Genomic DNA, 67,959 nt, shown 5'->3' on the forward strand with positions numbered 1-67,959 from the left:
ACAGCTGGCTGTCGCTCTTTTCAATTCAATGTCCAAAATTTATGGCCGCTGAAAAATAGGTACGAAAAACCACCTGCACCTTTTGATGTGCCGGTTTATGGCCGGCGTCCACTTTGTAAACCACCTAAGCCGGATAAATTGCCTGCCTTTTTTATGAAGCCCTAAAAAAGCGCAAGCGAATTCATCGCATTTTTTCCCGCAACTTCTGAAAGAAGCTGCTAGGTTTAACCACCTTTCGCCACTTTATTCAAAATTTCGCGGTGTAACAAAAACATATCATCCATCCAATCTGCGCAAAGGATAATGTTATCATCCCACCAGCGTCGCAACTGTGAGAAGAAAAATATTTATGAATCCACTTTTAAGAAGATTCCAGAAGCCATGCAGGATACTATGACAGTTTCCTACTCTGCACGAAACGTGTTCAAATGCACCTGCAACTACAACATCGCCGTTGATACGAAGGTAACTATAAGTGCTGCTCCCGGGAAAGTATCCGCGCACTCTCAGCTGTTTTTCGTGCTATTGGAGGCCCCTATCACCCGAATGTTTGGTAATCACCGCAACGAGCTGCAGCCTCAACCCGTCCACTTAAAGGGCCACTGACCAGGGTCCGGACATTTTTGAAAAACAAGCCCACTGCATAGATGAGGCATCGAAGATAACCTCTGCAAAATACTAGAGCCATGCGCGCCCCGAAAAGCTGCGAAAATTCAAATCAAAGCCCGTTCGTTCTTTCCTTCCTTCAAAAACGGGCCCGGCCCACTACTCTGCACCCCGCTGACGTCAAGGGGGGCTACTTTCGCTAAAGGCACTCCATTGGTGCATCGTTCTGACTGACGGGAGAAGGTTGGGCGTAGCCTTGGCGTCGCGTCGTCTGCACAACGCTTTCCGCAGCGCCTTCTGTTCTGGCTCATGCCTACAAACCCGCATGAAGGAACAAAAAAAAAAAAAAACTGCGGAGGGAGCGTGCGGCGACAGCCTTGAACCCTAGCCATAAAAAGTAAAAAAACAGTAAAACTGAGGGAGTTGGCTCGCCCCCCCTCCCCCCCCCCTCCCCCCCCCCCCCTCCCCCCCCCCCTCCCGCCGTAATCCCGTCACGAGACGCTCTGCGTGCGCGCTCCCTTCTCAGTTTCTTTTCTTCTATGCGAGCCCCCCAAAACAAGGTTTTAATTAGTAGTGCAGCAGAGCCTTTCCCTCGCTCGCCCACTTTACCGCTCCGCACACATACCGCTTATCTTTCGTGCATCTTGCGTACGCCTTGACTCCAATGAATGACATATGCTTTGGAGCGGAGAAAAGACACAAACACACAGAACACAAACACGCATGGAGAAAAGCAAACGGGCGGTTGCCGGGTCCGCGCTTCGCCGTGTGTTTCGAACACAACCGACTTCCGCCCCTCCGCTCGTGAAACGGTGGGGAGGCTTAAAAGAAAATGAAAAGGTGGCTCGTTAACTGGGAATGACAAACAGATGTATGAAAGGATGCGCTCGCTAACAAGTCTAGGTGGTCGAGCCGATCGCGCCTCTCGATCGTTCAGTGTGCGGAGAAAATGCAAAAACCAAGAAAAGAATTCTATTGAAGGCGGGGCCATGACGTCGCCCTGTGACGCACTCCACAGACACCACGCCTCCGGCTTACACCGGAGAAGGAAGGGGTGATTTTGCCTTGCCGAGCCTACTCGACGAGGAGCGGGAGAGAAAAATTTCGAGGAGGGAATGGAAGGAGAGGAGGCTCGCTCAAAGTGAGGTAGAGAGTGTCTGCTGGCCGCGGGTGGGCAGGGGGCCTTTAAGGGTGGCATGTTAAGGTTATTTCTCTCTCGTGCGCCCACACGCTGGCGACCCTCTCGCATTCTTTTCCTTGTCTTGAACGATGCGATGCAGAAACTGTGTCTCCGTCAAAGTATACAACGAAAAAAAAAGGAACCCGGCGGCGCGCAACTCCTCATTGTGCACACTTTGCTTCCATGGTACCTTTCCTAGCCGTTTTGCCAGCCGCCCCTTCCGAATCCATATGGGAAAAAACTCGGTCATGGTGCAAGCTTAGAAGAAAGCTGATTGTAAAGAGGAAAAAGGGTTTCTCCTCTCCAGTGTTCAAGTTGTAGCGACTGCCGCCGTCCACTAACTGGCCCAGGCCGACCTGATTACCACTGACTACGAATCTTTACTGGTCAACGTTCTTATTGGACAGGCCGCAAACTTGCAATGAGTTTTCAGTACGGCTGTCCGCCGATTCAATGGCGGGACAAGAAGCGCTCGTCCAGCAACTTCGTCGAGCAGCCGTGGCCAGTGGAGTCCTGGAATGAGGAAGTCACCCACTCGAACATTCGAGCGAGATCAATAATCTCGTTGGTTCCTATAAATGCTTCTCCTCCTCGTCCTCTTTTGCCAGGAACTATGGAGACCCTTCATGATACAGTCGCCGCCGAATGTTCGGAGTCCCTATTCCATGCGGCTGAAATTCAATGAAGCGGCCCGGCGTATACACCTACCCCGGACCGTTGTTGTCTCGCAGCGTGTGGCCCATGTAGAAATCGCGGCGCTCGCCGTTGCTGCGGCAGAAGGCGCAGCCCTCGGACTGCGGTGGCCACTGGGCAGGAGGAGGTGGGGGAGGAGGAGGGGGAGGTGGCCTCCGCCGCCACCGCCACCGCCGCCTGGCCTTCATCCGGGGCGGTACCTCATTCCGCTGTCTCCGGACCATGGGCTCCGTCCGCGGTTGCCGTTCAGGCGTCACCTCCGACCCTGAAGGCGCGAAGGTCAAGTTATCAAAATTAAACGGACAATGAGGATAAATTGAAGTTGGCCGGCATCATATATTACTGCATTCTAATCGCAAGCCGGCTCCTTTCGCTGATAACGGAGCTTTTATAATCTCCGATAAGGCAAGAAAACGATACCGGTATCGCGATCACCAGCCGTTTTCGCAACAAATCCTTGAGGCTAGCTTACACCGCCATTCACCACTTCCGAACGGTGATCACAGAGTCCTCTCAGTCTTGACGTCACGAGTTTCAGTCGAGTGGAGGGAGAGTTGGGGGGTAGTGGTTTGTTTTTTAAAAAAGAAAAAAGTGAATAAAAAAATTTCTAGCTAATGTATTAAGCGCCCGAGCTGCAGCCGGCGGAGGTGAAAGGGAAAGGATGGCCTGGAGAAGTATAGAGGGGAGCGATAGCAAGAAAGGACAGGGGAGAGCTTGAAAAAAAAAAGTGAAGGAAAAGAAATTTCTAGCTAATGTCTTAAAGGGCCACTGCCCAGGGTCCGGACATTTTTGAAAAACAAGCCCACTGCATAGATGAGGCATCGAAGATAACCTCTGCAAAATACTAGAGCCATGCGCGCCCCGAAAAGCTGCGAAAATTCAAATCAAAGCCCGCTCGTTCTTTCCTTCAACAAAAACGGGCCCGGCCCACTACTCTGAACCCCGCTGACGTCATGGGGGGCTACTTTCGCTAAAGGCACTCCATTGGTGCATCGTTCTGACTGACGGGAGAAGGTTCGGCGTAGCCTTGGCGTCGCGTCGTCTGCACAACGCTTTCCGCAGCGCCTTCTGGTCTGGCTCGTGCACAAACCCGCATGAAGGAACAAAAAAAAAAACTGCGGAGGGAGCGTGCGACGACAGCCTTGAACCCTTGCCATAAAAAGTAAAAAATAGTAAAACTGAGGGAGTTGGTTCGCCCCCCCCCCCCCCCCCCCTCCCCCCGCCGTGATCACCTCACGAGACACTCTGCGTACGCGCTCCCTTATCAGATTTTTTTCTTCTATGCAAGCCCCCCAAAACAAGGTTTTAATTACTAGTGCAGCAGAGCCTTTCCCTCGCTCGCCCACTTGACCGCTCCGCACACACACCGCTTATCTTTCGTGCATCTTGCGTACGCCTTGACTCCAATGAATGACATATGCTTTGGAGCGGAGAAAAGACACAAACACACAGAACACAAACACGCATGGAGAAAAGCAAACGGGCGGTTGCCGGGTCCGCGCTTCGCCGTGTGTTTCGAACACAACCGACTTCCGCCCCTCCGCTCGTGAAACGGTGGGGAGGCCTAAAAGAAAATGAAAAGGTAGCTCGTTAACTGGGAATGACAAACAGATGTATGAAAGGATGCGCTCGCTAACAAGTCTAGATGGTCGAGCCGATCGCGCCTCTCGATCGTTCAGTGTGCGGAGAAAATGCAAAAACCAAGAAAAGAATTCTATTGAAGGCGGGGCCATGACGTCGCCCTGTGACGCACTCCACAGACACCACGCCTCCGGCTTACACCGGAGAAGGAAGGGGTGATTTTGCCTTGCCGAGCCTACTCGACGAGGAGCGGGAGAGAAAAATTTCGAGGAGGGAATGGAAGGAGAGGAGGCTCGCTCAAAGTGAGGTAGAGAGTGTTTGGGGCGATGGGGTGGGCAGGGGCCCTTTAAGCGCCCGAGCCGCAGCCGGCGGAGGTGAAAGGGAAAGGGAGAGGATAGCGGAGCGATAGCAAGAAAGGACAGGGGAGAGCTTTGCGCACTATTTACAAAATACAAAATAAATTGTTAAATACTATTTTCTCTTCAATAAATTCTTTTTTCTGCTACAGAACAAACTTAATTAGACAGAACAAACTTTAACACAACCACAAAACACAGAGAATCGAATTTTACATGTGAAGAAACATTGCGCAGAGTTGTTCCCAGGGTATTTTTAAATCCCTTCCAGCCTCTCCTCAGAGTCCTGGCCTTTCTGCATTCCAATGCAGATGGGCTAAGTATGAAATTAAGGGGAAAAAAATGCTGCACAAAACTACGAGAGCATTTGTCGTATACGGTATGAGTCAAGTGGACACCGTTGTTGCTCGGCATCCACTGGTGATTTTTCTGTTTGTAAAGTTTTCTTTGCAGGAACGACGAAAATGAGATCCAGTGAAGATCTCTCATATCACAAGGCTAAGCAGGGATTCCATTATTTTAGTGATAAAGACCATTAGACGAGCCCTAAATGCCAGTATTTAGCATACCCACTGTAAGGAAGCCTTTGCTGACAGGGGAAGATTCTAGTTATATTTGCAACGTCGCTATCGGGTATGCACAAAGATGAGCGCAATCATGGGGCAATAACTCAACATAGGGAGGACTCACAAGTCCTTTGCTAGGTGCTGCCAGCCGCGGCTTTTCTGGGGCGCTCTCACCAGGTTGTAACGCCGACTTCCCTTGGCTCGCTTTCCAGCAAGCCCCAAGAACGACACACAGTGGGCTTCCATTTCCATGGTGCCACATCTGGTCCAGCACCAATCCTAGCGGCCCCTCGGTCCCCATTAAGCAAGGAAGTGGCCGACGTTCTTGCTGCGCTATGGAACATAACGTAGCTGAGGTGTCACAGGCTGCGTGACACGCATGTGTCACGACGGCCCAGAGGAGAGCACAGTTCGCTATGTTTCATATTGCAAGAGAGGACCAAAAGCAGGGGCGGATTCGCCTCTATACTTTACGTATGACGGACGCGAAGTTTTTGGTGAATTATGACCGTTCATCTGCCGATGATAAAAAAGAAAAATTATGGTCTGTACCTCAGACAGAACAACTATTACGGAATGCCACTAGCGAACGCTTGTCACCGTCGTATATTTCAGTTTCGAAAGGCACGGCTCGTGCCCTTTTCAGGAATCGACAAATTGGTGGCGTCTATACGAGTAATGTGTCATCGCCATGGTCGTTGTCTGCCTCCATGCAAACCCCGAGAGGCCGGCCGACGCGGTGGCTCAGTGGCTATGGCGCTCGGCTACTGACCCGAAAGACGCGGGTTCGATCCCAATCGCGGCGGTCTAATTTCGATGGAGGCAAAATTCTAGTGTACTGTGCGATGTCAGTGCACGTTAAAGTACCCCAGGTGGTCGAAATTTCCGGAGCCCTTCACTACGGCGTCCTTCATAGTCTGAGTCGCTTTGGGACGCTAAACCTCCATAAATACCAAAGGTTGATCACGCACTGATCGCCGACACTGCGACATTAGCTTCAGGAAGTGCACGCCAGCGCTGAGGAGGGGAGCTTGCGGCTCGGCCGTTTAAGGAACGAGCTTGTAAAACCTAGCGGCCAACGGTACCATTAAACGCCCGGTGGCGTTTGGTCTCCCCCTACCCTGATACATGTACCGTAGCCTATAATTGAAACGTATCCCTTCTTGGCGAGGCACTATGCCTCTCCAAGTCTTGCAGTGGAACCACTGACGTAGTTGTCGTTGAGTGCGTGCATGCGTGCGTGCGTGCACATCCATTAACGACTACTAACAAGCATGTAAATGTCAGCAATGAGACAACTTCGACGTCTTCTGAAACCACCTCAAGGCCAGAGGAATTTAGAGCACGGTCTGCGCCTTTAGCTCACGAGAAGAGAAAAAGAGGTGGGACAGCGATCAAACACGCTATCCGCACTCCACACTGCACATAAAGGTGAACTGCATAGACAAGTTTACTTAGCCTCATTATCATCAGCTGGATAACGTCCGCTGAAAGATAAATGCATTGTCTAATGCTCTCATTTTATACCTGCCTCGCGCTTGCCGCCCCTGCCATTCCGTAGAAAGCTTCCTATTCTAATTTTTGTTGCGAAAGCAACACTACGCGAGTTGCCGAGCCCTTTCGCGGAGCCGAGGAAAGGCCGTACTGCGCGTGCGCGAGGAGCAGGGACGTCACACGGTGCATCTCGCGAGCCGCCGCCGCTGCGCGGGTGACTCAGAGGTGGCCCCGCTCATCAGTTGCGCATGCGCAGTAGCGGCGCATAGCTAGCGTGCCGGGGCCGTCGCCGCGAGCTCTCCATCAGGCGGCCTCTCTCTCTCTCCTCCAGGTTTAACCAGAGCTAAACCACTGCCAATTTTTTCACCTTCCTTTCGTTTGCCCCCAGCCATGTTTACACTTCGTAGCGCCATTGTTGCCTTCCAGGCAACACTAAAGCCTAAGCCTAAGAACTAAAGCCTAAGAAAACACCGGGCGCCGCTTACAGACAAATACGCACCCTCATCCCACAATTTACTCGCACATTTACCCAGACAAGTACACGGGTACATGTAAATTCTGCACTCAGCCAGCCAACCTCACGCATATGATGTGGGGTTGCTCAAATCTTCCCAAACGACATAGCAACAGTGAAAATATGGAGCAGTGGGAGGCACTGATGCGCAGCTCAGACCCAGCCGTCCAAGAGGCGGCATGCAAGTGGGCTGCGGAGGCCGCCGGGGCTCAAGGGCTCCCGTCTGCCTGATCCCATCACCCTCCCCTTATAAATTTGCGCACAAATAAAGTCTTAAACAACAACAGCAACAACAACAACCCCACTGACCGATCTCACTGGACCTGCTAGCGTGAAACCGCAGGGAGTGGCAGATTTAAGGGGAATAACCGCGGCGTAATTCAATTCAATTTATTTGCCATCATGGTACAAATGATGGCGGGGGCCAGGAGTAAAAGCTGCCGTTTGACAGCCTGACAAGACCACGGGCCCCCACTTTGGCAGAAATGCAGTATTCTGGCATGTGGGCATAACGGCGAGTACATCACATGAGCATCTCAAAACAAGCAAAAAAATACAAAGAACACAGCTCTGTTAAGTTCGCAGCGATCAGCACACCAGCAAGAGCATGGAAAGCGGTTGACGCCATTGGCTGGAGGGCGTCCTGTGTGAGGCATCTGTCGCTTCGTTCTTGAGTTGTATGCGACTACAAAATGCTCGGCCCAAGGACGCGGGATCGAATCCAAACCGCAGGGGCCTCATTTCAATAGAGGCAAATGCAATACTGCCGGCGTGCTGTCCGATGCTAGCGCAAGTTTGAAAACGGCAGGTGGTCAAGGTTAGTCCAGAGCCGTCCACTACCGCACCTCTTGCAGTCCACGGACGCCAAACCTCAAATACCTGTCTGCCGAGAGCAGCTATGCGCGTTTACGTACCTAGCAGACGAGAACGAATGAACTCCGGATGTACCGAGTGTAAACGAGCATAAGGATGCAATCCAGTTGACAGCAGCGGTAAAACGGTTTAAAGAGGCCGTAATTGTCAATGCCCCCACATTTCGTTATATCCTGCGCAGACCTGGACCGGTACAACATGAGTTATTTTCAGTCTATTCTGATACGCTGTATTCGTCCGTTGTACAGACTGGCTGACCTCAGCAACAACGGGCGCGTGGCGGTGCCTCTATCAACGACCAATTGCGAGAAATAGATCTGGATTACAACAGCGCTATTACCACTGCCCAAAACTGTGCAACCCCGCCTTTGAGGCTATGCACTTTGCAGTGGATGCACCGGTGCGAATACCAAATACCCGTGCAACCTAGCTGCCCGTTTCATAAATTTCATAAATTCTATTTCCGCCTCATCGTCCACCACGTCGACTGGGGCTGTGAGATCGCATTATTGAATTACAAATGGCAAAAAAGATAAAAACTGAATATAATTAATATCGAGAAATTACCGCATCAGTTATGTTCAGAGACTATTTCTCTGTTTACGCACAACTTGCTGCTGAAATTTAAAAAAAAAAGAAGTAAGGTTACAATGGGAGTACGCCTACAATAACAAGTGAATTTCGTGCCTAGCTAACTGTATGAAAATCAAGATTCAATTATGTAGAGGCTCCCTAAGCGGCTCAAAGCACCGCTCCTAAAGAATAGCATTCCGCGCAAGGGCTGTAGCAAAAAGTTCGTTGCATTCCAATTTTGTTTACTAACAACAGGCATAAACGGGGGCGCTATTTTCAATGGTAATACTCTCAAACTATCCGGCAGAACAAACACATTTAACGCAGGAATTGCCAAAGACAGCGCTACTAAGGAGAAATATGACTGCCTTCAGTGCATCGTACCTAGAAATCCCGGTCCCGACGGCAGGCCCAAGATCTTCGGCAAGCACAGCAAGCGGTACACCTCCGAGTGAAGGCTCTCAGATGGGTGAAGCCCGCCGTCCATGGACAAGAGCACTTCTTTCAAGTCTGCCATGCATAAGTTATTTCTCACGGTGCCGGCCACTTGCTGCCGTGTTGACGTCCCGGAGCATCCATCCTCACTCGTCAAGAGACCTTTGGTTACGGCACGAGGCCAAAGCCCTCCGTCGCAGAAACCGCAGCGATTCATGTTCCAAAAGGTGCCAAATTATTTTGCAGTATCCGAAAGAGCCGAACTCTCTCATTCCTTGCGGCTTCCGTACGAAGAAATTCCCTGTATGGCTACATTATTAAGATCTGTCGAAAGATGAACAAAACCCTTCAGCCCGAAGGATACAGTGCATTCGTAAAGCGTCCTCGCAGCCCTTGCAATCGGTGACACTTTCGGGCGAATTAAACAGCTGCAGACAGCGCGGTCCTCCCCTTTCAAGGAAGACCTCGGCTTGCAGCCAGCTCGCGCATGCGACACCTCGGCACCTCTGCGGCGAGAGACATCAAAACAAACAGCAGGACGATCCCTGCACTCACGAGAAGATATTCGCCGATGACATCAGCTGCTGCGAAGTGCGCGGTAGTCTTGCCGCAAGCGCAGACCGATCTTAGCATGCCGAGTAGCTCAATAATTCAACGGTGCGACCACAGAAAGCAGTTACCGGACTCTTCCGATCACTCTACCACCGCACACGCGCAAGTACGTACTACTAGCGAACTCGCGTGTCCGATTTTTCCGGACCTCCTCCTGCGATTTTTTCTGTATGTTTGTTTCCATGCTGTCTCTCCGCAGAGGCAGAGAGCAAGGCCGGCTCACGTGCTCTCTTCCTTGGCCTGGGGAGAGAGAGTAGACCTGCTGGCGCCTGCGGGTCTACGTGCGGCGCCAGCCTGGCGGCGACCGGAGTACTGGGCGTCGCGCTGGAGCCATTGGAGGGAGCGTCAGCGTATTCAAGGCCGTGTCTTCTCCTCTGAGGGCGAGCGGGAGGGCAGGAGGAGAGAAGCAAGGAAGGAGAAATGAAAGACAAGGGAGTAACCCTATGAAAGAGAGAGATATGCTGCGTCAGGCTGCCGCGTCGCAGCGCTGGCGTCGACAGTGAAGCGTTAGGGAAACATGGCGAAGGAAGGAGCCGACACTTTCTCTCTTTGATGAGATCAAAATGTTAGTTAGTCGTTCTGTATTTGTGTGTTTTCTTGGTTATTATGCACGGAAAGGGGAGATGCAACAACGTAGTATATTTGCTGTCGTGTTGCTAGTGCGTAAGCGCTAAATCTATGGCTACCAACCCCGACCAGAACTGTTCGCTGTCTCTTCGCAGCTGGCCTAGCGCGACCGCTCCGTCGCGCGGCACTGGCCGCTTATCGTCGTTTTCTACGTGGTACAAACCGTGCTTTCGCACTCATTCGAATGTAGTGAACATTCTCAGCAGTTTTTCGGTTAACAGGTGATCGCGACAAAAGAAAAAATGAACTATTGCGACCCCGCGCGTGTTACAACGCTTAGTAGAGATAGCTGCGGGTTCCTTGAATATCGCCTCGTCCGCGCCCCTTTGGCGCCATTACAATCGGATTGATGTGAAGCGCAGCGCGCGGCGATGCAAGCAGAGCGGATGCACTTCAAATCGTTGCTTGTTCCTTCGTGTTCTGCCAGAATACTGGCCGGGCGCTCCCTCGCCGCTTCGACTTTCCATTGCTTCAGCTGCGGATCCACTTCGAGCCGTTGTCTCTCCGCTGCAGCCATGCGTGCCCAATGCACAAGACCTATCTGCGGAGCACTTTCGCCAGGCCCAGGTTGAAATTCTTGTACGCACGTTGCGCCTAGTCTCAGCGTCGTCGCCCACGCCACTCAATGCCCACTCTAGCGGTGATAGGTTTTGTACCTCACGTGGTCTCATCTTCTTATCATGGTTTGGTTTGGTTTATTGGGGTTTAACGTCCCGAAGCGACTCAGGCTATGAGGGACGCCGTAGTGAAGGGCTCCGGAAATTTCGACTACCTGGGGTTCTTTAACGTGCACTGACATCGCACAGCACACGGGCCTCTAGAATTTCGCCTTCATCAAAATTCAGCCGCCGCGGCCGGGGTCGAACCCGCGTCTTTCGGGTCAGCAGCCGAGCGCCGTAACCACTGAGCCACCGCGGCGGGGCCATCTTCTTATCATGGTACCGCGGCCGGTGGCGGCGCTGGCTGCGCGCCGTGGAGAAAGGAAAACTCGGGAGGGAACGTCGAATTGCAGTTATGAAGCCTAGCCGTAAAAAGCAAGAAGAAATTCGGCCCCACGTGACAGCCTGTTGCGCGCCTTATTGGCCAGTGCTTCCTCTCTGCACTCACGTGGAAATGGCTTTGGGTTGTCCCGAGGGAGTGAGAGCAGCGGGATATTTGCGGAGCCCTGTAGCATGATGCATCGTTCCATCTTTGTTTTCGTTGTTCTTTCTCCATGTTCGGAGTTAAGGACTGCCCTAACGTGCTTAATCGGAGCAATCGCTGCGTCTATGTATGCGCGTCTATGTATGAGCCCGTTGGCCCGTGGTGGTCTCAGCTGAGATTTCGGAAAGAGACTGGGTAAGAGTTGTTTAATATATGAGCATTTCCAGATTGCATTCGCCGTCAGGGTAGCCCTCTCAGGATTTGCAGTGGGGTGGTAATTGTCTTAAATGTAGTGCCCATGTAAGCAGCCAGAAAGGAGCGGGTTTGGGCGCCTTGCCAATCCGTGCACTCCTTAGGCGAGTGGTAAATGTTGGTTGCAGGAAGCATGCATCGGATTAGTCCCTGCCGTCTGAAGCTGGCTGTGAACTAAGAATCACGGGCGGCACAGTGTGTTTGACAGCCATATTTCTCAGGACAACGGGAAGAATTGTCCACGATGACGTTTTGCTTTCCTCACTCCGGCTTTCGGACTTATCCATTAGAAAAGATGTCCGAGGTCTATGATGACGTCGATGGCAGGCAAATGCGCTTCGAAGAGAGATAAAGGTACCTTGCAGCGACCAATGAGGGGTGCAGGAGTAGCGAAAGCCGTCCATTCATTAGCTTTATCTTGAAAGCAGTAAATACATTGTTTGCTTCGCTATATAGTTCTGTTGGCCCTCTAGTCAAGGCCAAACAATGCAGTCTAGCATTTGACTGTTGACTGCTTTGATGGGGTTTGCATTCCGCTTCAAGCGTGAGAAGGCTAAGAGCCGCATTCAGTAACTCTTTTCCTAAACTGGTTTCTTTGAATAACATGGCTAAAATATCTAAAATGTCTGGCTAAAATATCCGCGCATTCATTGAAGGCCTTTCCTCTCCTTACTGTTTTTCATTACCTTAGAATATCAATATCTCGTTATAATGACGCGTGTCCTCACCGTGTAGCTTTTTTGGCGAAAGCCACCCACCTGCAGTCTTTGTGCCTTTTAAAGGGACCCTGAAATCATAATGACCCTCATATTCCAAAACAATATATCTGTAGAGGGTGTATTTGCGAGTATTCCAGTCGAATTTAAAGGCTCTGCGCGGAGCCCACGTCTTATAAATAATTTTCTAAATCTGCTGCTCGAAACCGATTGGGGTAACACCTTACCGCACGTTCTTACCGGACCGTAGCCCGCTGACGTGTAGTGGGGAATCTGAGCGTGCCTTCTCATTGGCTGTGCCCAAGTGACGTAGGCGGGATGGAGCGCGGCAGATGCCGTATATGTTGTAATGGGAGAGGAGGAGCATCATACTTAATCGCTGATATCTTCGGTGTTAAAAATGTTTGCGGTGTTGTCACTAGTTCTGGAATATGGGTCGCTCCTGCGCTTTCCCTAACCTCAGTAAATATCGTTTCACGCTACCTTTAAGGAAATCGCCCTGGACCCCAGGAGGCGTTTCCGGCAAGCATGACGCATGCAGCGCAATGATTTACAGCATTCCTGCTCACCCGGATGCACCTGCAGTCCGATGACTTTCTCAAACTTTTTACTAGTTCATTCGCTCGTTTGTTTGCTCGCATTCGTTGGACCAACTACCTCCTCTTGTGATTTAATTCTCAATTTGCTCTCTTGGCGGGGATGGAGAGTCGTTCGCCTGTACGTATGTTTCGGGCGGTTGTAAATTTTTTTGTTCGTTCATTGTTACCTGTTTTCGGCAAGGAAGGAAGTGAACTTCGTAGAAACGCTCAAATTAAGTTCGCCGCCTTCCCGCTTCCTGCACCTGCGAATTGTGTGTGCCAACCAGAACAATTTTTCTTTCGATGAGCCCGAGCCAGCCAGCCTTGATGTGGCGACATGCTGCAGCGTTTATACGGACCTCGAACACCTTGGTTTTACTGACTCGCTGCATTCGCAATGCCCTCGAGTCTCTGTCAAGCGTAGCACTGTCGTGCAGTCACAAAAACTCGCCGCTCGTGCCTTACTAGTGCAACGTTTTCACTACGGGTCCGCTACACCAGCATAGGCCTAGTAAATTCTACTTGATAGCGGTCAGGCCCTCGGGCTCGTTTCTTCCTACACTCCTCCCTTTCCTTCTTCCTTCACATCCTTCCTTTCATGTTCTCTCTAAATCTCCGACTGCTCAGACGCTGTCATTTTCATTTTTTTGTTTCATCGTTAGGGGAGTTTTTTTTTTTTTGTTTTTTTTTTGGGGGGGGGGGGGATTCAAGGGGGGCACTTTGCTGACCTAAAGTGCGGTGAGGCGAAAGCCTTAAGCGCGGTGTTGCTGCGTGTGTCGCTGATGTGTGGTTAAGATGTTAAGCTTCGCCTCTAAGAGTGGAACGCGACAGCGTCCTGCAACGCTGCCAGGGAGTCCACAGAACGCCATCGCCCGTTCGTCTCTACGCCTTGCTCGTCGGTAAATTGGTTTTTGAGGAAAGGAAATGTATCTGTCTCGCATATCTCGGTGCACACCTGAACCTCGCCGCAACGGGAAGGGAGGAAGATGGGAGTGGTGGTGGTGATGGTGAAAACATTTATTCAGAACGGACAGGAGGTGTTTGGATCAGCCCGTAAGGGACCGATCCTTACAAACACTAGGTGGAGGTCCCTAGTTTGGGACCCCAGTGGCGGTAGCCGCCGCCCGGGCGCGCCCGACTAAAGCTTGTTGGGCCTGTAAGTCGTGGCAGCCGAGCAGGGTCGCCTCCCAGTCCTCCCGGGTTGGGTTGGGGATAGGGGGAATGGCCGGGTTGGAGGGGCAGGCCCACACCATGTGATAGGTGTCCGAAGACACCGCACTACAGTGCGGGCAGTTGCCGCTAAAGGAGGGGTCGAAATGTTTTAGGGCTGCCGGGCACAGCAATGTATTGGTGAAGAGGCGGAGAAGGAGCCGCTCATCCGCCTTCATGAGGCCTTTACATGGGCTAGGGTAAAGGCGATGGCTATCTTGATAGTAGGTTGCGATATTTTTTAACGTAAAGACCGGATTAAAATCGGGTTCCTGATCAGGTGGGGAGGAGAAAACAGCCCGGTGAGAGAGCGCGCGGGCGGCTGCGTCTGCAGCCGAGCGCCGTAACCACTGAGCCACCGCGGCGGGGCACTGCCAGAGTGTTACACATAGAACGATTCTGTAGTATGTGGCACCAATATGGTTCGCTTCTCATTCCACAGAGTAGCTACTGCTATTTGCCGCGTAGACCAAAAAGACCGCGGCACCTGCAAACAACCGCATATTACAGCTCAACTGTGAACAGGTGGTCCGTTATGTTTCAGCAACGCTAAGCTTACTGCACGAACGAGTGGCGCGAACATGAAATGTAGCATGGGCACAACTTCAAGCTTAATTTAAAGAGCCCGGTTGGCCAACCTCGGGACCCCAAGTATGCCCCCTTTAAGAACGTAACCTTAGCTATACTATCCTTACTTTTTTTTTCTTTATCATATAGTACGTTTTTGTAGTTTACGGGCGCCTTCTTTTAACCAATCGCCGGAAACGAGGTTCCGGTATATTGTATGCCCACCATTATAAAACAAGTACGTAAGGTGCGGTGCATCCTTTAAGGTCTGCTTTTTTGCAGATATCCACTGCATTTTGGGGAATCTACCGAGGTGGAGTAAATTAGAAATAAGAGCGTAATTACTCGTTCGCGTCCACGCAAGCGCAGCCTCGCGGCTACAAAGGAAAGCTATACAGCTTTCCTCTCCCAGTGAAGTTTTATCTATTATTCTGGACTGTTCAGATTTGTTTTACATCTGGAAGCGTGCAAAGCGACTTTTTGAAGCAACGCTGTCGAGAAAGTTAAACCTGTACAATTTATCAACACATGAAACGATTTTGTTCCTATCGCTCCAGCTTGAAATCACGGATACTGGATTGTCTGGCCTCGGGGTTCCCTAGTGCAAATAAGTTTGTTGATCCATATTGGTTTAGCCCTCCGATCGTTGATGTTCGGCCGCCGTCAGCTGGAGTTCATCAGGCCACTATTTCTGCTTTCAATTTTGGCTACTTACCGACTGTTTGCTTCGTTTGTTGTTGTTGTTGTGCTATGACGTTATATAACTTGTACTGACAGATGGCATCCTGTTTGCGTAAGTGTCAACTGTAAGGGTCTCTTATGGTCGCGATTATTGCATCAGTAAACCACACCATGCTCACCGAACCCTGTAGAGCAAAGCCGTTGTGGTACGTTACCGTCATAAAAATGCTCGAGCTTATACTGTGGCCGGAATGAAAACCCACCGACCTCAGCATTTCGCGAGTGAAATTCCTGATTTTACTGACATAGTGTCGCTGTTCTCGACGCAATGTTTGAGGAGGGAGAGGATGTGGGGTCGTGACACTGTGACAGGTGTTTAACCGTATCAACGGAAAAGCTAGGTGAATATAACGGCGCAGCCAGAAGTGAGCGATGCAGTCGTTTGCTCGTAGCCGCATTATGACGCACTTTGAAGATTCAATATGGGAGAGACGACGGGGAAGACTCTGCCTGACACGATCGCTATCGCTGTTTGCGGCTAGTGCCGCTATTCTTCTGCCGATCAGCGCAGGTCTGTCTTTTTCATCACATGGGGCACCGTTTTATATTTTCATGCGATCTAGCGTCCACTCGCCTGTTCCGTCGATATTAGGAACGTTAGTAATCTGTGCTCTGGCATTGCTTTGCGTGGGAAATTAGTTCGTTCGCTTGTGCATTTATGATACCGAAGGGTGCCGGGAGCAATTTCTCATTGGGATAGGGCATGCGTTCGTGAAGACCTTAAAATGCGCGGAGTGTAAAAACTGTGCATGTATTATTCATGCTGTTTTGTACATTATTACACATCACATTTTCTGACGCAGTATTTATCCGGTATTCCCACGCTGTAGGTTCGAACAGGTGATGTTTTCGTCTTTGCATTAACTTTACTCTTGCTACATATTGGCGCCGCTATACAACGAAGCAAGTCTTCTAAGGGCAGGTTTATATAGTTCGAAAGACCAGCTTGCCAAAATAAATCTTCTTCTAAGGACATGGTCTCTGCTAACACTTAATCATATTTGAGTGCAGAAAAACAAGGCATATCTGCTTGCTGTGCAGTACTCTGACTCTTGTTATCTGCATTGTACAACATATATTTCATTTTAAAATTTGTTTCTGTTCTCGTACAAAGTTTCCACGCACACACAAAAAAAAATGTGTTGTCTATTAGGTTGAAATGAATTATTTCGAAGAGCATAACAACCATATGTCTCGAAATAACCAATTGGCAGTGGACTACCAGTCGCCCTTTCTATCCGGGGACTTGTTAACCTCAGCCTTTTTTACCAACCTTTGGTCGCCGTTCCCGTTTTCCCTCTTTAGTATGGCTTACATCTGATGCAGAATACATTTTAAGGCGGAAGCCTTTAATGTCTCATCGTTGTAAGCAGCAGTTGTCGACAGAAAATGTCCCACTTTTCAATTGGTGGAAACGGTCGTGACGTCACAGTGCGCGAATTTCAAACGGAGCCAATTGTACTTTGGCTAGTAACCATGCAACCAATTGAAGGGATCGTATAGTGATGCTCCAAGTGGGACTGAGCTTAGTTAATTGCTTAATTACCCAATTACCCTAATTAGCTTTACTAGTCAGGCCATATAAATAAATAAAACCGATTATGAAATTGGTCGAGCTCAGGAATCGAACCCCGGTCTTTGGCGTGAGAGACGAGCATGCTATCCACTCCGCCATTCCAGCTCGATGGTTTGGAATGAACAAAGGCGCGTCTAGTGAATACGGTGTCTTCACTCACTCTCATCCTCCTCCATTCCCTTCCGGCGAGGTTTAGGTGTCCACCGACAAATGAGAGACAGATACATTTCCTTTCCTCAAAAACCAATTTACCGACGAGCGAGGCGCAGAACCGAATGGGCGATGGCGTTCTATGGACTCCTTGGCAGCGTTGCAAGACGCTGTCGCGTTCCACTCTTAAGGGCGAAGCTTAACATCTTAACCACACATCAGTGACCACACTTTAGGTCAAAAAAGTGCCCCCCTGAATTTTGTGACACAGTTACTGCGTAATTTCCTTTCCTCAAATACAATTTTCATTTTCTTCATTACGGCTCCTCTTTATCTATCTTCTTTCACTCCCACTTCCTCCCTTCCTCTACGGTGCGGTTCAGGTGTCCACCGAGATGACAGAGAATTACTGCGCCATTTCCTTTCCTCAAAAAGCGTTGCGTTCAAAGGGCAAGGCATCGCGCCGAACGGGTGGTGGCGTTCCGTGGACTCCCTGGCAGCGCTACAACGCGCTGTCGCGTTCCACTCCTAAATGCGAAGCTTAAGCGTCCTTAATTAGCAGTTAATTAGTATCCAGGCATTAATCAGTAATTAACCATTAATTAGTGATTTGTCATCACTTGGTAATTAGTACTCAATTACATGTGACGCCACCAGTGCCACAGAAACAGCGAAGGTGGTGCGGAAAACGCTTCCGCCTCTACCCACTTTAGACAGTCAAAGTACCCCTGAATTTTTGAGCTGATTGAGGACTCTTCATTTTAAAATTCACGGCCGAGCAGCTTATCCTGCACTTGGTTTGTCGCTCATGCAGGAAAAAATTTAATTGCTATTGAAATCCCCAGCAATCTGACGCCACCAGCAATGTCGTCCCTAAATAAATGAAATATCGTGGGTCTAAATCCAATCCTATGAATGAAAGTTTGAATACAGCGAAACAAGCGTCATGCACTTACTGTATCTTTTACTGTATCAGGGCTCAGAAATTATTGGCACTAGTATACACACACAACACTCGTATACGGTCACTGCAGTGAACTGTCTGCAAATTTTATCCCTCTTTTGCCTGATGAAAGCGGCAGTCGTGCGCAACTGCAGACGCCTTGTGCCATGTTATGCATCGTGATTAAATTTTACGGACATATATACTTCAACAGCAAAGACCAACGCTTTCTCGCAGTCATGAGCGGCGAACCTACGCACTACATCTTTGTGTACGGCACGCTGAAGCCCGGCAAATCGCACAGCTACGTCCTGAAGGAACCCGAAAACGGGGACGCAACGCTCGTCGGCCCAGCCATTACCGTCAACAGATGGCCTCTTGTCGTTTCATCGAAAGATGGCATACCGTACATGATCCATGAGAAAGGGAAGGGTAAGGTGAGTGGCACTCGCACCTTGTATTTCAGTGTTCTAACAACTGTGTAGTGCCGGGGCTTGCTTCTTGGGCCGCTTTTCTTGTATGCAGCATCCTGCAGTGGTACCTGTTCTCATCTCTTTAGTTGTCAATGACGCTTAGGAGAGCAGAAAGTTGGGAAAGTTGGGTTTTTTTCACTATGCATGTCAATGACGCGACCATAAATAGGTTGGTCTGTTGGTTTATGGGGGTTTGACGTCCCAAAGCGACTCAGGATATGAGGCACGCCGTATTGAGGGCTCAGGAAATTTCGATCACCTGGGTTTCTTCAACGTGCACTTACATTTCACTGACTGTAAATAACCATAATGGGCTTTCACGTGCCAAAGCTGCATCTGGGCTGTGTAAGGAACAACATAGTGAAGGGCTTCGCATTAAGTTCGAATACCTGTGTTCTCTGTGTCTGCCCCGAAATGCCAGGGCACTGTCGTTTCGCGTCTCCCCTCCACCTAAATACAGATGGGAAGCAAGCCGGCAAGATTTTTCTCAGCATCACCTGCTGAGCCTCCGCGGCGCTTACGCGTTGTTGTTGTTATAACTGTATTGGTCTAAAGGGCGGTTTGGGTGTCCGCCGAGGCAGTTACGGTGCCATTTCCTTTCCGCAAAGACCAATTTTCAATTTCAATTTAGCCGAGATGTGAGACACCATCTGACAGACACCCAAAATTGAAATAGAAAGTAGCAGTAGCTGTCTCACGTTTCGGTGGACAACCTAACCGCGCAGTAAGGAAAGGAAGGAACGTGGAAGTGAAAGAAGAAAGAGGTGCCGAAGTGGAGGACTCGGGAATGACTTCGAACGCCCAGGAATATTTAACGTGCACTGACATCGCGCAGCACACGGGCGCCTCTTGCGTTTCGCCTTCATCGAAACGCGACCCAAAATTCTTTCACGTGAGAAGAGGCGTAAACACTTATTTACAGCGAGTACTACTTATCTGAAGGAAAAACCGCGATGCATTTAATAACTGAGTTAGGTGCGAAGATACGCGATCGCGCTGTTTGATGCACCCAGAGCGAAATTTTTAAGGCGAAAGCCTTTAATGCCTGATACTGTCGTGGCCAAGGAATGTTAGCAAGTGTTTCCGCGTTTCGGCGTCACTACTTAAAAGAAAAATTGGCAGTGGCTTAGCTCTGGTTAAGCCTTGATATACAGGCGAAAAGCTACAGTTATGCTTTGTTTGACGTCATGGCTGTCGCAGTTCGCGCACAATGTACTGGGAGCACCACGATAACGGTGTAGGCAAGCGCGTTATATAGCCCTCTTTCCGCATGCGTAGTAACTGTGGTAAACACGCGGCTGCAACGAAAGGTCAAACGGTTACGAGGAGGCGAGCGCGCAGTAGTAGCGGCGGTGAGGAGGCGGCGCACATGAGCAGTAGCGCGCGGCTGCGCCGAAAGGTCAGGCGGCGGAGTCGCGGCGGCGGTTGCGGCGGCGGCCACCACCTGCGCCTCTTCTGTGACGTCACTCGGTTCTGCGCACGCGCAGCTGTGGTTGATTCTGACCACGGAGCATACGCCAGACCCGGTGTTTAGCCTAGTGAAGCTTTTCGCTTCAAAACTGTGTCGAGGCTGGGAATCGAACCAGGGCCTTTGGCATTTGAAGTGGAGACGCTACCACTCCGCCACGAAGGCTCAGGGTTTGAGCATGAACAAAGGCGCTTCTAGTGAATGCATGGGTTTCATTTAACCAAAATGTGAAAAAAAGCAAATGAGAAAAATAAAAATTAGTAAATAACCAAAAATTAAAAAATAAAATGAAGAAATGCATGAAAAATAAAAAATAAAAAACTACGCCACGAAACGCTTTCGCCTTGTAGCACATTAGGGAGCCAAAGTGCCCCCTGAGGAGGAGGAGGAAGAACATTTATTTCCGCCGGATATGGCACGGCAGCCACCTCCGGGTCCGCACGCAGGCGTCCGGGGAGGCAGTCTGTCGCACCGCGGCCGGAGGACATCCGATCCCGTCTAGGAGAAGAGGTCTTCAGCCTCGGCCGCCAGGCTAGCCAGGCGGACGGCGAAGCGCTGAGTTTTTTCGTCGGAGCTTCTCAGCGTGGTCTCCCATTCATCGATAGTTTTAATCGATTTGTGCCCTGGGGCACGAACGCATCTCCAAATTATGTGATCTAATGTTGCCACGTGGCCGCAAAATTTACAAATTTCGGTTTCTGCGCCTTCCCTCTTCCGCCCTCTGGCACCCGTCCAACTCCTCCACAGGGGCGAGAAGAAATTTCGAGCTTGGAGTCTTCTCCAGTCGTACGACTCCTTTTTACTCAGGGATCTATCCGGTGGCGGATATATCCTCCGTTCTTTCTTTAGATTTTCGGTTACATCCCTAAACGTACCAATACTTTCTTTGCTTTTAGATCATGTTGTGGAGGCATCCGCAGCACCCCGAGGTAATGAGGAGCGGGCGAGCATGTGGGCAGCCTCGTTGCCGGCGAGACCGGCGTGTGCTGGGGTCCAGATTATAGTCACGATTTCGGCGAGAGACGACTCGTTCAGAATTTTGGCATCACGATTGCTGACTCTACCCTTGCTAAAATTCCTAACCGCCGCTTTGCTATCGCTGACGACGTGTTTCACGCCTGGTCGTGCGATGGCAATGACTATTGCAATCTCCTCCGCCTCTACCGGCGGTAGATCTCGGTTTCTTTCGATTCCTATGGTGATCCCGGCGTCTAATAGGGCGACTGAGGTTACGTCGCCTTCTTTCCCGATCGCTGCATCGGTGTAGGCGACCGATCAAGGCGGGAGTTTGTCCAAATTGTTAGCGAGGTGCTTAGCTCTGCTTTTCCTCCTCCCCTCGTCGTGTACGGGGTGCATGTTCTTCGGTATGGGCGAGACGTATAGATGCTTTCTGATTTCTGGATCTATGCTTTCCCTGACACTTTCGCCTTCCCTTGGCGCTAGTAGGTTTACCCAGTCGAGGATTTGTCTAACTGCCATCGTTCATGCGAGTCACTCTCTCTGGGATATCCTGGCCGCCTCAGCCAGCTCTTTCCACTCATTATGCAACCCCATTTTCTCTAGAATGTCGTTAGTAGTAGTTATGGGGAGCCCTAGAGCGCACTTTGTGCATCTCTTAATTATGGTGTTTATTTCCCGTTCTTCGCTCTTGTTGATATTTAGGAATGGAGTCGCGTAGCAGATTCTGCTCGTGACAAAAGCTTGTAAGAGTCTGAGTCTACTAGCCTCCGTGAGGCCACTCCTTCTGTTGGACGTCTTCTTAAAAACTCTGACTGAATTTTTCCTTTATACGCCACCTTGGCTTAGTGACTATGTCGTTCAGCTTCTAATCCCAAGGTTGCGGGTTCGAATTCTGCTGCGGAGGCCGCATTTCTATGGCGGCGAAATGCATGCCCACACATGGGTTATGCGTTGTCAGTGCAGGTTAAAGAACCCTACGTGGTCGGAAGTAGTGCAGAGCCTTCCACTGCGGTCTTTCTAGTGGACAGCTTTAAGGCGTTAGGCCCCACATGCCGTACCATACCATACCATACCATACCATACCATACCATACCATACCATACCATACCATACCATACCATACCATACCATACCATACCATACCATACCATACCATACCATACCATACCATACCATACCATACCAAAGTACCGGCGCAGAACGTCGCTTTCACGCGGTTTCAAGTGCCGTACTAAAATTATTTTTTTATCAGTGATTTTCTACGCGTGGTTATACAGAAAAGGCAAGGCCATTTCACTTACACCTGGCTCTCGTAACAAATATTGATCAGTTGGTGTTTCCTTCACATTTAAACAGTCGTTCAACAAGTGTATTTCTACACGGCTCACCAGGAAAGAATCTTCTAAAGACAATGAAGCACACAGTATCTGCATTGTAATCAGTAATTTGTGCCCGCTATGCACCCTGGCCAATCCCCCGTCGTGGGTATGTGTCATTAACTCTGAGGACATCACCACCATCATCATCAACTTAAGGAGCATGCCGCGTCACGTTAGTACGGAGGCCAAGCTGACGTGGTTTTCCTGTACAATAAAGAAAAAAGATACAATCTGACTCGACCACCTAAACTTGCCAAAGGTGCCCAGGGTGGGCAGTTCTCTACTGCATTAAATTTATTGGAGCTGATTTCACTGCCACCTGCCACGGAGGAGGAAAAAACTATATTCAAAGCCAGCACTGAGGCCCAGCGAAAAAGAGCGTTTACTCCGCTAATGTGTCCGTTGGTCATCTGCCAAGCCCGTGGGAAGCCAAGCACTGCAGGAAGAAGGGGGAGGGTAAGGGAAATAAGGGGAGGCAATGGCAGTGTTACATGAGTGCACATTGTGTTCTGTGTCTGCACTGATCTCTGGCGAGTGAGCTGCGTCACGTCATTGGAAGTCGCACACCATTACTTGGGTGAGGAGAGTGTTCAGGCAGCTCGCAACGCGGTAAGCAGGTCGCCACGTGCCATGACCGCTAGGTTGTGATGACGTTGCAAGGTCACGCACCCGCTCTCGACTAATCATTAATTAACTGCCACCTGTCACGCTGGACAGGTTGCGATGACTTCACGTGACCCCTCTCGACCAATCACGTAATTTCGTGACAGGGAAGCCGGAAGTTGTTTTGCGAGGCCACAACCTAAACGCTATCGCATTAGAATTGCTCTTTTTTCGCACCACTCTATTCAAACTCGTCACGTCAAACCGAAAATGACTCCGTGATCACCGTTTGGAAGTGAACGGAGGTTTAGCCCAGTCTCTGAGAACAGCGTTAAAAACATTTCTCTTCAAGTCTCCACAGTTTGACTGTGAAAATTGCAAGTGGCGGCCGCACCTGTATTTAATTTTCCTACCGCATTTATAAATAGAACGCGGTTATCTACCGATACAGGTCAACTTCAATTTGTCCCCACTGTCCCTCAAGAGACACGATCGGTTTCATAGCTCACACTTAACGAAATGCTTGCAATTCGTACGGATTAAGCCGTGGGGCCATCATGCAACCTTATCATGGCCCTTGAAAGAGGCCTTAGTGCTGAACGAACAAATAATTACTTAGGAAACTAATGACAGAAGTCAACACGACAGTAATGACCGTCAGCTGGAAATTTACGAGAGTGAATGGTTGTTCATGTGCACGTGTGTCAAATCATCCTTATTCACTGTTCGCCAACCAATGGGGTGCATTTGTTTGCGCGAACAATCATTACAAAGTATTCGGAACAAGAACTTCCAGCTCCATTTGCTGCCACAACGTGGCGTAATTCTGTGAAGTTACTACAGAAAAGCACTACAGAGCTACACGCTACAGAAAAGTGCGAAAGAAAAAACCACAGTGCTACCGAAAAATGCAAAACAGCAGAAAATTCTGCCGTTACGACAAAACTACAAAACATTTCGTCGTATTTTTGACACGGTTCCGTCGTTTTCTTTTTTTTTTTCGACTGGGAAGAAACAAAGAGAGTGACCGAGTGGCTGCAGAACAGAACGTGATAGACCGCTATTCTTAGCGGCACTGTCTGGGCGCCGTCCCGCATTCCTGGTAATGATAGATGACCTGTTAGTAAAACAGTGCTCTCCTTCTTCTGTTCCTATTCCAGCAAGTCTATGGAGATGTGTACCTGGTCGACGACCAGATGCTGGCTGCGTTGGACAGTTTAGAGTCGGCTCCCAATTACTACCACCGAGATGAAATAGAGGTCCGCCTGCTGAAGGAAGGCAGCGAACAGGAGGAGCCGACGGTGCTGAAAGCGTGGAACTACTTCGTGACGCACTACTCTGAAGACCTGCTGGAGGAACCCCTCATATCTAACTTTACTTCCCAGTGAAGACCACTCGTGTGAATGAGTGCACGGTTAAGAAAGGTAGGCCTGTTGTTCGGAAGCTGTTGGTAATATTACACTCTAAACATAAATACACCTATATGGGAGTAAAATAAAGGCAGCAGCAGGCTGTCCTCTAGCGCACACTCTTTTATAACAGGGAGTGTGCTAGAAGACAAGTTTACTCCTGTTTTACACCTTTATGTATAGAGTGTATCTTTTTGGGTGCACGCACTCATTCATACTCTCGAAAGCAGAGGCGTGTACAGTGCAGATTCAAAGCCTGGTTAGAGTGTATAGTACACTCTAGCCTGGTTATCGATGGAGAGTTAAGTACCACAGACAGGACATTGCCACTAGATATTTTTATTCAGTTTTCGCAATAGACGCAGCGACCATAAAAACACACACCTCGCGTATATGCCGTCGGAGAACACATTATGGTACGCATAGTCCATAAATAGCAATTTGTGCAACGTAGACCTGTACAGTCATTTCCGAACGCAACCTGTTGTGAAGGTCGACGCGCTCGTGGCTGAACTGTAGTCACACGCTTCAAATAGACTGCGATATTTTTGTTCGCACCTGCGACAGCAAAAGCAGCGAATCGCAGCGGTCACTGAGTTGTCGTGCCACCACGCGCTCACTACGTAACTGGTGTTTTGAGGGGAAACTTTTGCGGCAGATGGTATGCCTTATACCTGGCGTGTGGTCCGCTCGTACGTTGCCTTGTGAGTGCAATAGTGGTGCTCTGTTTTACTGTGCCTGTATCACTGTTGTCAAGTCAAGTATCAATGATAAAATAACGATAATAACAATATGACCGTGGGTCCACATGCTTCTGTAACAACGCCAAACTTGATCATTTAGCAGAATAGAAGCTTAGGGTTGTTGGTAAGGCTTGATTTTTGAAGGAAGGCTTAGAGAAACAAAACGAGGACAAGAGAAGGACAAAGGACGTTAGCTAACTTACGCTGTAAGTTAATGCTCGTCCTTTGTCCCTCTCTTGTCCTTGCTTTGTCTCGCTAAGCCTCGCTTCGAAGACTTGATTATTTAGCTTTGCCGCTACCCACTCGCACATACAATTCTTTGAGGCTTTTGGAATTCTTGCCTCGTCTTCTTCCAATAACGGCCAAAGACATTTCATATGACGGGGTCGTTACTGACGGAAAAGGAAAAGGAGGCGATGAGAGCTTACTATAACAATTTTACGAGACCGTCCTGTGCTGTTTTTAGGCTAACTCATTAACGTACTCCGGTCTTGCATCCGGTGGTTACGTAGTTGTCGCCGGGCTTGATGTGTACTATACCTTGTTTGGAAGTGCGCGGGTGCTTCCACAGGCCCATCCACCACCTTACTATAGAGCCTGGCGTGAATACTACATTTCCCTTCGCTTGGGCAGCCATCAGCTGGTCCGCCGTGAGCTGGACATCGCAGCTAACGCCGGGATTCTGAAATAAGGCTATTCTCGAAGGCAAAACTTTGTAATTAAATGAATTATTTCGCTTACTTCGGCCTTGAAGAACAGCCCCGCGCTGTAAAAAAAAAAAAAAATTCCAAGACGCTGAGCACTTGACCCACCACAAAATGCGATAGCATACAGTTTCTTTCTTTTAATGCGTTGTTGATTGCCTAGGGGCATAAAACTGTATGTAATGATAGATGAGAATGCCTAAATAAGTGAGTAAAGGTTCGCTGATCTAATGAAATCGAGCAGTGAACGATGATGAGGTCCTTGTGTCCAAGCGGTGTATGAAGCACTATTGTCGGGCGAAAGACCCGCTGCCGCCAGGTGCCGAATTCTTGTCAATGCACATCATTGAAATCTCCCGTCGTTTCGTGAGATTAGCTGGCATGCATGCTTGCGACATAACGTTTCCCAGCGCCTTTCTTTTTGTTGTTATTGTCAATGAAGGGGCCACAAGTTCACATTTCGGCTTGCATGGGCAAGTACTACGTGCTGTTTTCGTACTGACTTGCGCACGAATGGAGGACGGATGAAAAGCTTAATTTTTGAGATCTGCAGCGTGTGAACCTTAGTGTAAACGTCGTTAAACTGCGGGTTAAGAGTGTGGAATAGAAATCAACATCACTCAAAATACAAAGTGTTTTTTACTCCTGTTTTGATGCATTATCACTGATCTCAGATACACAGCGAGCTTTTCAATTACCAAGGTGCGCAGTGGACTCTGCCAAAGTCATACATATTGTAGTGTTTCCCGTGCTGTTTAATTACAACAACAGTGTAGAGTGAATTAAGAGGTTTGAAAGTGTCTTTACTAAGTATTTTTTGTAAGCTTCTTAAATTTTGGTAACAGTAGCTCCTTATCCTCCTTTTTTTAAACACTTTCAGTGAGAAAACATCTGCGAAGAATACTAATCAGGCAGCCATTTCAAGGAAGAATGGGGGCAAGTTGTATGATGGAACGACGCTATACGTCTCATTCAAATAAATAAATAAATAAATAAATGAACAAATAGACACTTGCAACACATGTGGAAGAAAGCTAACGAATATCACATGATTTGGCGATGGCAAGACAATTCACAGTCTACAACAAGACTCAAGCCGTGGGAGAATATACTGCTCAGTTCGGGCGCCACCGTCCAGACATGGATAGTGGACAAGGCCTGTGCTGCAGCGAAAGCCAGTAGTGTCCTCTAGTACCCAACCACGTCGAGGATTAACAGTAAGAGTTACTTCTCTCTTTCTCCCCAAAACAAACTCGCATCATTTCTAGGTCGCATGCGGTTTCTTGAACAGCTGTTGTTCTGGTTGAAGTCCATGGTATAGAAAGAGCAGGTAGATGGGTTTCCTGGCAGTAGAAACAAAGTAAACAAGGGAGGGGGGAGCCTTAGGGTGCTTAGCCAACGTTTTGACAAGAGGACACGTCTTGGACATACAGAAGACTTCGGCATATCAGCTCGAAAAGTATATATCATGGTAAAATCTAATAACCTAGAGCAATAGAAACGGAATTTCAGTGCTGGGACCGTCACCACAGCGGTACCGTTGAGCGGTATACCATTGAGACAAGAGTGGTGTCTTTACAACACGGCATAATGCGTCGCACGGGCAACAGTCAGAGCGGTTTTCACCTACAGTGTTACGTCCCAATGCTGGAGCGTTAATTGTGATTTAGGGCGATTCAAAAGACAATGCTGCAAGCATGAAGGAAATAAAACTCAGGAGGGAGAGTCATGTGACCATTTTGAATCTCATGTGACCATTTTTAAAAGACAAGGACGTCCAACGTGATGTCCTATAATGGGTTTTCGACCGAAGCCGTGTCCTGGTGGTCTAGTGGATCTAGGCGGTGTTGGCATTATAGTGTAGTTGGCACCCCTAGCGAGAGAAAGAGGAAAGGATACAAGAGATTCGCTTGCAAAGGTCTGCCACATGACATCATTTTCCCTCAGTTTAGAGGAGAAAGATGAGCCACCGTATCTGAACAGCATTCCCCCCCCCCCCCCCCCCCTTACGTACCATAGAGATTCTCAGTATCTCAATATTACAAGTACTGAAGGACGTTGATATTACTTAGAGGGAAAGCTGGAGCCGCCCATAGAGTTTCTCAATATTACCGAGAGGGATAGCTGGCGCCACCGTCTATGCGAGTTTCTTAGAGCCTTTCAATCATTGCGGGAACGCCGGGAAGACGAGGTTTCTTATTTGGCTTGGCTAGTATTGGGCGAAAGACGTCGATTCCGCTGTATCGCCGGCACGAGTGCGCAGGTAACGAGCACGCTATCTCGTCTTCTTCTACGCGACCATATAAGGCCGCAGTGGGACCCAATAAACATTCTATTTTCCCGCCTTGCTAGGCCTATGTCTCCCTATACTTCAGATTCTGCTCCTAAATCACCAGCCGCGTCGCAGCATTTTCCTCTGCGCGCAGATGAAATTTTTTAATAGTGCGTTTTTTACTTTAAAACAACTAACGCAAGGGTTAGGCTGGTACGCAAACTTTCACAGCATTTCTTGAAGGTTTACCGCGATAACAGTCGTATTGTTATGGCCGAATTATGTTTCATGCCCCAACAATAGACAAATCAAATGCGAATTCTCATTGTCCCGGTCATCCAAGATAGCAGCGCCATCTGTTTTCACTCTAGGTAATGGTAATACTGAGAAACTCTATGCCTCGAACCATGCTGGTACCTCCTTCTCTTGACAACCCCTCATGACTGACGCCACGCTAGCCATATGGCGTTGCAAGTCAGGATTCGCGCGAGTAACCAGCACTGGACGTGGCATCGAAACCCTAGAATAAAAATTGTTTGTAAATTATCGGCTCGTTTTTGAGGACTTGTACGATGTATGAACTCTCAATGGCCTTTACTCCACATAACACATACATTTTATAGACACTTTCAGAACCGTTTGGCAGCTGTTTGCGATTTGCTATTTGCGATCCAAAGGATAGAGTCACTCCACGAACACCTGTGCAGAGCAAGCTCGAAAGGCTCCTTGCTGCCGGTGATGTCACTGTCACGTGAAGTCACGTGACCAGTCGCGTGAAGGTAACGTCGTGCTCACGTGATGTGATACGCACACAACGACACCGCCCAAGCCCAGCATTCCAGATTTTTCTAAGAACGTTGTCTCACGCCACAAGTACTACAAGTGAGCCACTAGCACTTTCCCTGTAAAAATGAAAAAAAAAAAAGAAAGGCTAAAACCGAGGATGAAGACGACAGAGAGGCGCGCGGGGAAGGCTGAAATGGCAGTATCATTAAAGTTTAACCCATGGTCACTATATGTGAGCACTGAGAAGATAAAATGAGACAACTTGCAAGTCATGCTTCCACCAGATTCAAATTTGGCGCTGTTTACAGCAAACGGGCGTTCGCCCTCCGCGCTCAGCGCAAATACGAGACAGGCAAGCAACACTGGGCTCACCTCATAATGGCTGCCTCTTGTGGGGCTAGTAAATTTCCTCGTCTTCGTTGCGACGTCGAATAATAGCAGTAATCAGGTCAGTCTGTCTCTATCATTCCACCTCATATAATTTCCATGCGACTTAACTGCTCCTAAGTGTCATGTCCCTTCTCGGCAGATGTAGCCATGTGCAGTTCTTAATTGCATTCCTTCAGTGTCGTAATTCGTTTTCACTTGTTTGTAAACTCGAGCGTTGCACTTCCTTGTTGAAGCCGAGCGCATCTGCGCGTTTTGTTGTTTGGAAACTGGTCATTCACACCGTGAAATAATGCTTTAGTAGCTAGGTAAGCTTTGCTGCGCTTTAAAAAAAACTGCGATTTTCTTTCTATTTTTGTTTGTTTACCTGTGGTAAAAACTTGGCTGATGTCGTCCTTTTCCGCTTTTTTGCTTTGTGACTCGTTTTCTTCCCATTCATGGGGGAATCTATGGCTGTTTTGCTGTTTTCGGAGTTGACAGTACAGCTTTGAATTTCAGAATACATTAGTCTGCACTTTACTTTTTGTACTGGGCAAAACTTGACCAGGGGATGTCGAAAGTACCGTGCCAAGGGTTTACACTTTCTTCATGATACTTCCCGTCGTCCGACTAAAATGTAGAAAGTTCAATTGGAATTTGCCCTCTTGGTTTCGGTCTCTCTTTGAAGATTGTAGGTGGACGCGCACCTGTTCTTAAACAGATGAGGACGCCGTTCAGCACCGTCTTTTTGTTCTGTGCCGTTTCAAAAGCGGGACGACATAAATCGTCTCTCGTTTACGTAACTTGAGTACGGCTCCATTTTTATCGCACATTGCCTTTGTGGAGTCATGCTCAAGAGAGTCTGAGAAAAAAATTGTTTCATTTCCATTGTGTTAGTGTTATAGCCGTGTATTGATTGACTATTAACCTGTCACGACCAAGCGTACCTGGCTACTTGTTTAGTTCGGAATCGACACGAAATGAGTTCCACAATACGCATGTGCTCTGAACTTCCGCCATGCGCGCACTGTGCCATGCTCTCTTGATGCTGGAAGACTAGGCTGTGCAACCATGCACTAAACATAGAATTGTCAAAGTGGTCTGTTCAGAACTGTTGAAAACTGCTTTGTTTGTCTGCATTGCTTTCTCTCTTCTTCTCTTCCTAGAAAGGAGTCCTTGCTGGCGTAGGTGCCTTCACTGAGAGCCCATCAATGGCAGCACTGTCAGTGGTGGCCACTGTGCCTGCGGGCCATTGTCGCTGCATCAAGGATGCCTTGCTGTGAACAGCAGGAGAGCCGAGTGTCCCTCCACCTATGGCCTGCCCTGATTGGATGCCTTCTGCACAGCTCACGGCCTGACATGGACCAACAGGCTTCCTCGGGAAGCCTCGACTCCCGCGAGGCACCCACTCGGGATGACCTCACCAACCATGCTCGGGAGAGCGGCCTCGAACAGCCGCTTCGTTCCAGCCACCATCCTCTCATCTTTCAAGTTGACCTCCACCCATCCTCTTCGGGCCAGAATGTTGGAGTGTGGGAAGCAAGGGTTCCAACTGCTCGGCCATCTTCTACAGGCGAGGAAAATGGAGCAATGGCGAGAGGTGGAGCTTCATCTGTGGTTGCAGAGTGGCCGCCCAGGGAAGGCACTGGGACACTGCCTCTGAGTGTGTACATGGCCTGTCTGTCACTGGACTCCTGCCAGATGTCCACTCAGCACTGCCGTCTTGAAGCTGCTTGCTGCTGTGAGTCGCATGGCGCCGCAGCAAGATCACCATTGCCTTCCAATACGGACAGCTGCCGAGCATCTGCATCAGGTCATGCCGACAGCTCAACGGCTAGATCATCAAGGTCGCACTGCTCCCTGGATGATGAGCCTTCCAACTACACACTTGTCCTCAAGCCCAAAGCGTTGAAACCTTGCCCTGCACGGGGCTCCGTCCACTCTGTTCATTCTGCCCACTCGGCATGTTCAGTTGGGGGTGCCTCGTTTGAAAGGCCTGAAATCGTGAGCCGTCCAGGAAGTACTCCGTCGCAGGTACTCAGCTCGAGCGATGAGGGCCGTGAACTGCTTCCACACATGCCCTACAGCAGTCCCAACAGTCCCGTTCCATTCTTGACAGCATCAGGCGACACAGATGTATGCCGGAACAAGGAAGCCAAGGCACTGGCAGCTACATGCAGCAACTGTCGGAGGTCGCGCTCCACCACAGTAGAGTCAAAGAAACACCTCAGAAGCAAGAAGAGAAAAGAGAACTCGCGTGCTGAGCGGTGCTGTTCAGAAGAGATTGGCATGCACAGCACGTGTGAAGGCGTTGAAGACTCTTCTGGGCCCATTGGAAAGGCTTCTTTGCGTTACTCTCTGGGCTCATGCCTGGGTGCCAGGGGTCAGAGTGCATCGAGATCTGCGGATAAAGCATCATCGTCCAAGCGACGCTTTTCGTTCACGCTGCCCAATGCACTGCTGAACGTTTTTCGCAGAGCGTCTGGTGGCCCTCCTTCTGTACGAAACAATTCCAGCCAGACTGATCCATACCCAGAGGAGGCGGTTCGCTGCAGTGAGAAAGCAACCAGTCCTTACGCTGTACGAGCACTGCCTCCGCTCCCAGGGAATGCGGCTGTGGCCCTGTGTGACCACTTTGGAGGGGCTGATGCAGTCAGCTACGCTTCGGATGACTCCGACCGAAAGAGTCTCGATTATGCATCCAGCATAGAGAAAGTCAAGGATGTGAGTGCTCCTTTGACAAGTTGGCTAAGGTTGATTTGTGACGTGAGACTTGTGAGATCCAGGTTGTTATTTCCTAGCTCCCGTAATGCCCGTTTTTGCCAAGATAGTTCTTTGGGAGGCTATTTCTCGACTGATGAGCTGATGTGCAGTGCCAAGGTGTGCAACTGGAAATTGTATTGAATTTGTTTGAATGAATTTTGAAAATTGCCACCAGCCCATCGTGGCTTGCAACCGTGGTAGGTGGGGCACCTGCTTTTTTGTGACATGGACAGATGGACGCTGGCTTTTCTCATGAATGGGTCCTCTAATCTTATCACATTAATAAGTACATGATAATAACTGTATACCTTCTTGTAAATGATATTACTTTCTGAGGTAGCTGCTGAATTTTGCATTAAAAGGTCATGATGGACCTTCAAAAGATAATTGGAATGCATCAGTACCACATTAAAAGGCCACTATCTCAAGTGCTAGGGTTTAGTTCATTATAATGACATATGGCACACAAGTAATACCTTTGTACCGTGGTAAATTTAATTGCTACTTTAAGTGAAGGTGTTATCATCTGCAACTCTCCATTTGATACTGTTGGGATTGGTGCTCAGAACTGCTGATTTGGCGTCAATCAGGTCTAACTGCAAAGTGCAGCTTAATGGACTAGAGACAGAGAGCTTGTTGGAAGGTTTGTTTAATGGCTTGAACCAGCATATGAAGCCGACACAATGGCAGTATGCAACAGCATGGTTTTGTGGGATTTTAACTACACATGGGATGTGTTACTATGGCTGGCAGTAATTGAGACTCAACTGCTTAACACTTCCTCTTCATTCAAAACTTGTAAAGTTTGGTTTGAGTTTGTAGTGTCTTGTATCTGTCTCACATATCTATTTATCTGTCTCACATATCTCAATAGACACCTGAACCATGCCCTAAGAAAAGGGACGAAGGTGGGAGTGAAAGAAGAAAGAAAGAAAGAGGTGCCATAGTGAAGGGCTCCCGGATAATTTCGACCACCTGGGGATCTTTAATGTGCACTGACATCCCACAGCACAGGGGTGCTTTTTTGCCTTTTGCATTCCACCTCCATTGCGGCCGCCATGCTCAGGTTCGAACCCGGGTACTCCGACTTGGTAGATGAGTGCCTTAACCACTGAGCACATTTTACTTTGTTGGCACATCTGATAACTTAGACAAAAAATTCCTGGTTCCTTAACTACGTGCTTTGCTGCACACTCTCCTGCACACAGCCTAAATATAATCACGCAACCAGGACATGTACTCCAGTACTGTGCGAAATTTTATCACCGCTCTTGTAGGCTTATTAGCCATTACATCATTGAAGTGCAGTCTTAAATTTAGACAGTTGATAGTACAAAGGTTCTTTCCAAACACCAAATACAACTTTTTGCAAGTGTTTGGTATTTGTTTGGTGTCAGCATTATATATATGCAGCCCAAGCTTGTTACCACCATGGCAGCATCGTCTACGACATTCAGCTGCTGAACACTCAGTCGCGAGATGAAATTCCGGCCTTCTGTCATTGGTGGCATTCGCCTCCTGACCATAATGATGCTGGGAGAAATGCAGGCCACTGCAGTTTTGTTTCAATTTAGGTTAATTGCAAAAGACACGTGTGTGGTCAGAAATGTCTGTACACATTAAAGAATCCCAGGTGATAAAAATTGTTAGGAGCCCTCCTCTATGGTGCCTCATTCTTCCTTCTTCCACTCCCTCCTGCATGCCTTCCCTCGCGACACGGTTAAAGGTGCACTAAAGAGGAATCTGAACTTGTCTTTTTTCCGCGGGAACTCGATCTACACGTTCCGAGCATTCTTAGAAACTGCGATTTACTGCCCTGTGTGGCCGATTTCCGCAATTAAATCGAATTAACGTCCGGCTCCCGCCTTTTTATTTTTAATTCTCCCCCGTACGGTGGGCGGAGTCTACCAACGCGTGGAGCGCCTTTCACCCAGTCCCGTGGCGGCTTGCCGCTCTGCCATCGGCGGAGTAATACGTAGTAGTCCGTAGTAGCAAATAGTCCGCGCGTATTTTTATTTCTTCGGGATTATTTTGCGGCTATATTATCTGCGAATGAAACTATTTATTCACGAAAACCTCAGAAACAAAATAAAGTGAAAGCAAAGCCTCCACGGAGCAAGGCACTCCACGCGTTGGTTGACTCCGCCCTCTGTACAAGGCAGAATTAAAAAAAAAAAGGCGGGAGCCGGACGTTAATTCGTTTTAATTGGGGAAATCGGCCACACAGGGCAATAAGTCACTGTTTCTAAGAATGCTAGGAACGCGTGGATCGAGTTCCCGCGGCAAAAAGACATGTTCAGAATCCTCTTCAGTGCACCTTTAAGGTGTGCCCTAAGAGTGACGAAGTTACTGTGCCTTACCCCATAACTGATTCCCTTAGTCTTGCCTTGTCACACCTCTCCCCTTCCCGAGCTCCAGATGTTGTCTCAGGTGAATATACCAGTGTCCGCTGCGTTTGCTTGCAAATAACACCTCTCGCCCTAAAAAATGAGTATCCCCTTGAAACGATCAACTTGATACTTTTTGCGAGAAATTTCTGGAGAGCTGTTGCTGAGTGTTTTGACCGTATGCTGTGCAGTGTGGCTGGTATTGGGGTCCCATCAGTGGAGAGACTGCTGAGCGGCTGCTGGCACATGAGCCGGATGGCTCCTTTGTGGTGCGCGACAGCTCTGATGAGCACTACATCTTCAGTTTGACTTTCAAGCTCAACGGCTTTGTGCGACATGTCCGCATTGAGCATGACCAAGGTGCGTGTTCTATTGTGTATGTGTTCTGGTGTGCAAGTGCTGAGCACTGCATATGTGTGCTTGGTTCTTGTGTATTGCATTTGATTGCTTTTCGCTGTGCCTTGGAGCATATTTTATTGGATTCCTCGCATTGTTTCTTGAAATGTGGAAGCGAGGTGCTCTTATGGCCTTGAAGTCACGTCCAGTTTCAGATGCCACCAATGCAGTGAAAGTTCAGGCCTCCTACGATAATAGGACGACAGCAAGCCTTGCCTTTCTTTCTATCCTTGAAGACTGCATTTATGGACTAATTTAGAATTCACTTTGCCTTACCAGTGGTTTTATACATTTTGCAGCACTTTAGTAGTAAAGTCACAATAGCCTTCTCTCTTAACCCTTTCACTGCCACCCCCGAGATAACTCGGGCTACCACATATGCACACCCCCTGCCTCTCCTGAGTTAACTCGTTTTGGCTTTCTAACTCGCCCCCTGCCGCTCCCGATAATACTCGTATAAAAAAAAAAAAAAACGATGCAAACATGTAGCGCCATCTATGGAGAGTCCCCGTAAATTCATAGTTCTTGTAGGGTAAATTTTACACAACAGATGGCGCCCATGTTTCCACATCCGAGTCACTTCGTTTTGGTCTGCGCACAGCAGCCATGAGGCTATGTGCCACACTCGTCCGCGCTTTTACGGACGAAGAAATTCAAAATTGCTTGTGAATTCGGAGTACAATGATAATGAGAACAAGGAAGGAGCCCACCTAAGCGCCTTGTCGAGTGATGACAGCGATGAAGTCCTTCTGCCACCGAAAAATCCGCGTATGAAGAGGAAATCCGACAGGCCAGATTGGTGCTGGAAGATTTGATTCAGTACAACTAATATCTATAAGATTGTCCTGAATAACCATGTCTACATGTCCTGCAGAGCATTTTGATGCGTTACTAGCAAAAAATTTCCAGGAAACTAACATGCAAAAAAAACCCGGCAGGGTGTGTGCAGCTGTGAGTAAAAAATCCTGGCAGTCACAGGGTTAATTGTTTCTCTCTCTGTTTTTCCATTGCTGTCCTTTTTTGGGGGGGATTGTTCTTGCATCGATCCTGTTTTTAAGCACACTAGCATGTAGGTGGTTATAATTGCGCCAACTCGAGTCTTGTTCTCTTTGCCATGTGTGCACTGCAGGCAACTTCAGCTTTGGCTGCCTGCAGAAGTTCCACAGCAACACCATAGTGGACTTCATTGAGAATGCAGTGGAGCACTCGCGCAGTGGCCGCTACCTGTTCTTCCTGCACCGGCGGCCTGTGCTGGGCCCCATGCGGGTGCAGCTGCTACACCCGGTGTCCCGCTTCAAGCAGGTCCAGTCACTGCAGCACCTCTGCCGGTGGGTTGGGCCTGGCTGCATTGGGCAGATTTCATTCTCTAGTGTGTTCTGATGAACTTCGGGATGCTGCTTGTAGACGGGGTAGAAAGTGATGGTGGGCATAGCATTGGGAGATAGCTGCATAAAAGAAAGTGTAGCTTATGATATTCAGTAGGCAGCTAAGGCATGAGAGTGAATTAAGCTGGGATAATAAGAATGGGGTCTTGTCTTTGTGTCTCGTCCTTGTCTTTTCGTGGTTTGCATGCTCTGGCGCTATTTTCTTCAAATCAAATATGCACCAACTCGCCCAAGAAGAAGTGTTAATGTATTTGATCAGCAACAGCATCTTATTAATATCCCTGTAGAGGAAAGCATATAACGTTTGTGTCTTACCAGTACCCACCTATGAGGCAGAAAGTCTGAGGCTGATGAAAAGGCCCGAAATGACATTGTAAAACGATAGGAATCACATTGGAAGGCTGGAAGCGAGCAGAGCGGGTTAGGGAACAAACATCCAAACTGAAATCAAGAGGAGGAAATGGACATTGGTGTGGCATGTAGCGCGGTGAAGGGATAGCCAGTGGGGATTACAGTGTCAGGAGGGCAGATAAGATAAGGGTATTTGTAAGGAAAGGGTGGCCACTGCTGGCACAAGATAGAGTTGATCAGAGATCAGTGCAAGAGGCCTGTGTGCTGCAGTGGACGTAGTTGGGCTTATCTTGAAGACTATGATGTTCAAGCTGAAGTTGGAAAGAGAAAATTGACATGGGCAATGCATGCAATATGCAGAAATGTAACCGGTGGCTGATTAGGAGCGACAGAATTGATACCAAGGAAAGAGAACAGTAGTTGGGAAGAGCTTAGTAAGGCAGAGAAATGTAATTAGGAAATTTTCAGGTGCTAACAGTGTTGGCTCTGGCTGGCCTGGAAGAGGGGAGGCTACTGGCAGGGCATCTGTCAAGTAGATTTTGAAGTTTGAGGTTCACTTTGCAGCAAATTATTCAGTCTATTTTTGTGGATGTCAAAGCATTACAAAAGAATGTTCAGGGTGATGGTGGTGAACTGCTGGCCTGCACTGCATTAACTTGATATGTACAATCTTTATCAAAAATTTAGAGTCCAGGGGGCTTGCTTCTAAGCCGTGTAGTAAGGCTCCTGTGCCATTCATGGGGGGCCTACCGATTGGAGGGGGCAGGACCACAAATCTTCTTACTTTCAGGAGATTTTGATCACTGCGGGTGCATTACAAGCCTCTTGGTGTGGCTCCAAAACAAACCCCCTGGGCTCCAAACTTTTGACAAAGTCTGCACGTGAAAGCTTGCTAATTCAGAAATCCGGATAATTCTAACTGCCCGCTCGATCACAGCTGACACCCATGTAAGTTTATGGCATTGGATGATCACTAATTTGGATATTATGGGCCCCACACTGGTTAATTCGGATGGGCTCGTGAACGGAGGCCGTGTCCAGGTATGAAGTGCACGGCAAGTGATAACCAAAATAGCCCTACTTAAAACCTAAGTTTCAAGTTGCAGAGCCGCTCGCTCACCTGTGATGGGTGCGTGAGTGCAGACATGATGAAAAACTGACGGCCCTGTTTCCGATAACGGTCGTCTGACCGCATAATTTGTTTCTCTTTTCTGAGCTTCACACCAGCCCGCAGCGACGGTGGCTCAACCGGCAAGCATCAGCCGGCCAAGCTAACGCGGCTGAGCACCATTTCGGATGCTAATTTGTGTTTTGCTGGTGTTTTATCTTTCCCATTTTTCTTTTGGGCGCTTGCATTAAAGCCCCCACTCACCAATTTCGCCAGTCTTTGTTTGAAGCCTGCTTGACCGGGTTGTGGGCAACTTGTCCAGTTGTGTGTGTATATATGTTGTATAGGTTGCCATGTGTAATTTGCATCTGGTTGCACCCCAAAATACGAGTACCTATCAGGGTGGGCAGGTTGTGATGATATCACAAGGTCACGTGACCTAGTTGGTAGGTGGGCCATCTGGTTTTCCGCTCACAACGCTGCCACTGATGGCAATGCCGACGATGACGGACTTTCGGCAGAATGGAAGCCATGACTGATATGCATGTACAGAATGGCTGCAATGAACATTGTTATCATGTGTCTACTGTGTGTCGTCCATGTCATGCAGATACGCACAACACACAGAATACTGTTGATATATACCACTTTAATCACATAGCAGTATCATGAATAACAAAGCATGAACACTTTAAACAATACAAAACCAAGATAAGCAGTGCAAAACAGTGAACTCACAGTGCTAACGCAGCTATTCTGGATTTGGTGTAGGTATGCAAATTGATCGTCATTTTTTTCTCTCGCCGCTTGGGTGCGGCTTCCTTCGCTTGCGTCTGCGTGGTTCCGTTCTTCCAGTGCACTGAAACTGCTTGTTTGTCTTGTGCTGTTTATGCGGTGAAGCCTCCTCACACGTGATGGTGCCGCTTATGATGAGAGTGACGTAGTAGCGATGCGGCTCCACCACGTCGCGCCATGAAGAATGCGGGAGGCCCTTATGATTTTAGAGCAGTTCTGCTTCGGTGCTCCCGACAGTATGCACACAATAAAGCATGATAGGAATGTGAAAAACTGTCATTGCTTCGCTGTTTTCATTTTAAGATTAAAAATTAGGGATCCATTGCACAGTCTTTCACCAAAGTAATTTACTGTGATGCAAGCAGCTCGGGACACATTTTTCGGAGTCATTCGATAATTCAAACTTTCGGATAATTTGAACATTTTAAATTCCGCTTCCTTGAAGTTCGAAATAACAAGCTTTTACTTACTTGAAACAGTTGTTTTGCTGGCGACTGCAGCTGTGTAGACTGTGAGAACTGCGCTCTAGATGTGAGACATAATGCACACAGGCTTTTTGCTTGAGAACAAGTGCCATTCTTGATTGGTGATATAAGCTGGCATTTTTATTCTAGAATGTGAATTGTTGCTATGTCTCTCTATGTACAGTTTGCACTGCGTATTTATTTATGCAGAAAATATTGCGGCTGCCAAGAAGTTGCTAGAGGTAGGAAACATTTCTCAGTACAGGGAAACCTTGCAGAAACAAAGTGGTCTATGATAAAGTAATCGATGTAACAAAGGAACAGCTAGTCCTCTTGCAAACTCACATTCCATGTAATTGATATGTTGTTTTTATGAAGTAAAATTGTCCTACAGAGGACTATAGCAAACCCCAAGCCGACCCCCAGTGGCCATTTTGCTCCACCCTCCTGTAGCAGTTCGATGCAGCAGACTGAAATGACCTCTCTGGCTCTAGCTTGGCCTTCATGGTGCATTTCTCTGGATGATTCCTCAGCATCACTGTGACAAAATTTAATGCTGGCACACCCACTTTTGCAAAATTTGGGCACGCGGCCTTCTGAGCGATGTCATGCAAAGTCGTACGCGCAGCTCATTGCACTGTGCTGTACCTTGCTAGTTGCCAAGGTCATTGTAGTTCCCCCAATATCCAAACTCCACATTGCACATGGCTCACTAAGAGCGTAGAAAGTTGGGCTAGTTGGTTAGTAGTACTATTGTGAGACATTCCAGCGGGTAAAAAGACAGGGACGAAGGTAGACGAGACAGGACGAACGCCGGACTTCAACTGAGGTTTATTGCACAAACAGCGATAATATACAAAAGGGGGCGCAAGGAAAAGTAATCCGTGACAAGATTAACCTATCATCAAAAAAAAAAAAAATGCAGAAGGCTCCTTTGCCCTGCCACTCATGTTTGCCACATCGGCGCACCTACTATTTATCGCCTACCTGGCTGAATCCACCCGTTTGCATTCAGGTAATCTATTTCTTTTTTGCGTAGCGCCACAGAAGGACTGCTGACACAGTTTTCTTTATCATTGAAAATACTAAACGCTTCAAAAATTTCTGGCTCGTCCTGGCTCTTTTGAGCCGAGAAATTTTTGAAGCGTTTAGTATTTTCAATGATAAAGAGCCGAGAAATTTTTAAAGTGTTTAGTATTTTCAATGATAAAGAAAACTGTGTCAGCAGTCCTTCTGTGGCGCTACGCAAAAAAGAAATAGATTACCTGAATGCAAACGGGTGGATTCAGCCAGGTAGGCGTTAAATAGTAGGTGCGCCGATGTGGCAAACATGAGTGGCATGGCAAAGGAGCCTTCTGCATTTTTTTTTTTTTGATTATAGGTTAATCTTGTCACGGATTACTTTTCCTTGCGCCCCCTTTTGTATATTATCGCTGTTTGTGCAATAAACCTCAGTTGAAGTCCGGCGTTCGTCCTGTCTCGTCTACCTTCGTCCCTGTCTTTTTAGCTGCTGGAATGTCTCACAATAGTGCCCACTAAGAACACACTGTACTTCTCAAGTGCCACACATGTGCGGTATACTTTTCGTTTTTGTGGCATGGTTGCTTGGTTTGACTGTTTGGTGTGTATGGGAGTATGAACATTTTATTGGTTTTGCAAGGCCAAGATTAGCGGCAGTGATGAATGACAAAAGCGCAAGACAACTTTCGGTGACCAGAAACTGGCTGTAATCAAAACAGTTGCATATGATGTGAAGTATCAATTGGCAAAGGACATAGCTATGAGCATGCTGTCTACAACCCTTGCCAACAAAGAAACAATTGGCCCAGGGGCTATGGCGCCTGGCTACTGACTTGAAAGATGCGGGTTCGATCGTGGCTGTAGTGGTCGCATGTTGATGGAGGCGAAATGTTAGAGGCCCTTGTACTGTGCGATGTCGGTGCACGTTAAAGAACCCCAGGTGGTTGAAATTTCCGGGGCCCTTCACTATACGGCGTCTCTCATAGCCCGAGTCGCTTTGGAATGTTAAAACCTCTGTGAAATAAAAAAAATGAAACAAAGAAACGATCACTAACTATAATGCCGTCACCCAAGGCATGAAGGAAGTGAAGTCAAGGTTTCTTGTATTGTAAGTTGTTGAGAGCCCTTTTCAATTGGTTTTTCATTAATCTTAGGTCTGGCTCAACACAAGACACTACTGTCATGCAGTGAAGTGTTGAGGCCATCGTGCTTGTTTTTCACATGGTGCAGACAACCAAAGCGGGTACTTGCGCTGTAATCGCCGCTGCCCTCCCTCTTTAAAGGGACACTGAGGAGAGCTCTACTAATATTTTTTTTATAGCAAAATCCGATAGTTCGGCATTTCATGGCTTTGTTGCCACTTGGCCGGCAGCGAAAGATGCATTTATTTCTAAGAAATTTGGATTCGAAGTTGAAAAAGTTTTTCCCGCCGCTCTGATTCAAACTTGGGATTCTCCTATGACGACACAGGACTAAGAGACGTGAAACATGATGTGCGCATGACATAGCGCAGACTCCGTGATTTGTGGCGCCCAGCAGTGCGGCCTAGCAGCAGCCGGAAAGAAAGCTACCGCTGGCCGCACATTGAAGGCATCTATCGGCTATTGCGGCCGTCGCTACAGTCGCTTCGATTACATTTGCACTGGCGTTTTGCCAGCGTTACGATGGATCTCGTTCTCGAAGTCATCAACGAAGTTCTCGCAAATAGACACCTTTAGCATACCTTGTACCTTGTTACCGCTAGCGGAATACCGGGAGCCCGCCTACCGCCGGAAAGCAGGCGCTGATTTGTCCCGATGCTTCAGGAGCGCGCGTAGCTGCCGGGCACGTGGCGCCATCTGGCGACGTCAAGGAGATTTGCGCATGCATTGGCTGCGCCTCAGTGATTCATGGCTTCTCGGTTCCTGGTGTTGCTAGAACCATTCGTTCTAGCAACACCGTTTTGTCCTATGACCTCATCACGCTTGTACTTGCGAGTTTGGCCTGTGGCGGCGATACCTGTATTTTGGTTCTTGCTCTTTTCTACGTTACAAGAGCTTTGTTGTCAGTATGAGTGGCGTTTTTGTAATCAGGAGCTGGTATTCTGTCGATACAAGCCAACTTCAATTTCTCCTCAGTGTCCCTTTAAAAGCAGGCTGTATCGACTTCAGGGCCTAGAGATAGAAAGTGAGGCTAAACGCTATATAGTCGGATACAACTCAAAATGAAGTGGCTTTTCCCCGTCAAGGGACCTCCTTTCAGCGAATGGCGTCGACCAGTTCTCATGTCCCTGCCGATTCTCAGGTTTATGAGAATTGGCCGACGCCATTGGCTGGAAGGGAATCCTTTGTGGGGGAAAATCCACTTTGTTCTTGAGTTGTGTCCGCCCATAAGTAGGTTTAGACCTTTGAAATTATTTTTCATGATCCTTTTGCTTGATGCTGAAGGCATGTTTTTTTTTGCAGTGATGCTAGGCACTGCAAAAAAAAACAAACATGCGCACTGATGAGGCTGACCATTTCGTTTCATGTGCCTATAGACTACCTCGTCAGGGTGCTTGGTGCACATGTTGAAAGCTCCCTCAGTACAAATTGGTGGCTTACTAAATGCTAGCTGTGTTGTCCTCAGTCTGAATGGCAGAATGTCTGTTGTTGGCAAGTAACATTTGTGGCAAAGGTCACCTACGGCTGTAATGCAGTAATGGTTGCAACGAAAATATCGTGGGGGTGTTTAGACCTTGTTATAATGAGTTCCAGCTGTAGTTGAGTAAGGTGATATATATAATAGTTTCAGTACAATATTTAGACACAGTAATAGTCATGTAGAGCAGTTAATGTTGCCCGGAAAGTTACTCTTGGGGAATTTATTGTACTAGTAAAGCAGTGCTGTTGATTCCTGCTGATTTGACCCTTATGGGACGAGGATAAATTCATCAATTTAATTAGTACTTTGAAATAGAAAGTTTGCCCTGAGACACACTTGACAAGTTGCACACAATGGATCAGTCAGAGTTTGAGTCTTCTTCCAATGCTGTTATTTCCTCCCAGGTTCTCCATACTGAAGACAATACGGAGGGACTTCGTGGATGCGCTGCCATTGCCCTCAAGGCTCAAGGCCTACCTGAACACTCCACACTACTACTCAGAAGAGCTGGCAGACTCGGCTGCCCTTGGTGGTGGCAGCCCATTGGCCGCTGTCCAGTCCAGTGAGCAACACGATGGTCCACCCTTTAGTCCGAGTTGATAGGGCTGGTCCGGAAAGGTTCATTCTACTCCACCTGTTTTCCTTCTATCTTCTGCCCTCTGTGCGATATCCGCTGCTGTCTCTCTGATGTTCCTCTTTACCCAGGTACGCCAGGCTCAGTATCTAGGTTGGCTTCAGTCGGTATGAGCTCTGCATGTGCCATTCTTGCTGTGTCTGCTACAGTATTAGCGTAAAAATTGCGCTACCCACCAAGTATTTAAAACAGCATCATGGGAACACAGGCTGCACCGGCCCAACATTTGGATGCAGTTCATGTGTTTCAAGTTTGTGCTGGCCTCCACATTTCGGCGAATAGGAATGCACTTGAGACGTATGAGGTCTTCGTTCACTAGCACGTTCGTTTTAACATTGCTTTCTTTGAACTCATTCACGCAATGCAAGGAGCTCTGCTCGGTACCGCAACGCACAGCAAACATATCCAGGTGCTCCTCACGCTTTACTCTGTCTGTTCTGCTCACTAGTTGTGAACACATGCATTGCACATAAGCAGCGTAAGCACTTAGGTGGCACAGCAGTGGGGAGGCAGAAGTCACGGGCATATTTGGTATTTATTTATTCTTCACCTAGTGAGACACATCGGGGCTCAGTCTTGCAGGCAGTGCAGCACTAATCGGATGAGGACAGACGGCGAAGATGTGAGGATGGCTGTTGAGACTCAGGACTACCTTCTTATTTTGAAGAAAAACCAGTTTGTGCATGAACTGAGTCACATGCTCAATAAAAAAAAAATCGAGTAAAACAGGATGAGAGAGAAAGAAAGTAATCTTTATTGCTCTGATAAAAGAGGTTGTTGCTGGAGTTGTTAGGGAGGGTCCCTTACAGTGCCACATCTAAACAAGCTACTGTTTATTGCCGCGCATAAGTCGACATTTTTTTTTTCAAATGTCCTTCGAAAGTTGGGAGGTCGACTTATAATCGGAGTCGACGTATATGCGGAGTCTTAGTCGGCCTATATGCGGGGTCAGAAGTAATTTCGACCAAGTCACGGATAATATCACGCCCCGTGCGCTCGTAATTCCATAATAGTTGTCAGACACGGGGCGGAAGTGGATCTGCTTAAAAAAACTTGAATTTAATTTAGATATGCACCAAAGGTTTGTTTTAATATGATAGCGACTTGTTATCGACAAACCAGCGGCAGCATTTGGCTCATAAGATGATGATCACGACTGTGTCCTCACTAGCGACGACGAGTCGAGATGTCTCGTGAACAAATAAATGTTTCTTTATGACTCGGCCTCCTGAAAAACTTTTTGGGCGAGCTAGGACCGCTGGGTGCGGGAGCGTCGACCTAAATTCGGAGTCTAACTTTTTTTTTTGCCCAAAGGGGGCCGTGAGTTGGGGGGGGTCGACTTATAATCGGCAATGTACGGTAGTTTGTGTATTGGATCATGCCCCCTTTCCTGGTAGTGAATACTGAGTGGCGGCAACTGAGAAGAGGCTCCAATAATTCATGCACTCTCTGGTTATTGTGAAAACGGAAAATGTCTTGTCTTACGTGTGCAAACAGGTGTGGACTTTTATTGCTTTGAGGTCTCCTTCAGTTGGATGTTTAGGCAACAGCAAATATGACTGGCATATGTTTACGTATTGAAGGCACGTATGAGCAGATTGCAATAACGTTGGTGCAGCACAACTGCTGTCTGACTGCCTGTGTATTGGCTTCTCTTTTATTCATCAGTTTGTCATGCAAAATTCAAGGTACATATGCTCCTGTTCTGTCTTCTGTGTCTATTTTCACTGTCTTTGCACTCTGCCATCCACTAGAATGAATAGCACGTGCAAAACCCTCCCTGCCTTCCAGTTTGTCAAGGCAGCTGGGCTGCCATGCATTGACTTTTGCTTTGAAACAGCACAGCTCACTGAAAGGAATGAGGACAGCAAATTTTTATTGTGTGCTTTTGCTTTCAGATGGCATGCAAGGCATGAGTAAACATGGATCCCCGAATGATTTGTCGCTGAATTTTTTCTCTCATACAGTTTTGGTTCTGGTTTGAACAGTCATACTGTAGCTGTCATATCGCAGCTGGGATTGAGGTCACTTGAGGCTCATGAAAGCTGGTATGAGACTCATGAAAGCTGCCAGGGTATCATTCTGGATCCTGCGGAGGATGGTGTTAGAACTGAAGTGAATTAATCCAGCAAAGCAGCCTTTTGTATCGCATTTCTTGTTTGTGTTCCTTGCGGGACTTATTGAACCCTAGCTCTGATGTGATAGCTATAGCCCGGATGTTGAAACTATGACTGAAACCACACAGGAGAAAAAATGAATTATTTATTGGGTGAAAGAGAATCAATCCCATTTGATGGCTGATGTGTACTAGCAGTACTTTGTGCACCGTTCTGAAGGAGAACAAAAATGTCCTATGAAAAATTTGGGTTCCCTACTTCTTTAGCAGCTTTAGTTTCTCGTGTATTCTGGAGTTGGCTTCAAGCATGCATAGTAACAGCTACTTGCTTTGCCATCAGAAGCAGTTATGTGAGTTTTGCAGTGATGCAAGAAATTTTCCGACTTGACGAAGGAACATGCAAAACCCCAACGCACAGACCCGGTCTCCATTTTCTGTAGGAGTAAATAGATGCACGTTTGGGGCTCTTTGCTGACTGTGCTTGAGAGGAGGCAGAGCTCTTTGATTCACAGTTTTTCTGTATGAGTGTCTAATGTACGTAGGGCTCCATTTGCGACAGCATTCTCTCAGTGTCCCCTGACAGGCTTGCAGGAAGCTTCCTAGCAGTAGAATGTTGTGTGTTCGCAGTTGCGCCGTCAGTGCTTTTGGTGAAGGCAATGTGAACTTTGCTTTGTGGGAGTGTAATTTTCAATAATTTTTCCAACCAGATCCAGGTTGGAAAATTATTGGGAACAACATTTCAGTTAACCAGACTTGATGCATTGGCATTATTGTACTTTGAATTTGCTTTGGCTTCTATTATCCATCTATGTCCTTCTTCAGCTCAATTAATTTCATAGTTCATAGTGTGCTTTGTGCTGTGCATTTTGTAGTCAGCTTCTGTCCGTATTCTCTGTCACCCTGGAGCAGCACAGTGTCCAGCTTAAGTGATACAGAGAATAGTCTGAAGCCTCTAGGAGTCCGGGCGGCAAATTTTCTAGTAAGCAAGCTTGACAGAACAAAATGCTGTCTTGCACTATTGCTTCTGTTTTGAGGGTAGATCATGTTAGCTGAAACGGGCATGCCATGGAAGTAGCATTGTGCATTGGGATATGCTACCTGCTACACTTAGCTGATTCCAATGCCAGCTTCTGCAGTTTTTGTCAGGAACTCTACATTACCGATGGCTTGTGTGAATTTCGTGCAGCCTTTGGGTTCTGTTGCAAATTTTCTGGGACCAAAAGAAATTCTAAGTGAACCTGATTAGGCTGTGTAACAACCATAACTTCTGTCATTTCCCTTGCTGTGTGCTACACAGGTAGATTCGCTGCTGACGAGATGCCTATTTGATAGATAGATGGATAAATTTAATGAAACGAAAGCAAGGAGGTCGGCCAGAAAGATTGATATCTGGCCTGCTACTCTAAACTGGGGAAGGGGAGTAGAAAGAGGGTCATGATAGGTGACGATGTGAGGAGAAGAGAGATGAGATTGTGTGCACATACATTTGATGGCATCACAACCTCAAGTCAAGGCCCGTGTCACTCAAAAATGTGAAAACGTCTGCATTGCCTGCACTGTTTGCCAAATCTGTGCCCAAGCACCTAGCAGTAAGTCCTCCAAGAGTAGCCTGCTGTCCAAATGCTTCAAGGAATTAGCCAATGTTAGCCTTTGGTGTGGATATACCAGACAAACCGCTACGCCTACTTGAGGCTCACAGTGTCAAGTGCAGTGCGCCTCTTGCCATCCTGCATTTGGGTTATTGCTAGATGCAGCACCTAAGAGAAGTCGTAAACATTTTGCCCTTAATTTTTCTAGCTGTCAGTGTCTGTGAACAGGTTGAATGGTATGCTGTTTGATGCTTTTTTTAACACCACATCGCAGTTAAAAATTTTTGAATTTGTATTCAGGTGATGCTAGTTTCTTTTTGTATGCTGTTTTACTTCTCGCACTGTGCACCTATGAGTGAGAGAAATTTAAGTGCTTGTGCATGGTGAAGGCCAGTTCCCGTGTGCTATGATAGCTTGACGAAAAAAGTTTTGATAACTGAAAGAGGTTACCTGTTTGTTTTCCTCTTTACATGAAGAGGTAAGAAATCATAGAATTTCATTCTATTAGTGCAGTTCTCATTAACTTGAAACTTTTTAGACCCTTCAGTTTTGGTCTGTTTTCATGTCATAGCAAGATTCCGTACTCAGTACAGTTGATATAATACGGTATTTCTTGTCGTGAGTTGTCCGTATTTAGGGGGTGAGTTTTCATCAGTTGTCAGTGCTGCAGCGGTTTTCATGTCTCAGCCTTTCCTCCGCTGTGCTGCAGAGGCACACATGTTCAAAAACGAACTGTGGGCTCTGACAGGGCCCGTTGTCTGACTTAGCGTTGTTTTCAGCAGCACTCGATTGGCTGTAATGCTGGAAGTTGATGTGGCGGCTCAGATGCAGCAAAAAGTGCGAAACAGACCAGCCAGGTACGTTATGCAGATTGTGTGTGCCGCTTTTGTGGATCCTCAAGTACCTCAAGGAGCTAAACAGCTAGCATGGTGGTGGCGCACTCTGAGGGAATCATCTGGGTTCCTGCATTTTTTGGCATGTCAGCTGTCTATAAATTGTGCACAGAGCTTTCGCTTCATGTTATCTTGCCTATAACAAATTAGATGGGAAATTTATTTGCCCTGTTCTTTATTTGCTTTGACGATTCGGCCAAACTGGAAGCATCGGTTTTCTGAGAAAATGAAATGTAGCGACCATGAGTGGAGTTATCATGGCATCTGTGTTTGCATGCATGTACTGATTTGACGTACAGCAGAACATCCCAAAAAATATTTGTGTTTAGTGTACGCCAACCTGCATGTATAGTTCTAGAACTCTGTATTAGCTATCGGGGCGTCTTGCATCATGAACGTGTGCAGTGTCTGGCAACACATGAACATGTTCTTCATATGGATGGCCAGTTGTTTGTGATGCATCACTATACCAATGCGTTTCACATGCCAGAGGAGGTTTTTCGCCTTCACACATGTCTGTCGAAAGCCGTGGTTCAGTGGTGCTGCATTCAGCTTGCAAATTTGTTTTCAGGCATTAATGGGCCCCTGAGCGCTACGTGCCATGGTGAACTTCTGAAAACTTTTTCAGCAAAGTCTTCCAATGCATTTGTGAGAAGAAACACGGCAAGAAGTGTTACAGATCATCTCATTTTGCTACTGCACAAGAAAGAAGCGCGTAACTGTGGTTAAATTTCGATGGAGGTGAAGTTCTAGAGGCCCATGTGCTGTATGATGTCAGTTCACGTTAAAGGTGCACTGAAGAGGAATCTGAACTTGTCTTTTTGCCGCGGGAACTCGATCTACACGCTCCGAACTTTCTTAGAAACTGCGATTTACTGCCCTGTGTGGCCGATTTCCCCAATTAAATCGAATTAACGTCCGGCTGCCGCCTTTTTTTTTTAATTCTGCCTCGTACGGTGGGCGGAGTCGACCAACGCGTGGAGCGCCTTTCACCCAGTCCCGTGGCGGCTTGCCGCTCTGCCATCGGCGGAGTAATACGTAGTAGTCCGTAGTAGCAAATAGTCCGTGCGTATTTTTATTTCTTCGGGCTTATTTTGCGGCTATATAATCTGCAAATGAAACTATTTATTCATGGAAACCTAAAAAACAAAATAAAGCGAAAGCAAAGCCTCCACGGGACTGGGTGAAAGGCGCTCCACGCGTTGGTCGACTCCGCCCACCGTACGAGGGAGAATTAAAAAAATAAGGCCGGAGCTGGACGTTAATTCGTTTTAATTGGGCAAATCGGCTACACAGGGCAATAAGTCACTGTTTCTAAGAATGCTAGGAACGTGTGGATCGAGTTCCCGCGGCAAAAAGACATGTTCAGAATCCTCTTCAGTGCACCTTTAAAGAACCCCAGGTGATCGAAATTTCTGGAGCCTTTCACTATGGCGTCGCTCATAGCCTGTGTCGCTTTGGGACGTTAAGCCCCCATAAGCTGTGAACCATAAAAATTTGGCTGATGTTTCATTGGTTGTGTTCCATTTATTGGCAAGGGGCAAAAGGGCCATTGGCGTTTCGCTGCAGACTTGCAACGCATTGACTTGTACCACTGCTCACATTCGCGACAGTACTGACATACGCTTCCAGTGTTGCAGCCTATTGGGTGTTGCTGAAAACTACACAAAGTAAGGATACGGGCCCGGATCACATTCGAGTCATGTAGATGATGAAAAAGGCCACAGACTATTCATGAAGAGTTAAATGCCCATTACTTTTGAAATTCCTCTTTTAGGCCGTTGTGGCAGCATTGTCAGCATATGCAAGGTTGCACTGGTGTGGGGATGCCAGTTCATAATTAATCTGGTCAGTCTTAAAGGCATCTCTTTTGATACGCATGCATCTGTATGTGATAATGTCCTGTGCTGGATGGAAGAGGCCTAGCTGCACCTTGGCAGCCAATTGCACATTGCGAGCAGCATAAAAAAGTACTCTTCAAACCAGGAATTATGTGTCTTCCTGCCTCTCTCCTGTTGCGCTGTTTACTTCCATTTCAGCTTGCAACGTATAATGAAGTCCTGAACTTAAGAAAATAGCAGTTGCTAACATTGGGCCTCGTACACGGCGCCCTGTATTACTCCGCTAGCCAATTAACAATGAAGCACATCAGGTTTTTAAAATTTGATTACATCAAATAAGCAGAGGCATCAGAATTCTCGAGCTTATAATTTTGACTCATGCTTAACTTCTTATTTAGGTAATAAAAAAAGCTTTTACAGCGGTTTACTTTTTGTCACGGAGGAATCTTGTTCGGCAGTCTTGAATGGGGCGGAGCTTCGTTGCAAACTTAAGTTCTATCCTACTATAGTGGTACCCACTGCACTGGGCTCTTTTGTGAGGCTCATATGACACTTCCTTGTGTTCTGAAGCTCTAGAGTGTGGGTATTGCTGTGCTCAATCTCTAATGCTTTAGAGTGCAAGTTATGGTACAGTATTTTCAACATTGCGCCCTGGCACTTACAGTCAGGCGTGCTGTGTGCTCATTACATTCTTCATTGCTTGGCATTGCGCGACTCTGGCATAGATTTGTCTCCCTGTCTGTATCCCCTTCCTTACCGTCCGTTGCCTTGTAGGATGGGAAGCGCTTCCCGCTTCATTGTTGGCTGTGATTCCTCGTGTGACCTCCCCATTTAAAGCCCTCGGAGGAAAAATGAGGGGGTCAAAGAAAAAAAAAACATTTTCTGTGCTGTGTGGTTGTCGTGTGTTTGTCACTCGGTAGTGATAGAGCTCTCACTTTTCCTTTCCTCCACCCGTGACCTGTTCAACAGGATCTATGACTTCCTCACTTTCTTTCCCTTTCGTGCATGTGGATGAAGTTGCTAGCACTGCGTCTGGGCCAACTATTCCACGTTGAATTGTCTGCGACTGAGCCGATGGCTGATGTCATTATCGTGGCTCTGCTTTCTCTCTGGACATGACTGCTTTTTCTGAAGATTCAGCACACTCGGATAGCCCTGACACTTTTGTAGGCCGATAGAAGCACAGCCCACGTGTATAGTTTTCTATCATCGAGATCTGTCTAGACTACTTCTGAAGGCAGAAGGAAGCCGTGATCACACCTTGCCATTCTTTTTTTTTTTTCGCTTCTATTAATGACAACTTGCAAAAATTTGGAAATGCGGACTTCGGAAAAACAAGGTGTGAGGCGCCAGACCACACACAAAGTGCCACGAGCCGTCCCGTGATCACACTTGTTCAGGCTTTGATGCCGTTTCTCCTCGACCTAAATGCCCTCCATAGAGACAATCTTTACCATCGACCAAAATTGACTACGAACGAACAGAAAATGAAGCGAAGAGCCTGCACTTTGCTTTTAGAGTTTTCTAATGCATGCCCCCTCTGGTTCCCAGCTAGTGTGGCACCTACTTGGACGACTGTTTTTCGACTTGATGTTAGCACTTAGGAACCTCAAGCAACCCACATCAGCTTTTAGATTTTCTAGTTAAACTGTAAAAAAAAAAAGAAAAAGAAAAGAGAACAGGGCACTTGTATTTGAGAGGGCTTTGTGCTGTGGAGAAAGGTGCACAGGAGGGTCCCTGACACTTGTCAAAATGTGGCAAATCAATTCTGTAGGTTGTTCTGTTGTAAAACAACCGGTTCGTTCCGTGTGAGAGATTAATCCTCTGTAGTGAGCTTGGTTTTGTGACAGATACGACTCTAGGTGGCCTCTGTGAACCCTCGAGTTGCGAGGATGGCAGGGCCATAAAATTTCATGTTACTGCTGCTACTGATGGTGTTGAATTTTACGCCTTTCGAACAGAGGTGAAATTAGTGAGAGGTTGGGGCAGGTGCCAAGCAGAGCGCTCCTTAGAAGTGTGCAGCAATATCCTGTCTTGCTTTCTCGCATGCATTTTTTGCGAAATGCTGGTTCTATTACTTTTCCATCTGTTTCATATCTTTTATCAAAGATGTAAATTCATGCTCCACTACTCAGTATATGTTCATAGAATGATTTTACTTGGCCAGGAATATTATTCCAATCCATTCATTTAGCCAGCACCATTGCAAACTTTGCCCCGCCGCGGTGGCTCAGTGGTTACGGCGCTCGGCTGCTGGCCCAAAAGACGCGGGTTCGATCCCGGTTGCGGCGGCTGAATTTCGATGAAGGCGAAATTCTAGAGGCCTATGTACTGTGCGATGTCGGTGCACGTTAAAGAACCCCAGGTAGTCAAAATTTCCGGAGCCTTTCACTGCGGCGTCCCTCATAGCCCTAGTCGCTTTGGGACGTTAAACCCCAACAAAAACAAACAAACCATTGTAAACTTTGCTATATTCACGGTTAGTCTGTGGTCATTCATACAAGTTGTAGGATCTTTAGTCTGAAACCAAGTGTAACTAAATCAGTAACTTAGAAAAGCTGTATTAGCATTAAGCTTGGACATGAAAAGCATTGATCTTCTTTCTTTATTGATTGCTTGCTGTCAGCCAAAAGTACCTAGAAGTTTTGCCCCTCTAATTCTGTCTTTTTTTTTCTTTTCTATCGTGGCTATGTGTGACATCTTGGTTTGTTCTTTTAGTGGACATCAAGAATAGCCATTGGGAGCTTGTGCTTGTAAACAGCAAGGAAGCTCTAGTAAGATGCTCTGGCACTGATATGAAAGTAAAAGGCAGTTGAGTAGGCTTTGGGGGATGTAGTGTCGTTCTCCTGTACACCTTTGTCTGCAGTTTCTGTTAAACAGGGATGTCCACCAAAGACGTGGTGTTTGTGATGGCCACTTTCAGAACCGGTGTACTGGCGTGGCTGAGCCGGAAGGCATCAGCCGCGTGTGTACAGCTCAATACCGTGGTGTCGTTGTTTTTGTGCTAGTGTCAAGCCGTGTGCGCCCCTGTGAACCGAGAAAGCGCTTTATGCACCCGCGCAACCGCATTCTTCGGGGCTGTGGGCTGTTTGTTGTGTGATAGATGGGCTGTTGTGAGACGGAAAGTGACTGTATGTGTCGTTTGTTGTGTAGCCTTGTGTCCGCTTGTCGGCTGTGTCAGCTGTTTGCGGAAAGATGCAGAGCCCATCGTCATTGCAAGTGTCCCCTGCCCTTGTGCTCCCGAGACTTACTCGAAGTAAGTCTGATGTTTGTGTGAAGTCCGTACTGCCTTTCGCAGATTATAACATAGTGACATAAGGAAGCAAGAGGTCACTTAGGCACACGCATGTTAGCTTGTTTCACTGGAGTGCAGTCGGTTGTAGCTTATACGTTAATGCTGTTCAATTTATTCAGGTACCCATTTGTGCTGATGATCTAGCTCTAGTTTTTCCTATTTCTGAGAATGTTTTGGTTTTGTGTCAGGCATTCATACTTGTTTGGTGACTGAAGGTTATACTGTCAAGTATAGAGCATAATTAGGTAGGAACATGTATTGTTCAGGGCAACAGTGTGAAAAATCCTTGGTGGCGGATGTGAAGTGAACTGAAAAAAAAAAAAGTCTGCTGATCTTTCTTCACTACGCTGTGCTGGATTGGTGGCTCCATGCTGATAAGGAACTAGTATTTGAAGGAGCTAAGGCACCACATTTTGGTTCCATGTTTTGTTCTTTGTAATGGGGTGGAAGACATGACCGCACATGATCACCAGGTGGTATTCGCCCACAATTGGTAACGAATATAATTAAACTTCTTCTTCTCATGCTGTTTCGGTTCCAACAGCCGAACGATAGCTGCAATGTCAAAGGTTAGTATAGGCCACGTGAGGTAAGAAAAAGCTTCAATATAATTACTGATTCATCGTTTTAATTCACTGCGGTGCTGAAGCCATTCTGCCTCTAGCTGATATGACAACGAATGAAGAAGCAGTGGTTATACTGCAGTATTTTTCATCTCTGACATGACCTTTACTGACCTCTGATGTCACAGCCATCGTTTGGCTGTTGAAATCGAAACAGCACGAGAGAAGGATTGCAATTATAAATTACCAGTCATAGATGAATACCACCTGGTGATCCGTGTATAATACACTCTTGCGTATCTCTACAAAGAAGAAAGCATGCAACAAAAATTTGGTGTCTCTTTTCCTTTAAAGGGCTTCTCCAAGGACCTCTGAACGCTTTGAGTTGACTTTCACTTTGTAGTTCTTGGGCCTTCCTGTCCTCGTCTCACTGCATAATTTTTCAACGTAATTAAGAAAACAGTCCTAAAACAGCAAGAACCAGGAAACCAAAACTAGGTTTCAACCAAAGTATAACGCCACAATAGACCAAAGTGTTATCACAGTGCACCAACTATGACATCACAGATACCTCTCATGTGCGCATTTATTGGCTAAAATGGCAACTGCAAGGGATGGCATCGATCATTATTTGTATGAAATGACCAAAGCCAAGCTCGGGATTTTTTTTTTTTTTTCAGCCAGCACAGACCAAATATTGATGGGTGTTCAACTCGTGAACTTGCAAATGCAAGGCTGGCCATTGAAATTGTCCTGATTGCGGCCATGAAACAGGAAAATTTTAATTCATTTCAGCGGAAACAAAATATATTCTGACTGAAAAATTCGGCACAAAGGATCAAGAAGACCACGGTGAACTCACCGTGGAAGGTTCACTAAAGTGGAAGGTTCACTAAAGTGGAAGGTTCACTAAAGTGGAAGGTTCACTAAAGTGCATGGAGGCCAGAAAACCCCGGAGTTTCCCTTTAAGACACTTGTGGTGTGCAGATTGGTTGCAATGGAGCATGCTAAGCATCCTTGTGACGAAATGGCAGCTTTATGAGAAAGATGTCAGAGTAGCTGCTGACACTAATAGAAATTAAAATGGTCCATAATTGCAACAGAAGCAGGCGAGCCCTATCTGTTAATTGGTGTATTGCTTTCAGTGACGCCACTATTCGCTTGTTGCAGCTCTATCTCTACCGTGTTGCATGTCATTTTATCAACAAGTTGGAAGATGAAGCACTGTTTATTGCGTTTCTTGAGTAGAATATGCTTCATTCTTTTGAAGTTTTGTCGCTGGAATAACCAGTTATCTGTTGTGGCTCCCTATTGATACTGCATGTTCTTGTTGCCATGTTCATCAGCGGACACAAAACTAGGCATGCTTTGAATCTTTGTGCCAGTAGGGTGTTGTGTGTGGTCGCTTCAGTGCGAATCCCCATCTAGTAGCTGGTTTTCCATTTAGGCCTGGATTGCTTGTTTTGATTCCTGATCCTCTGAAACTGCTGAGACACAGTAGTACATTACTGTCTCTCATGTCCGCTTTGACTGAGTGTAGCTCTGCAGTGTTTGGACTGAGTGAATGGAAGAGAATTCAGAGATTATTTGCCTGTGTGTTTCGACAAGCAGGAATGGGAAATACCGACATCATGCACACTCTTGGGAGTTTTGGGTGTCATGTTGTGTCATGTACTTTTTGCTCTGTGTGCTTGCACTTTGCTGTTATTGCTCGTCATTTTCGCCTTGAGAGACTAAGCAGCACAGCTTCTCTGTAGAGAGTGTTTTCTTCAGTGCTGCATTATTTCTAATGATGGAGTTGGTGAGCGTTTTCCTTACGCCTGTGCTTTGCTTTTTCGTTCCATCTGTGTTACGAGTGATAAAAACTTTTAAGAATGCATTTTCTTTGGCTAGCATTGTAGGCCTTGCGCTTTCGTCTGTAGGGCTGTGTACAGTATCTCTATTTATTTGCTCATTTTAATCTTTATTGTGTTCCCATGAGTAATCGCGCCAATTCAGTCTTGTGCTGTAGTGTACACCATATTTGTCAGGCGATGCTTCCCAGTGGTGTGTTCAAAGGGGGTGCTCATTATATCAACATTCATTTTCTGAAAGTCTGAGATGGAGTAGTAGATTCCATCCAGCAGTTGTAAATATTTCTTGCCGCTTTGGCTGCACAAAAAGTGTAATTTTATTAATGGCGCCATGGCAGTAACACACACTTAAATGTTTTCTCATTAGAAAAGTCTAAGAAATGAACTGGAAACAGAAGAGATCTTTTCTTTTGTGTTACTAGCAGCCACAAGTTAAAGGTCAGAGAGGACATGCACAAAGAAATCATAGCATACCTTCAGGGCTCCATAGCTACTGCACATCAGTCAAGATTTGTAGAGCCTTTTTGCTTGTGACGTCCTTCGAGGTTCTTATGAAGGATTGGGACACCAGGCAATAAGTGTTGTAACTATAAGGTACATAGCATTGCCTAGGCTCTTTCATCATGTCAGACTTTGACCAATCGCATGTGATGCAAATTTCTTGCGTTGTACACTTGAGGTTGCAGCTTCGGGAATGAGCACCCCTGCTCACCACAGGAGGCGTTGTGGTTGCATCGCAACACCGAGTCATGTGCAATACGTGCGTATATTTTGTGCATTACAATTTCTTGCAAGCTCAAAGTTAGTGAGGAGGAGTGAAGAGCGGTGCCTTTGACACATCGTTGTGAAGCTGGTTTGAACGCATCGCTTTTGGTCTTGGGAAGCATGCAGGAATGTTTGTTGATGTCTGTGGGCATGCCACTGAAATTGAGAAGAAAAGGAAGCGCATAGGAAATCGCTGGTGATCACTCATAGGAGTTGGCATCCTCGTAGTCTGTGCGAAGAAGTGTGTTGTATGACACCGTGGCTTGGGGGAAAGTGCGGTGAACAATTCTAAGCAGTATGTTATGACATTCTAAAATGCGATGCTACTGCAGAGTAGTGATCTGGAATTTCACAGTTGTCCTTGACTGGTAATCCAGTGTGCAAAAAGAATACACACAGGGTTTGTTTTGCCACCAATTTGTGGGATATCACTTTCGTTAAAAGAAGGGATGAAAGCCACATGACTGTACTAGATGAGCCAATGCCCATTAATGGGAATGCTTTATCGCCTCCTACTGAGGACTGCCATGGGAAAGCAGTGCATGTCATGTTGTTGGGTCTAGCTTCCTGCCCGAGTGATCAGCAGCGTACGCAGTGACTCACAAACGTTGTGAATGTTCTGTCCGCGAGAGTACACAAGATGTTTGTGGTCGTTAATGTTACGACTGCTGGGATCATCACTGTACACATCCCACGTTTGGGTGTATGAGGCCTAGATGGCGCCCTTGTCTTCTTGGGCGAAGGAGAACCTACACAGTTGTGTTTACCCCATTTGCCTCTGCGATAGTATGTCTCTGTGTCATGTGCTGTGGCAACGTTTTGCAGACGTTTATATAGATGGATGCGACAGATTTGTAGGCTTCTATGGAATAAAGTCCACGTGTATACCTTCGAACCAGTGTGTGGTTCTGCAGTGGCGTGTATGGCGCTCAGCTTCCACTAATTTTCGTGATTTACACAGCGCAACTTTTGCAGTTACTTTGCTTGAGGGTAACTATTTGTGATAATGTCTTCACGGGAGTTGCGGAGTGTTTATTATTCCTTAAATCTGTACAGACACAAAATTTAAAACACAAACAAACGACATTTGTTTTAACGGCATAAGTGTGTGCCTTGCAAATTCAGGCGCAGGCACTGAGTGGAACATATTTCACTGTTAGTTTGAATGTCTGAGTAGCCACTCGGCATTTTCACCCAAACCGAGTGACATCAAGGTGCACTTGTCCCAATTATTGTGATGTCACCAAACCCAGTGTTGTTCGCAGGAACAACCAGTGCTTGCCGGCATGGAGGAAAAAAAACTTTGGAGGGAGTGTTCGGCGATAGCTTTGAAGCCTATTCATAAAAAGTAAAATGGAGAGAGTCTGCCCCCCCCCCCTGTCATGATCACGACTGACAAATGATAGCGTGTAGTGATATCTATCCACTGCTGTGCGCGCGCATGCACGGACCAACGTGGCTACCTGACTGTAGTTCAACCACCTTGTAGTAGACGCCCGCGCACACTAAAACATGCCAATGCCAAAACATTAGGGACTGACTCGGAGAGCGAAAAATGGCTTCGAGAGGTTTCATAAGCCATTACCTTGCAGACGGACAGACGAACGGTCACTACAGCACCTAAACAGCACCTACAGACTCACTACAGCACCTAAACCAGCTAGAATTACAAGAAACGACGTACCAGCAGTTATACTACAATTTTTTTGTTCAAGTGACCTAAAGCGCAACTACACGTTGCAGCCATCGTTCGGTTGATGAAACCGTAAAAGCGTCAAGAAGAAATTCAATTGTAAATTATTTAGCGGCCTAGGCCAATACCACGGTGCTCCATATATACCAATGTTTAACGCATCATTTGAAAGAAGAAGCTACACTAGCAAAAATATCGTGTCTATAGTCCTTTAAATTTCTGAAAGGCGCTCGTTGATCGTCTACTGTTCCGTTTTCACGCTGGCCGTTCTCATATGCCGGATGATGACTTCTACCTCGTCTCTCGTCTGTTCCTTTGCACTCTTGAGAAAAGAAAGTCTGCCTCATGCGAGTTTGCCGCCATCAACAAACAGCACCTCGTTTAATTTTAAATCAAGCACGCTTCTACGTAGGCTGCCTGCAGAAGGAGTCCTCTATAATGCCTCCATGTTGGATTACTTGAAGTGTCCTCTATAGATCATGAAGATCGCCGATACTGACTCCAGAGTGAAAGTGCTGGCTGCACTCCGCTTATATTGTCCACATTTTTTGCTAACTGCTGGTAGCCTATATGCTATGGCTATTGATAGCCAACCGCTTTTAAGAGGCCCCATGGAGTTGATGTGCTAACTTCAGCACTATACTATAACTCCATTTCGAGGAGCATGGAGCATTGATCTTTTCATATCGATTCTAACCTCTTAACATGTTGGCTGCTATGATGCCACAAAACTTTAGACAGCATTTCTCCCCCATTATTAAGACTACAGTGCTTAGCAATAACAAGAAAATATTCTTTTTAAACAGATTTCAACGCTTGTTGTAGCAGGGAGTCAGTCATTTTGTATCTGTTCTTGCAGAAATGTCGTGTGGAAAAACGAACTCTGCTGGCAAAACTAGTATCGGAAACTATGGTGGTATCATGGTGATGTCGCACGGGGCAGTATAACTTCCTGTCCGTGCTTTACCAACCTATTTGGTCAGCATTAGGCTTTTTGTCGCGCCAAAAAAACTGAGGGTCCTTAGGAAGATTGCACTTGTTTAATTGGGCCGTGACACATTTGCGACGTGTAAGTATGGCGCCATATGTAGCGCACCGTGCGCAACGTTGGACTGGGAATGGTTCAGCCCGTGGTTTGTGTTGTAACCACCGATTCCTCTTCCTATGCTGGGTGAGATGTCAGTTTGACTGAGCCGGATCGAAGCGCGATCTGCGAGGAAAACAATAGCTTCCAATGTTTTTTCAGTGTTGGTTTGTAGCACGAACATCGCTGGAACCGTACGCGCAACCTGTGATGAAAATCGGGTCTGTGCGCTCAGAAGTGCAGCTGTTCGGCGGTTTACTCAGGCCAAGGAAGTAACTTCGTAAACTGTCAAGGATAAACGCATGGTCATGAGCTACGCCACCCAGGCGCATTTGGCTAATAACGCCCCAGCACGGAGCCCGAAGTACTTTAACACTGCGTAAGAGTCTTGGTTTATGCTTTGTTGCACTGACAGCTATCTTTCGTGATCAATTGAGGCACGTTGATTTATTTCGTGATATTCCTGTACACAACGACAGCACTATGTGCCGGCGTTCAATGTTTTGAATGACAGTTATTGACACGCAGCTGTCGTAGCCTCACACCCGCGTTTCCTTCGTGTCACATGACGTGAACTGCAATTCTCACTCAGGAAATCACTTTGGCAACTTTCATGCCATTGCTTGTGTTTTCACAGACAATGCCAGAGCGAGGCAACAGGCGACTTGTGAATACTTTAAATCTGATTCTGCTTCGATTGCATAGGGTTCAAGGAGCGTTGTCTGTAGTGTGCGAGAGTATGGTTCGGTGCAACGCTACCGTCCCGACCACAAGTGGGTTGGACCAATGCAACCGTTGGGCCCACCCGTTCAACTTAGACCGTGCATGGTGCACGGTGTGTGCTCGATCTTGTTTTAACGCAATAGCGTTAAGGAGCCCGTGGCTCAGAAAAGCCGGTGTCGTCATCGGCGTGAGCGTCGTTGACTATGAGCGAAAAATCCACGAAAATCCCCAGAGAAGCAACTTAGGTGGCAGGTGGGCAACCTAGGTCACATGACCATGTGAAAAAATCCACGAAAAATCCCCAGAGAAGCAACCTAGGTGGACCACGTAAGTGGCAGGTGGGCAACCTAGGTCAAATGACCATGTGGAAAAATCCACGAAAAATCCCCAGAGAAGCAACCTAGGTGGCAGGTGGGCAACCTAGGTCACATGACCATGTGGAAAAGTCCACGAAAAATCCCCAGAGAAGCAACCTAGGTGGACCACCTAGGTGGCAGGTGGGCAACCTAGGTCACATGACCATGTGGAAAAGTCCACGAAAAATCCCCAGAGAAGTAACCTAGGTGGCAGGTGGGCAACCTAGGTCACATGACCAAGTGGAAAAATCCCCAGAGAAGCAACCTAGGTGGCAGGTGGGCAACCTAGGTCACATGACCATGTGGAAAAATCCACGAAAAATCCCCAGAGAAGCAACCTAGGTGACATGACCATGTGGAAAAGTCCACGAAAAATCCCCAGAGAAGCAACCTAGGTGGCAGGTGGGCAACCTAGGTCACATGACCATGTGGAAAAATCCCCAGAGAAGCAACCTAGGTGGCAGGTGGGCAACCTAGGTCGCATGACCATGTGGAAAAATCTACGAAAAATCCCCAGAGAAGCAACCTAGGTGGCAGGTGGGCAACCTAGGTCACATGACCATGTGGAAAAGTCCACGAAAAACCCCCAGAGAAGCAACCTAGGTGGCAGGTGGGCAACCTAGGTCACATGACCATGTGGCGTCATTGCAACCTGCCCACCGGATTGTGAGAAAACTGTCCGCATTGGCAGATGGCAATTAAATTAGTGGTTGGTGGCGAGAGGTTCGGGAAGAGTCACCTGGGTCGCTCAAGCCCCACCGGTGTCAGCACCTGTCATCGCAGGGCAGTGGCGCATCGCTTAACTGCTGCACCACTGCGCCAAGAGTGCTTTGAGAACTCCGAGGGATCTATGAATGTATAGTAGAGAATGATCAGTTCTGCATTTATGGGCATTTAACCTTCAACGCTATCGCGTCATACCTTAAGGTGGAGCTTAAGCGTGCTCTCCGATTTGTCTCTCCCCCTTCTCCCCTCACGTGGGGGTTCAGAGGGAGACGGTTATCGAGTCTTTGCTTTCTTCATAAACTTTCTCTTCCTCAACAAGAACCTTTCAAGAGTTTATTTGGTCTGGTTAGACAGGAGGCATTGTTTTTAGTCAAGTGAGTTCAGAAAGTGGATGTAAGGCAGCCACCACGATGCGCAAGAATGGCGTATGAGTCTTGTATGCAACTCCCCTGGTGAAGACGAGCAGCTGGTCTGTAACGCGTGGCCAGGTATCAGACGGTGAGACATCATCGCACCCGTTGTCCTACTGCAAATCCCCTCCAAGGACAGTCTCTCTCTAAATACTTAGGCCTTGTCCAAACTGTCGCTGCCTTTTGAGGGGGCAAGCAGGGGCGATGAGGGTGTGACCATCCTTGCGCAATGAGGCTGACACTGCAGCGGCGGTCCCTTCACAGAGGGACATCCTGGAAGCAGTCCTGCGGCCACGAGTCTGCGTCTTCCTCGCTCGGGGACTCCACGAAGGGCGACTGCTCGGCCTCGGCCTCGGCGGGGCTGCGGTATTCCTCCTTGGGTGCCGGTGCCGTCTCGCCCGGACGACGCAGCGCCAGTCGAAGTGCGTACACCCATGAAGCCAGCTTGTGGAAGCGCTGTCGAGCGCGGGTGGACCACCTGCGTGCACAAAGCAGTGGCCTTTGTAGTGCAAGTCTAAGCAGTGGCTAAAACGATCCGAGCACATAGGGAGAGACTGTGGAGGTGTGAATGTGCGGCGCGAAAGAGAAATCATGAACATTATTCGCTAGCTTAGGCATCGATATTCTGACCTTTACAACTTCGAGTGGCTATAAGAAGAAGCGCCTCGATCCCTTAATGAACGGTAAATTTCTTCGCCGATGGTTGCAGAGAAGTGAAGTGTGCTAAGGTTTCTCTGACATGACCTCTGACTTAGTGAAACGAGACATTTTGAACGAAATAGGAATTCGGCCTCGGTAGAAATTTCTGCAGCATGGCTTAAAGAAAGGTGAAAGGGTGCATATGCGCTTCGCGAAAGCACATCGAGCCAGCTGCCTCGCACGGCGAAAGTTCCGCTATGGTACCAAAGTACACCTCTCAAGGAAACGTTGCCTGCTGTGAGCGCATCTTAGCACGCGGCTGAGCGCATTCTTTCTCGGAGACAGTGGACGCACCGTACGCGCTGTGCACTGTGTGCTTTAAATTTGTTGCCGCGGTAAAGTAAATCATGCTGTAAGGGTGAGCTAACTCCAAGTTTTGCGAGGAGCTCAACGGGGCGAGCGACATGTACGAGTAGATGAGAAAACTAGTTCACTGCTTGAGGTCTCATCCTTACTTCCCATATCCCCCATTCGCCCTGGAGTTCTTGGCTCGATTCGAATTCGGCGGATTGCCAACGGGCCCTAGCATAGCAAGCGCTGCTTTTCACGAGACCCTGGTAGTGCCTCCAATAAAACTTTTTCCCCTTCCTTTCTCCCAGAGGGCGTGTGAAAAAGCTCGCTCCGAGTTTAATTCACCAACGCTGCTCACGTCACTATAGATCAGATTCTAGGGTAGTTGGAGGTCCGCCATTAACCGCCGATCGAGGCACTAGTCCGCACCTACCTGGAAGGCCGGGCCTTTTCCGGAGGCTGTTTCGGTTTGGGCTGTCCGTGCAGGCGGCTCAGGAAGCTAATGAACTTGAAGCGCCTGCTGCCGCTGCTGTTCGCCGTTCCAGTGGCCTCGGCGTCCGAGGCACCGTTGCGTCGCCTGTGTGCCAGACACACGGGAACTTCCTCGGGACCGCTATCTCCATGGTAATCGCGAGTCTGGATTAACTTCTGGCAGCACTCTACCAGCTCGTCCGGGATGCAGTCGCCAGAGGCCCTTGGATCGGTCAGTATACTGCCGGTCTGGCAAGACCGACTCATGTACCGGCTCGTCTGAACCTCCATATGTCCACTGTTGCGCACACTGTCGGTCCTGGTGCTAGGGTAAGCCGGATCTCCAAAACGCTGCGCGTAGCGTTCGATGCGTCTTTTTCTTTGTCAGTGCGTGTGAGCTCGTGTCCCATTCAGGAAACCACGCCTGTTTCCGTGTGGGAACTCTGATTCGAAAAAAACAAAACAAAACAGAAAGCTCGATCTCTATGTTCACTAGGCCTCAGTCTTCCGAAGGCCCCGCTTTTTTTCATATTTAGGTTCGCTAGCACAGGCAAAAAATAGAACTACAAGCATTTAATTTACCCTAATCGCCGGTTTATTGCGCACGTAACGAGGAAGAAAACTTAAATACGCATGTTGCTATGGTCTCTGGCACAACAGCAGCTAACGAAACATTGATGCCAGCCACTACTACCCCCAGCTTGATGTTCGATAACGTTGGCCAACCGCTGCAGTCAGCAAGGACGACGCTTCCCAGAACACTCCTCAGAGTTCGACCCGAAGAGCCAGAAGCATCCCCGAAAAGGGCAACCGCGCCCTGGCAAAGTTCACATAGTACTCTAGCACGTGGGCCGCTCGGTCGGATCTTAGATATCACCGCCGCGCTCACCCACGTGCGTGCCTCACTCGGTAGGAAGAACCCGGTGGAAATGCGCGTCTTTTATGCCCTAAAAAGCACTCCTCCCAAAGTAGCTCTACGGGTAAGCCGCTCGCTGTGTCCTGAGCGGATTGCACAGTAGCCCCGGCACAGCCATCACTGGGTACTTGTATTTTTGGGATATTTCTTTATCAGCAAGTTATTAAATTAATTGAATACTTTTCGCAACCACGCAAGCCGAATACAACTTCTCTCGGAATACCTGTTACCGCACAGACCAGCGCGATTTGTTTTCGCCAGAGATGCAGGCCATGAATTCTACTGGCATGCAACGTGGTTCTGCGTAGTGTCTTTTAAATTCTGAAATACAAGCACTGACTACGACAGAAGCCTTTTCTTCCATGACGATTAAACATTCGGCAGCAAGCAAACTTGTGCTACCTCATTTCAACTATTTTACGTGCACGGGAATTATTCAGATTGCAGGAACACTTCACACAGACTAGTTTATCATCATGAGGTCATGGCTCAAGAATCAACCTGAGAACTTTTACAGAAGCAGTACTCGCAGCCGCATATAAATACGAAAAAGGTGTGTGGCTCTAGGTGTCTGCTTTTAAGAGGAGGAGGATAAATCAACTTTTATTGAATGCAAGGGCTTTCGTCGCGGTCGGTACCCTCAGTCCAGGACTCCTTTGGATCTTTCTGTCTGCGTGGCCCTGGATATCAGTTGTCGCTGTGATTCCCTGTAAGGGCTGGTCCCATTGTTTAGGAATCGGGTCGCCTATCTTGGAGATGTTCGGGTTCTCAAGTCACGCCCATACCACGTGATGTCGGTCTCCATTATCATTTAAGAGAAATATTGAGAGGGATCTTTAGCTGTGCCAACTTCCGCGCCCTTCAGCTCATAGGCGTCGCTCAGGACAAATCATTTAGTGACCCTCATAACATAAAGCATCACGGGTCTTTACGTTTTTAAGAGCTGTGCTAAATGAGTGTTCAGGTTTAGCTGGTTGTTGCATTATTTCCGCCATTAAGGTTTCTATAGACTCTGCTCTCCAAGGGAAGTTCTTGTCTCGCAATGTCCTTTTTATTTTCTTCTTTTTCTTCGTGTGTCGGGTTGTTACCGTTGCTATGGTCATTCAGTTGAGCTGTACTTATGCTAAGCTGTACTGTCATACTTATGCTAAGCCAGAAGTCGGAGAAGTGACGTCAAGGCCACGGAAGCCACAAGAACCTTCTCGTTACACAAGGAAGTCACTCACACAGTGATAAAGAAAAAATCGTTCTTTATTCTTTGCTTTGTCCCTGCGACTATGCTTCGAATGACGCGCAAAGATAATTGCATTGTGGTTGCTCACTCAGAGGGCAAGCAGTATTGAAATTTTCATATCAAGATGTTTAACCGACGGCACTGGTAAGTAGCTACCGCACAGATGGAAACCAGGGACGGTATAGCAGCGAGGATGCTCTTATAGGCGCCGCTAGATGTCTCGCTAGACACTGAAACGCGCACACAATGGCACATGGACGTCAGTTGTGACGCAACTGCGCATACTATGACCGCTACGCCCGTCACATTCTGTATACATACACATGCTGTTCATGTCGGTACCTCAGAAAGAGCACGCCGAAGATTATCGTTCCGCGCGAACCCTGCGTCAGTGCGTATACGGGAAGCGCTTGTGTCATCAGTGCCAGTGTCAGCAACGAAAAATGGGTCAAGGGAACGAAGAGCATAATTAGGGGAGTTCTTATACAAGGGCACAGAGACAAATGACACTGCCGCCTGTTTGCTACCGCCGTTACACATGTTGTGACGTCGTTAAAACATTGACGGGGTGTGAAACAAGAGGCATTTTTCGCAGTTGACTTTTGGGAGACGCTAAACTAACCGAAGAGCACAAACGTCATGAAACAAAACACCCAAGTTTGACCAACCCGTAGTCCCCGTAACTCTGGCTCTTAGTCCTGCAACTCTTCATGCCACTAAATCTTCACCTGTAAACGCAGTTTGCCATCTTCTTAATGTGCAACCTCAAGCAAGCCTTTTTCGCCTGTCTGCGTGCCCGGCACAGCAGCGGTGGCCTAGTCGTTTGAGCATCCGCCTCGCATGCTGGAGGTGCTGGGTTCGATCCCCCGTGCCGCCGGGTACCCACCGGTGATACAATAGGTATAAGATTTACCCTGGCCAAGTCGGCTTATAAGGGGTGAAATGCTTGAAAAATGGGTCTTTGACCCCAACTTGAGTAGGCTAAAATACCTTCTATCATGGCGTTTTAAAATACTCACTTTCTCTGCGCTTTCATATCCTCTTTGTTTAAGCCACATGAAGGAGCTCCCGCGCAGAAAATATTGGGAAAGTTTTCCTCGATGGATAGCAGAGTGGAAACCCCAGATGTACACTAGCCGTCAAAAGTAAATTGAAGACGACTTTGTCAAAAAAATTTAATCTCTTTAAATATAAAGCATAATGGTCCATGCTTGTTGGTGCACAGTGCAATTCGTAAAATCACAATTAGGCTGCACATATGTATTCAAGGATGCATGAATTGGGGGGCCAATAATTAAATTTTTTCGTGAATATTGCCTTCCATTTACTTTTGACGGAACCTGTACGTCGTAGGATGCATGTAGACGCTACGCATTCTCGCAGCACTAGTTATGGTAGGGAACTGAGTTTTGGCGGGTCCGGTTCATACCATAAGCGACAAAATTTGCGCCTTCCCGTGTTCTAGGTGGTGGACGGGGGTGCGCCATGTATTTGAGCAGTCTTGCCAGCCTTGCATGCTCACCTTATGGCACAAGAAACATTGCAGGCCTGCTCTCACATGCGACATGACTTTTAAATTAACTTTTTGATGCCTTTACTACATTTTTTTTTACTAATCATTAACCATGTGGATAGGCATTGAAGTAATCAGATGAGCCTGACATCAGAACGGCACCACCGCTTCCAGCGGCAAACGGCACGAAAACAACACTAAAGCATTTATCCTTCTTTTCATCATGAGAAGATCTTGCAACCAAGAACAATCAGAGCGTTGCGCATAACGTTGTTTTTTTTTTTTTTACCTTAAAAACGGACGTACGTTTTGTCCTTGTTTCCTGTGGTCCTGCCAACATCCACTGACGCAATTGCTACGTGACGAACATTTTTTACGGGTTTTGAGGCGCGCGCATCTAGAGATAAACGGCGGCATTGTCTGGGAATACGTTGTTCCCACTGACGTGTGATGTCTCTTTTCGTATTCAGGGGAAACGCGAGAAACACATGCGCATGAAATGAGTAACCCCTGCTTTTACGTGACACTTACTCGAAACGGAAAGTTTTGGTGATATGGATCGTGGATCAAAGGGTCAACTGTAGGCGCTGGCGGTAACTGCTGTGTGCGCACGTCGGTAGGAGTTTCAGCAGGACGCAAAGAATAGGCTAGTGAGGCAAGGGAACCTTTGGCATAGCACCTCAATGAACCGAGGATTTCGGGAGGGTCCACGAATGACAGCCTTGAAAAGAAGCCCATGTATTTGAACCACGAGTAAACAAATACTGTGCGGAGCGTTTAGAAGCCAAGAGCTCTCTGACTAAAACACGCGAATAGAAATGGTATAACGATAGATGAGCCGGTACGCGCTGGAGAATGAAAGATGCACTGCAGTCCTCGCTAGTCTCCTTGCTAGGTGCGTTGTTCACTTGGTTCGAGTTTCTGAAAGAAAGAGCAAAAGAAAATTAGCATGAACGGGTACCTTAATGCGTCCAGAAGAGATGCAGAGTGATTAATCATTTGACTCAACCACGGGAATCGCGAAATCACCGAAGAAATATAACTCAGTGTTGCGGGAACACATCTGTGAGACGTTAAGTTGGCACGGACTTTGTATTTATTCTTACATTCGAACAGTATGGCTACTCGCGTACACCTTCTTCACGTCTAGCTCACACGCTCGGCTTCTTTGCACTGCGGTGATGATGGTAGCGTTCACATGGATCTCGAGCATAACGTCCTTCCCCCCTTGAAGGGTAGGCTCTCTATACCTCTGCTGTGGTCGCCTTGTCCGTTTCGATATCCACATTTCTGGTACATCTGTGTCGGCAGCATCAGTTTATTAATTAATTAATTAATTTATTTATTTATTTATTTATTTATTCTGATACCTACAGCGCCCGTTGGGGGCATTATTGTTGAGGGGATACAAGGGTAAAATGCATTTTCATAGAGATGACACACTATGTAGAAAAGTGAAAGAGAACACAACAAGTGAAAATAAGAGTACAAACAAAAAATACAATACAACGCATTCTAATCTGAAAACAAACGAGTACTAAGGGAGAGTAAAAAAAACACAGGAAGGCAGGAAGCATACAGCCAGGACATAGTACAGACTTATCCGAAAACAGTCAACTACTAACGGGAACATACTCTGTCGCTCCTAGATGAAAGATGCGTTAAAAATTTCACAGCACGACAAAACGCATAGAAGTGACAGAAATATTATTTTAACAAAAGACACGCCAAAGCTTTTGCAAATGAAGATGGCGGGGAGGAGTTTGCTCGCCTTGCTCAATCCCCTATGCAAGGGTCGACGATATATACTCCTTGTATTTCTGTTTGACTCTGATCGCGCTTAATCTGATTCAAA

General features: G+C 47.5%; 4 protein-coding genes across 4 annotated transcripts in view; 2 read left to right on the forward strand and 2 right to left on the reverse strand.

Annotated features, from left to right (window-relative positions):
- LOC149340241 (uncharacterized) overlaps positions 1–9,625 on the reverse strand; it is an 11,598-nt gene extending 1,973 nt beyond the window's left edge. The window contains exons 1-2 of the mRNA XM_089550693.1: positions 8,821–9,625; positions 2,495–2,744 (exon numbers count right to left, since the gene is read on the reverse strand). Coding sequence (XP_089406819.1) covers positions 2,495–2,744; positions 8,821–9,088 — 518 coding nt within the window. The 5' untranslated portion in view covers positions 9,089–9,625. The remainder of the gene's footprint in view (positions 1–2,494; positions 2,745–8,820) is intronic.
- Positions 9,626–18,224: 8,599 nt separating this feature from the next.
- On the forward strand, positions 18,225–24,256 carry LOC149340242 (gamma-glutamylaminecyclotransferase B-like). The gene is made up of 2 exons (XM_089551079.1): positions 18,225–18,422; positions 24,029–24,256. The coding sequence occupies exons 1-2, from the start codon at positions 18,225–18,227 to the stop codon at positions 24,254–24,256; spliced, it is 426 nt and encodes a 141-aa protein (XP_089407205.1).
- A 4,903-nt stretch (positions 24,257–29,159) lies between these two features.
- LOC149340243 (uncharacterized) lies at positions 29,160–45,008 on the forward strand. The gene is made up of 5 exons (XM_089549007.1): positions 29,160–29,230; positions 30,315–31,872; positions 34,490–34,658; positions 35,824–36,022; positions 42,844–45,008. Exons 2-5 carry the CDS (start codon positions 30,418–30,420, stop codon positions 43,037–43,039), a joined length of 2,019 nt encoding a protein of 672 aa, XP_089405133.1. The 5' UTR covers positions 29,160–29,230; positions 30,315–30,417; the 3' UTR covers positions 43,040–45,008.
- A 16,230-nt stretch (positions 45,009–61,238) lies between these two features.
- On the reverse strand, positions 61,239–62,732 carry LOC149340244 (uncharacterized). The gene is made up of 2 exons (XM_089550695.1): positions 62,404–62,732; positions 61,239–61,458 (listed from the first exon to the last, which is right to left on the reverse strand). The coding sequence occupies exons 1-2, from the start codon at positions 62,730–62,732 to the stop codon at positions 61,239–61,241; spliced, it is 549 nt and encodes a 182-aa protein (XP_089406821.1).
- Between the last annotated feature and the right edge of the window lie 5,227 nt (positions 62,733–67,959).

The sequence above is a fragment of the Amblyomma mixtum genome, chromosome 6 (genome assembly GCF_055824585.1).
Source record: "Amblyomma mixtum isolate Tamu chromosome 6, ASM5582458v1, whole genome shotgun sequence".
Lineage (NCBI taxonomy): Eukaryota > Metazoa > Arthropoda > Arachnida > Ixodida > Ixodidae > Amblyomma > Amblyomma mixtum.

Excerpts from the sequence above, each read along its gene's own strand:
- LOC149340242 (XM_089551079.1), top strand. The coding sequence starts at position 18,225 with ATGAGCGGCGAACCTACGCACTACATCTTTGTGTACGGCACGCTGAAG. Across the intron at positions 18,423-24,028 it reads ATGAGAAAGGGAAGGGTAAG|CAAGTCTATGGAGATGTGTA; the intron begins GTGAGTGGCACT and ends TTCCTATTCCAG.
- LOC149340243 (XM_089549007.1), top strand. The coding sequence starts at position 30,418 with ATGCCTTGCTGTGAACAGCAGGAGAGCCGAGTGTCCCTCCACCTATGG. Across the intron at positions 31,873-34,489 it reads GCATAGAGAAAGTCAAGGAT|TGTGGCTGGTATTGGGGTCC; the intron begins GTGAGTGCTCCT and ends TATGCTGTGCAG. Across the intron at positions 36,023-42,843 it reads TCACTGCAGCACCTCTGCCG|GTTCTCCATACTGAAGACAA; the intron begins GTGGGTTGGGCC and ends ATTTCCTCCCAG.
- LOC149340244 (XM_089550695.1), bottom strand. The coding sequence starts at position 62,732 with ATGGAGGTTCAGACGAGCCGGTACATGAGTCGGTCTTGCCAGACCGGC. Across the intron at positions 61,459-62,403 it reads GAAAAGGCCCGGCCTTCCAG|GTGGTCCACCCGCGCTCGAC; the intron begins GTAGGTGCGGAC and ends TTGTGCACGCAG.